At 40.3% G+C, this 66,550-nt stretch overlaps 1 protein-coding gene across 1 annotated transcript; it reads left to right on the top strand.

Moving 5' to 3' along the window:
• The first annotated feature begins 6,146 nt into the window (after nt 1–6,146).
• On the top strand, nt 6,147–14,753 carry CBLN4 (cerebellin 4 precursor). The gene is made up of 3 exons (XM_005284193.4): nt 6,147–7,233; nt 9,987–10,103; nt 13,491–14,753. The coding sequence occupies exons 1-3, from the start codon at nt 6,943–6,945 to the stop codon at nt 13,686–13,688; spliced, it is 606 nt and encodes a 201-aa protein (XP_005284250.1). The 5' UTR covers nt 6,147–6,942; the 3' UTR covers nt 13,689–14,753.
• Nucleotides 14,754–66,550: the final 51,797 nt, after the last annotated feature.

The following is a 66,550-nucleotide window of genomic DNA, read 5'->3' as shown; positions in this document are numbered from 1 at the left end:
CAGATTGATAGAAGAAAAAGTGTTATAAAGATAAAGTAAGTGTAGTTAGAAAAAGGTAAAAGGAAGTAAGGCTTCAGTTATCCAGAGATAAGCAGGATTCTTAGGACCTCTGGGAATAAATTAGCACTTCAGAATACAGAGAAGAAATTTGGGGTGGATTCCTTGTCCCTGTTGTAAGCCAAAGAAAGTCATTATTCAAAGTTACATGTATTTCCCTAGTGATCTGGAATAGACTGTGTGGAGTATTGACACAAGCTATATTTAATGTAAGGTTACAAGCCAACTTGTGAGAAAGATTTTAAAGTTAAGTCTGGCATTCCATCCTTAGCTCATTCCTTTCCATCTGAGTATTGAAGCATGCCCTATCTGGCAGAGAAAAATCATTGTGCAAAAGGGCTCTAAAGTACCATTGGTTTTAATTAAAGATGGGTGATGGCCTTTCTCTCTCTATATAAAAAATTTGCTTAGTCTTACTGACTTTCCATTACTGTAATATTGTTGCTATTAATTTCCTTTTTTTAAGGGAGAAAAAACTCCCTGCTAGAGGGAGCTATGAGATTAAGCAACTCCCTGCCAGATGAAATAAGAATGACCACTAACTTTGTTGCTTCAAAACTAAAAGCAAACTCCATCTTTTCAATTTAGTCTTCCCATGGCATCTCCATCAGAGATACCACATTTCATACAGTTACTAAACCCCCTCCACCCCCCCAAACCAGCAACCTACAATTACCGATAACTTTTAAGCTTGCTCCCTACCGGCTGGGCTGGAAGCAAGAGAGTATCTTTGTCTTTTGCTTCTTGTAGGAGTGATTGCAATACCATGGTAATAGGTGCTCAAATAAGCACTTTCATAGATAGGTATAGGAGGATGGATTATGCTAATAGCTGTTTGTTAACTAAATAGATCATTATGGGAATACGTTCAATGTTCTAGAATATCAAAGGCTGTGACCCAGCTAGCAGCTCTGCACAAATAGGCCCCTCGTGCTGACATGGAGTCCCTTTGCAGTCAGTAGGGCTTCGTATGAGCAGGGCCGGCTCCAGCGGCAAAAAAAAAAAAAAAAGCCGCTTCATTCTTCGGTGGCAATTCGGCGGCAGGTCCTATCCTCCGAGAGGGACTGAGGGACCCACCACCGAATTGCCTCCGAAGAGCCAGACATGTCGCCCCTTTCCGTTGGCTGCCTCAGGCACCTGCTTGCTGCGTTGGTGCCTGGAGCCGGCCCTGAGTATGAGTGCAGGAGTCTGCTTGCATAGAACTACTTCCAGGATGAAGGTCAAAGGTAACAAAGGCCCAATTCTGAAACTTGGGAATGTAAATTAGTGTGTCCACTTCCACATTTAGATGGGCTGATTAGTTCTTAGGCACCCAAATATCTATTTTAACTGCCACCAGGAGTGCCAGATTGGTGGGTCTTGGTGCCATGAGCAAATATTTAAATAATAAAGCGTTTGCCTTGTTTTGTTGATGATATTGATATTATATCTGCTTTTGCACTGCCAAGTGCACTAGTATCAACGTTTTCTTAACCTGATTAGTATTTTTTCCTGGAGGGAAACATTAAAAAAATCAGAAAGCATCATGTTGCATTTTGACTTTTACTTCACATTACTGTTCTGCACTAGAGTTTTCTGGATGACCTCTCCACTGTTTTGCCTGGGGCCGGGGAAACGTTAGAGGTACCGTTTTCCCTTCAATTATTGAGCTTTGCTGCCATGTGGGAATTTTTTTTGGTCCTCTATTCTGCTGCTTTCTCCTCTTTCCCCTTTTTCCACCCTGCAGGTGGGATATTATTAAAAACAAGATTTTAGTTCTGTTCCAGAGCTCTTGAATTTGTCTTATTCAATAATGTTACTTGGGTCATCAATATCTCATTTTTCCTTTTATTAGCAGAGTACTTTATTGAAACCTTATTAGTGTGTTTCTATTTTTAACTGGAAATAAAACTCCTCGCTGTGATTTTATCAGATTTGATAAGATAAATAATCCTGAGGTTCTTCTGTACTGGGCTGAAAACTCTGAAGGAAAACCCAGGTATTGAAGGAAGTGGTGGTTGATACTTTTTACTCTGAGTCAATATACTATCAATGACATGAAATACCACTCATAATAATGAGCTGTTACAGGGCCTGATCCAATGGCCATTGAAGTCAATAGCACATTATAGCCAGAGATCTCTAAGTGCTTCATATAGCCAGGTAAGTTCTATCAGAACCATTTTACAGATGAGGAAACGGAGGGGACATGTCTAAGGTCACACACACACAAGTTGTCAGAGCCAGGAATAGAACCCAGGGCTTTAACAGCCTAGCCACTAGACCACACCACCTCCAGTGTCTGTAACAGCCCTGATGATGCCAGAGGTGCCATCTTTCAAGTGAAATATGAAACTGAAGTTAGATGTCTCACTATTTGTTCACAGAATGACAGCAACTGATAAGGGCTTTAAAGTCAATTATTAGTATTTTTCTTATTTGGAATTTACTGTGCAAATTGAGAGACAGTTTTAGTCATATTTTGTTACATTTTTGGATGATTCTTCCAGAATAGATTGTGAGCTGAAGCACTTTGTTTATGAAAAGTTTGATTTTTAAACAAGTTAGGCATATAGCTGTGCATGCAAAAAGTATATCCAATTATGTTCCTAATTTGCATTCATATTTACTACAATTAAGTAGTGAAATTAGATAACTGCACACACAAATGGCCATAATTAGTTATCTGCATGATCAGCTACTGATTTGCATGTGCAATCAAGATACCTGCATGCACAAAACATGTGCACAATTAAAAAAAAAATTAGACCAGTACAGCCTACTTTTCAGCATGGGTGGAATTTCGGGGGGCATGGGAGGGCATAGCCCCCCTGCAACTATATATATATACTGTTAGTGTGGGAGGCATAATTTAAAGGTTCAGCTGCCCCCTGTACAGCTTGAGTCAGTTTCCCCCCCCCCCACAGCAGGCCCCCTCCCACCCTCAAGGCATGTGGTGCTGCCATGTCTGACTGGGAAGTGGTCAGCGATGAGGAGTCCCATGCCAGGAGCCAGCCAGCAGCCCCCCCACAGGCGGAGTGGTGTCAGGTGCCAGAAGGTGAAGCAGAGCCGCCGGGTGGAGGGTGAGGAGAAGAGGCCGGCCCCAAGAGGTGGCAGTTCCCAGCGCAGCTGGAGGAGGTTGGAGGGTTCATGGCCATTCCTGCTCCAAGCCGCCACACCTTGTGATCTGTGGCTATTGGGCCCCCTGGACCGGGACTCGGCGGTGCTGCTCTGTTTCTGCCTGGACAATGCTGTGATCAGGTAATGGCTGGGCCTGGCCTCTGCCTGGCACTGGCAGCCAGGGCCCCCGGGCCCTTCCCTCATTCCTGGGCAAGGGGTGCCTGTGAGGCACCCCAGGTTGCTGGGTGGGTGACTGGGGCAGAGCTGCCAGGTGATGAGCTCAAGGCACTCAACGGGCTGCTGAGGTGGAGGGTGTCAGTGGGGGCTGGCTGTGGCAGTGGCTTGTAGCATAGCTTGTCCGGTCTCCATGGTCCCTTGACTGGCTTGGCTCTGCCAGCTGCTGTGCAGGGAGGGGGGTCTGGTGGCACCATGTGACCGAGCGTGGGGCAAGCTCTAAATCAGCAAGGAAAACCATACACAGTAGTGAGGCAGCCTCACTCCCCGAGCCCCTGGAGGCTGCATGGTTTCCAGCCAGGCCTTTTGAAGCCCTGCCCCCCAGCTGGGGGCGCCTGTGCATTAACCACACCATGGTCCTGCTTAAATCCCCCCCGGGTCCATGTGCGAGACCTGAACAAACACCGGGGCAGGTGCCTGGCCCCACAGACCAGTGGCGACCCTATGGCAGGCCCAGCTCTGCAAGCCTTGGGTAGGCATGGAATTCGCACCCCTCCCCCCCGGATGCACTCCCCATTGGCCTGGCTGGAGCTGTCCCCCCCCAATATAGAAGGTAAATTATGTCTATGCTTTTCAGACCAACCTTAACCCAGCTTCCCTTTTTGTGCCTGCATGTCTCTATCTGATTAGGTATTTAGACATCCAAGGTGAGATATGCTAAATCTGAAAATTGTGGTTGCAAAATTGAGCCTCCAAATATTTGTGCCTGCAAGTTGCAGGTTCAGAAAAGGAAAAGGAAACCAACTTTTTAAAAGTTGGATCATATTTTATCTTCCTCACTCTCTTATTTCTCATGATGGCTTTACTTATGTTGACTAGTACAATAAACAAGGTTTCATTTCTGTCCTCCCTTTTTCCTATTTCTGATCTCTCCACTTGAGCTGGTCAAAATTTTCTCAATTTGATTTTTTCCAATGGAAATTATTGTTGACATTTTTTATTTTGAATAGAAAAATGAAGACATTTTCATATTTTTTCAATATTTGGAAATTTTTGATAGAATTTTCAAATTTTTCAAAATTTTGAAATTTCAGAATGTAAAAATAGTATTCTTTTTGAAAAAAACCACAACTTTTTCACTTCATTTTTGACTAGTTCTGTATGCACCTGAACTACAACATTGTTTTTGGCATGAAGTAGATAACCTTTTCGCAGGACTGGTGAAATGATATGGAATAAAATTGTAAATTTTTTTTGCATGTGCATAATTTCACAGATTTTTTTTTTACTGTTTTCACACAGCATTAGTATTTGGCAAAAGAATCCACTACACAGATGTTGCCATGTGGTAAGAACCTTTTAGCTGCAGACTTTCTACATAAAGAGCAATATTTTGGTATGAGTCTTCTTCATCTCTTTTTGTTCTTGTCTTTACTGCTTCTGGCTCTTCTCAATTTGAATGTCCTATTCATCTCTGTCAGTGTCCGGTTAAGGAGAAGGTATCCACATGCAGTCTGAAAACAACACTAAGACTTCTTTAAATCTGAGTCCTGCTTTCTGTAGTTTATGAAGAATGACATTTATTCCTGAATGGTTATTAAAGTTCAGGAGTCTAAAATCTAAGCATTTTATATGCTCATGGCTTTTCAAAGACTTTGCAAACAATCGTGGACTTAATGTCCCATTGACTTCAATACACCAGCATGTTTTCCTAAAACACTGCTCCACCGTGTTTGCCCTGAAAACACGGTTCAGCGGATGGCGAGTTTTTCAGACTTAGGAAGGTTTCTCAGCAAATCCTTTTTAAGACTCCTGAAAGGCTTCTTGTTTCTTGAACCCTTTTATTTTGTCTTTTTGTCACAAGACGGTAGCCAGCTTCTGCTTGCAAACTGAGCTGAGCCAAAAAACCTGTCAGTTTCCCAACCATCCTGCTCAACACAATGGCATCAAATCTTCCACATGTGAATCAAAATCCAATCCAGGAGCCCCCTGCATTTAGGAGCCAGGAAAGATGGAGCCAGACAAAATATTATTATTGAACAAGAAAGGAATGAATGCTATTGTTATTTAATAATTTGATCAAAGACTGGTGTGCTACCATAATGGTAAGTTCATAGAAATATGCTGTACCTATATTCTCAAAATAGGCCACTGTTTGCTGTTGTTAGGGAAGAAAATCTATTGTATAGTGTTCAGCTTTTAGAAGGACTGCACCTTTTTTTTAACCAATGGCCAGAATACGTAGAGGGTCGTGCAACTAGAATATCAATGGACCATTGCCATTGGCTGGAGGAAACTGCAAGGAAATACGTGCTCCAGAAAACAAAACCCAGCCAGGTTTAAAACAACCTTAAAACAGGGAATCCGAGGCAATGCCACTTGCCTACTCCTCTAACATCCTATGTTCATCCTTTCAGGATACACTAAAAAGAAACACCCTTCAACTCATATGCAGTCTCTTACAAAAACGTTACCAAAAGGAGCCACTTGGTAGCGCCATCAAATAAAATCCAGGGACGTTCATCTTCAGCGATGGGAAGTCCAAAAGAATAGGTTCATTTTCTAGCCAATCATTGGTCAGCGTTTGTTTTTGAGTAGGGCTGCATTCCTTCACATGCTGCGATGAAAAGGTGTGTGTGTGTGTACATCTATCTGCCTGGTGTAGCCGGCAGAAGTGTGCACTGCAGGATGTTCCAGTCACAATCAAGTCATGCCATTGTGCTATAAATTCCTGACCCATTGCACATTCACAGCAGCATTAGACCATTGTCCTGGCAGATCCCCCCTTCTCTGGAAGTTGTATTCCAGGAAGCTTTTTTTTTTTTTTTTTTTTTTTTTTTGAGGTCAATATTTTCCCTTTCTCCCTTTGAAAGCAATAAATCAACAACAACAAAACGTTGCACGTATTCAAGGGGTGTAAAATGTTTATTGTTTTTTTCCTAGGCTCTTGAAAGAACTTATGTCTGGGACGACAAGTGTGTGTGTGTGTGTAGTGTGTGTGTGTGTGTAGTCTCAGGCTTTCTCTGTTCCGATAGGGGATAGCTGGGCAGGTTTATTATGACATAACTCTTCTGGGAATTGTGGCCAAGAGAGAGAGAACTCCGCTTTGCAAGCGCTCCGGCAGTGATATCAGACACCGAATCTTGGCCAGCTGTGGGGGCAAGCGCCCACCTCTGGAATCAACAGCCCAGTTCCGCCCCCAGCCTCCAGCAGGACAAGAGGGGGCGAGCAGGATCGGACAGAGGGAATCATGGCCACGGCAAATGTTTTTATTTCTTCCTGATCTCTCGCGCTTCTCTCGCTCATCAATAATTCACCTTAGGGCTTTTTTTTTCTTTTTTTTAATGTGGAGGGGGGGAAGCCAATCCGGGGGGCGCTGGGAAGCGTGGATGTTTGTTTGCTTTTGTGGGGTATTTTCAGGAGATCGTTAAAGGACAAAGGTTGTTTTTTTTTTTAAAGGCAGCTGGGAAGACTTTGACTTTCCCCCCCGAATTGCTGGAAGCGTGCGTGAGAAGCTGCGGCTGGTTGTTTTCCCTGCTGCTGCTGCTGGGTTTGTGGAGAGGTGGAAGGAGAGGCTGGGGCGCTACACGCTGCCTGCCGACGGTGCTGAACATGGGCGCTTCAACCAGGGCGCTGTCCATGGTCCCTACCGTGATTCTCGCCCTGGCTCTCCCCAGCCTCCCGGTCTGGGCGCAGAACGACACGGAGCCCATCGTCCTGGAAGGGAAATGCCTGGTGGTTTGTGATTCCAACCCGGCCACCGATGCCAAGGGCTCGTCCTCCTCCCCCTTGGGGATCTCGGTGCGGGCTGCGAACTCGAAGGTCGCCTTCTCGGCCGTGAGGAGCACCAACCACGAGCCCTCGGAAATGAGCAACAAAACCCGGATCATCTACTTCGATCAGGTAAAGAACATGCTCCCCGCACTGTGTTTTTGGGGCGTGCGTGATTTGAATCGATCCAACACAAGCAGGCGAGGGGAGGAGAGGCGTTAGGGAACCCGTGTTTGCCCAAGTGTTAAGGAGACATTTCCACTTCCCCGGCCAGGGGACTTGCCATCCAGCCGGGGAGCCGGGACTAGCTCCGGCTTCGATAACGGAGCTCATCAACAGGTGTGAGCAAAGCTGCGAGCTTGTTAAAATCCAGGGTCCCCGCTTAAAGTGAGCGGCTGGAAAGTTCAGAGGCAGGCTTGGCCATTGCTGGGTATTTTAGAGCCGCACTTTCTGGGTCTCCAGCACTCACTGGAGTCTGGTATTTTATTCAGCTCACCCGATCGAGATCGTCTTCATTGAAATGCCAGCACGGCACAGACCAGGCAGGAGAATTCTCGCTTCGCTCTGAAGTCCAGAACAGCAGCCAAGTCTAATTCGCATTGAGTCTTCAAGTACTTTAAAAAAGTTGCACGCATCTAAAGGCTCGACTAAGGGCAATTTAGACAAGCAGCAGGTTTTCTGGTAGTTGAGGGGGGAACAGAGACTTTATTTACATTTTAAAAAAGCCTTCAGCTCCCATTGTTTATGTGGACACTCTTCAAATGTTATGATCCTGTGGTATTTCAGTTAAGTTTATGAAACAGCGTTTCATTTAGTACTGTAAAGCCAGAAGGGAGTATTCAAGGAGACTGTGAGCTACCTTGAGGTTTGCAGCCTACCTACAGCTTCAATAACACCCCTACCAGAGTAGCTTTTTGGTCTCCTTATATCAGAATACACATGTGCAGTATAGAAGGTGGAAAGGAAAAGCAGTGTCACTAATTTATCATTTGTACGGATTACATTTAGTTAATCCTGAAAACACAGGGCACGCATATAGTTTTCCAAAATACCCATCACATCTTAATTGTATCAGTACAATATTTAAAATCATTTGTCTGAATTTTAAAATATTTTAAAACCCTAATGTAACCGCCTCCGGCCCCAGTCAAACACATAACCTCAGTGGATGAATAGTCTTTGCAGACAAAATAAAATCATCTTTGCAAAAAATTCCTCTTAAATTAAAAACCCCAAAACCCCAAAACACTGTGGGGTTTTTGATTTAAAAGAGATCATGCTCTTCTTCTAGGACCTTTATGTCAGTTATAAATGAGAAGGGAGGTCTCTTTCACAGAAATAAATAAGTGTCTTAGGATAAATGGTAAATATAGCTGAGATAGACATAGTCATTATGTGAAGTCAACTCCACTTTGAAATTTACATTAAGTCTTGTGAGCTGCCTTACCCACTCTGTAACCAGAAAGACTAATTTCAGCCCTTGGATATTATATAAAATAGCTAATGAAGCCTAGCTAGCTACTTGGAATGATTAACTGCTTGTTAATTGATCCTACTAAATTACTCTTTTTAAGGTTCAGAGACTCTTATACTCAGCCTAGAGAAGGGCAGTCACTAGGCTTTTCTGCACTAAAATAAAGACAAAATGTGCTTAGAATTCTTGAGTTTATTCATCACATTGTCAATAATCTTTTCGGGATGCAAGAAGACCTATGGGGATGTGTAGGAGACTTGGAAATGTGCAAAGCAACCAAGAGTTAGCCCTTTTTATGTGAAAGGAAAGACAGGGAGAGGTTTAAAAGGTGTTTTCTCAGATGCAGCTGATGCACCCAAAGTTTCAACATTGTTTCATTAATTCCTGGGAATTAGTTCACAAAATTTCAAATGATTTTTTCCCTCTAAAATCCATAACTTGTAATACTACTATTTTCATCTCAGTCGTACCTATGAATACACACACACACCTGCACTCCTGTTTCATCTACCAGCCTGGTGCTAGAGCAGATCCAAAATAATGGAGACTGAGAGTTATTTTCCTTACTATATCATATCAAGATACCTCACATAGGGTAATTTAGAATGCTAGAATTAAGCAAACTTCCTGGTTATTCCCACTGACTTTTGGGAAGTGTGTTTCTTTAAGAGAACTTGAAAATATGAATTAAAATAAAGGATAAATAATTCAGAAGAAAGAAGACACTTCATTATAGAAGATATTTAACATGTGAAGGTTGTAGTTGTTTAATGTCTTCTCCTTGGTTACTTGCCTTTAGTCATTTAAGAAAGTCTAAGTTGTTAGAAAAGTGTTTACAGTTAGAGATAGAGCAGAAAAGAGAAATAGCAAATATTTGTAAATCCAGGGTTGTTTAAAATAGGTAGGTCAGGTATTTTGGCAACTCACTCCACCTTCAACCCAGTGTCATGAATGATGTCATTCATATATGTACTGCCTCATAGCTTGACACTTTCAGGGATGATGGCATTGCCTTGACCAGTACTGATTGGCCAACGCTAATACGTTACTTCTGCAATTATTGGTGTTTTGAGTAGGTATTGTGGGACTAATGGGAAGATATGCTATCCCCCTAATTATCTAATACCTACTATACCCACAGATAGGTCTAATATTTGGAGATATCTACAGGCAGCCAAGTTGGACAGGTATTTCTATGCTAGTTGATTTTTACTAAAGTTATACTGATAAATATGACTTACAAATGAAACCAAACCATAATTTTATATTCCATATTTTAATGTCAGTGAATATAAGAATAAAAACCAAATTCTGTATGTCATGCAGTTAGATGGAGAAAAATGTAATTGGATGTCTTGCTCTTTTATATTGAATAATTGTATTAATTCCCATTATGTATTTTTATTTGTAGATCCTAGTAAATGTGGGCAATTTTTTCACATTGGAGTCTGTCTTTGTAGCACCAAGAAAAGGAATTTACAGTTTCAGTTTTCATGTAATTAAAGTCTATCAGAGTCAAACAATCCAGGTATGTTGATTTAACGTGAGAAGTGTATATGTAAATTGTTTACATTCTAGAATGAGAATAAAATGGTGACTAAACAAAATATCATTACACATGGTTCACATAAAAAGAGCATTTTTTGGTTCATTTAGAAGCCCAATGACTTTATTGTATTATGTTCCTTAATTGTACAGTATAGTGTATACATTTGAAATGAATAGATACAACAAATGTAGGGCCAGATCTTCAGCTGATGTAAATCTTCATAGCTTCATTGCTCTGTTCATTCACACCAGATGAAGATCTGGGCTAGACTGTTTAAAATAATAAATATAAAGGTCACCCATGACTAAAATACACTTTTTAATTTAACTCAATTGAGTGAATCCCTCATAACAATCTTATATAGCTAGTTAGAAACTAGGTGAAAGCCATTGTAATGATGTCTAGGTTTCTGGGGACACATTCTGTCTAAATAAATCATCTTCATTATTGGTAATTTTTTCTAACATGAACCTCTAGAAACCACATGATGACATCAGGTAGCTGTTTAAAAAATGGCCTTACTGTGGGCCAGGACTATTTAACTTGATTTTACTGGGCCATTACTATAATATTATAAATCTTCAGTGATGATGGTGGTGGGGGTGGCTGTCTTAGAGGGGTTTGCTATTATTTTACTGTGTTTATGTTGGAAAAACACAGAAAACTATACTTTACTTTGCAGTTCAATAGCAATGTTGAGCTCATAGTCTGACATACACACCTGCCCCAAGAACCAACTTGTAGGATCCTGAAACTCCTCCCATTAAGCCAAGAGCTTAACTCCCAAAGGGTGAAATTCACCCCATGGTCAGACTGTGGGGCTACCGTGCAGTCCCTCATCACAGAGCTGGTATGCTGGAATAGTGGCTGAAGCTTCCATTGAGACCACTGGATCCATGGAAAACATGATCTGTGGTTTCTCTTTGATCTGCCTCTTTTCTAACTCTGGTCTTCCCTGAACATGGCCTTTTGTACTGGCCTATGTGACAGTGGGGAGACTTTTCTGCCACAGGTATATGATGCACAGGCACCTGTGGGTGGTTGCTCTGCATGTAGGATGCCTGTACACCCCCTGTGCAGGATTCAATGGATCAGATTGGTGCAAGAATCCTCTGCATCATAGGTGAATTTCATCCTAAAGATATGAAGTGAAATGTTGGCCTCCACTGAAGTCAATGGCAAAACTCCCATTGACATCAGTGGGGTCAGGATTTCATCCATAATCTATTTAAAGGATATATATTTAGCTCATACTTTTGTTCTTTCTACCCTATTAAATGTGTATTTGATGGAAGATTAAATGTGTTCTAGAAACACTGTGCCATTAATCTTCTATGTGTTTAACACACCTGTTGGCAAAGGAGGAGATAAGATGTGAATTTTGTTATGGGACAATGCAATTACAGCATGGTTTCCCATGGAATTTCAGCTCATACTTTCATGTTTTTTTCATGTATATGGGCTAAAATGCTCAGAACTGTGGGTTTCAGGCCTGTAACTGAATGTGAAACACAACAAAATTATGTATTTAGGAGTAATTTCTGAAGCCAAGATTTTCAAAAGTGCCCAAAGATTTTGAGTGCCTCAATTTTTGGATGCCTAACCTGAGACTCCTTGAAACTCTCCCACTCTCTGAAAATTAGATCCCTTTGAAATGTCTCAAACAACACATCCCAAAGCAAAGGCACCCCAAATCACTAGTCACGTTTGAAAATATCTGTTTTATCACTTTAAAATAATGTCATGATGTTTACATGGATAGGGCCTGATTCTTCTCTCACTTCCACGGGTTTAGATCAGGAATTGCTCCATTAAATCCGGTGGACATATACCAATGTAAGTATGAGTAGTACAGGTCCAAAGTTTGCATCTTTTGCATAGCTGCCTTTTTAGCTCTATTTAATTAAATACAATAGACTCTCTCAATCAGGTTGTACTGGTAAATGGCCTTTCATTCTTAAGCCAGTAATAATGCTGGCATCTAAGTCAACTGTTGAGCTTCAGTAAGCCCTTCATGTTAAAAGTCCAAATAATTGGAAAGAGATATTCTCTCCAATAGGATAGGGACCAAGCCTGCTATTTCTCCAGTACTGTGCCAAGGACACCTGTGAGATGCCCAGCATGGGAGCTGGTGCACAGGGAGCAAGATAGTAGCGGGGAACAGGCAGTGATCAAACCCTTCATGCACTTTTTGCATGTATCACAGCTCAGGAGGGACTGGAAGCTATTGCAGTGGCGCTAACAGACTAAACCAGCTTGAGTCTCAGACCCACACAGACTTGAGCACCACTAAATCACTTCCCACATAACTGGAATTACCACGTCCCTGAAACATCTGTTAGTGTCATTAGAGTGAAATTGGTTCCCTGGAGACGTCTGACTAAGTGGATTTCCAAGATAAGGAAATCCCAATTAAGGGCCAGATTCTGCTGCCTTACTCTACAAGTGCTCCTATTAAAAGTAATGGGAGTACTCACCAGTTGGGAATACTTAATATGAACAACCATTTCACCGTCTATCCCTCTGTGACTGCATTACAGTTAAGGCTTCTAAGAAATGTTTGGTAACTCATTTTTGGCAAAAAATAAATTTCACCAATTTATTTAAAAGTTAGAAAATATTTGTGTTTTCTCCTCCATTTTCTGACCAGCTCTGTGAGTCTCTTTGCATCCAAGTGGGTTCAGAAGCCCAGGCATTTGTGCATGACAAAGGTTTGAATAGAATTATTACTGAAATACAGTGGAGTGGCATATAAAGATGATGATTTGTTCTAGATTTTAAAACCAAATTGCAGTAAAAAACCGAAGCGCAATATATTGTGATTACAGTGGGAGTGAGGTGCCTAACCTGCTTAGGGGCTTTTGAAAAATCCCACTAGGCCCCTATCTGCATCTTTGTGTACCTAAATATTTTGAAAATCTGCCTCCTCTACTGATATGTACATGCAGTTAGATATCTAAATGACCTATGCAAAGAGAGCTAAGGTGATGCAAGTGTCTTACAGCTTCATCTTGCCAGATCATTATCCTTGGATGGGGAGCTCCTATATACCTTTAAAATATTAAAGCTTGTATATAATCATGAATGGAAAGTCCATATTACTTAGAGGAACTAGCATATTATCTGAGCCAAAGCCCATTGACAGCATCCCATTGACACCAATGAGCTTGCAATAGGCACATAAACAATAATACACTTGACAACAGAGCAAACAGTCATATTAACCTTAATTACTCATTTGAAAGGAAATAATGTATACATGCTGTACAATGGGATTTGAACCAGGCCCCACCACTCTTTAGATACTTGATATTTTCAGATGTTTCTCTGTTAACTACAACTTTTCAGTGGGTTTTTTTCTTGTAGGTTAATCTAATGCTAAATGGAAAACCAGTAATTTCTGCCTTTGCTGGGGACAAAGATGTCACTCGTGAAGCTGCAACTAATGGAGTCCTGCTCTATCTAGACAAGGAGGATAAGGTTTACCTGAAACTAGAGAAAGGTAATCTAGTTGGTGGATGGCAGTACTCTACATTTTCTGGGTTTCTGGTCTTCCCTCTGTAAAAGTCAACTTCCCTGTGACCTCCATCCAGGTGTGGACCAGTCATTGCCTCTGTTATTTGAAGATCATTTTATCATCATTGGGATTGATGTTTCTTTATTGGTTTCTCATGGGTGAATATGGATTCTATTTATGGATTTTGGCCCTATCTGAACTACTACGAAGTTTCACAGAATTTTGTGTGTTTAAATACAGTATATTTGGATTAAGACTTAAAGCAGACCATAAATATCTATGCTTAATGTTACAGTCTAAAGCTGCCTGCAAGATTTATTCAGATTTCATTTACTGGACTTATTGGATTCATGGGAGAAGTGGATTTTCATTTCTTTTTAAAAGACTGGCAACTGGGTCTATAATTTAGGAGATTTTGATTTCAGACTTCAATCAAGAGTTAGCGTGTTGCTGCCAAAGAACTGTATATTGATATATTTCGTTATACATATTTTTGTTCTTTTGGACACTATTGACATAATTTATTCAATTTTTTTGAGAAAGATTATTATTGATAAGTGATTGACTTTATTTCTCCTCTACATGTAGTGGGTTGGATGGTTCACCAATATATTTACTCCCGGTCAATGATCATAACGAAGACTCCCCTACTGAAAGCTAAGAAGTTGTTTGTTAATTGGACATGTAGTGCAGATTATAATACTAAAAAAGTGCTTATCAGGGTTAAAAGTGATCAGTCCAGCATATCTCTGCAAAACAGCTTTGCCCTGCAGGAAAGCTCACATTTGTTCTTCAACTTTAATTAACATGATTGATAATATCCACTTTATTAAAAACCGAAGGGATGCCTTCCTTAGACATAACCACTTTATTAGCTGGCGATGAGACCCCTTGTTTTTAATTATGTCTATTTTTCAAGTCTTCTGTTGTGTCAAAGGCATCATCTATTTTTGCCTTAACTCCACAAATGTGTATATAATTATAAATCATCTGTTTAGCAAATATTCAATCCAAATAGCCGGTACCTAACTTTTTTGTCTTTTTGTACGTATGAATTCATAGATTTATTTATTATGTTGCATTACATAATAAAAGTTAATATATTAGCTGGATTTATTTGACCATTGGGTTTTCAAACTATGACGCTCACATGCTGTCTTTGATTAGTTTTAATTATTATATGCAAAGTTAAGCTTTTTGGAGTCACAGAAACTGTTCCATGAGGGGGGTAAACTTTGCCTGGCAGAATCCTAAAGGTAGTCTGCATTAGCTAGAAATAACCTATGCATTTTACTAATAAAACACTTAGGGTGAAATCCTGGCCCCATTGAAGTCAATGGCAAAAGTCCCACTGACTTCACCCTTAGAGTCTAATCTAAAACCCATTGAAGTCAATGGATCCTGTTGACTTCAGTGGGCTTTGAATTGAGGCTTTGATAGTGGGATTTTACCATTGTGAATTAAAAGCCAATGCAGTCACACAGAAAATCTAATGAATAAGAGAGTGTATGGTCTTTTTAGTGGAAGTGCTTATACACAGACTGTCAGTAAAGCTCCCAGTCCTGCATTCCTTGTGCACCTAAAATATCCCACTGACCTCAATGGGAATATTGAGTTTGCATGGAATGCAGCATCTGACCCAAAATGAGAGAGAATGCAGAAACTCTATGAAAATGAGAGTATTCATGAGTGTCCAGGCATTGAGGTCATGATCTAAAGCCCATTGAAGTTGAGGGAAAGAGCTCCATTGACTTAAATGGGGCTCTTCCTTAGAGTAATCTTTTGCCACCTTGTACAGAATGTCACATTTTACCTACTATCATTGACTGGCATTTCAGAAATTCCACTCATTTTGGGGCCTAATCCAAAGCCCATTAACATCCCTGATAAAACTTCCATTGTCTTTAGTGGGACAAGATTGTGCATAAATGTAAAATACTTTCGGAAGTGATGCGAACATATACACAATTCAAGAGTGTGTGTGTGTGTGGAGTACCACTTTTTAGGGATGGTAAAGTGTTTCCAAATAGAACATTTTAGTACTGCAAAGTGGTAGGTAACAGGAAGATATGGCCTGGAGGTATCTAATTTACATTTGGTAAAAATATGAACATATTTGTCATTACAATTAATCAAAATATATCACCACATAAAATGAGCATATATATTCATTAAAAAGTGGGACTGCAGTGCCTAATTTGTATGGACTATGGGAAAGGTAATTTGTCTCGTTGCCACAGGAGTTTCCAGAAAGGTACATAAACATTTGAATAAAATCTGCAAAATCTGAAAGTTCACCTTACTCATCATTATATAAATAATATAAAGGAAAACACTGCATTCAGATTTATGGAAGGAATAAGGATAAAACTGGCAGTATGCATTTAAATGTGCTGTAAAGTGAGTCTGGTGTTTAGGCCCAATCCAATAGCTTATTTGAGAAGGACCCTGTATAAATATAACTGCTTTAACTTATGAACAGATGATTTCTTAAGGCTGCCTTTAGCATTCAGCAATGATACCAAAATACCTTAATATACAAATAATTCCTCTTGGCAAAGCATTTCCAACTGCTTCAGTCATTAACAGTCATTTAAAATTTAATTAGGAAGTCCAAGCAGTTATTAAAATATGGAGGTATATATTGATGAGATGTTCCTGTACTCTCTTCTCCGAGCTCCAAATAGTGCACACAAAAAATCTACTTTGACTGCTATATTCTTATTTAGAACCTGTCCAGTGTAGACCCATGTATCATTATATGATCTATAATCTGAGGAACTCAAAGGTGGCTTCTGAACTGATGGAACAAGGGTGTATATGGGACCATTGAACATATTTCACAATTTAACAATAGCAATGAAAACTTTGGAAGCATAGCCAAAGTGGCAATAAAAAATGGCCAATTGTGAAAAAACTCTTAGGGCATAGCACCCTGTTACATCTTTATCAACTGGAAATAACTAAGGTCCTGGGTCTAAAAACTGGTATAGGGTGAAGTTATCAAGTTTTCTTAGTATTGTCCCAGTCTTGATGGCCTTACTCAGCTCTTTCACAAAGCTCTCAGTGATATCAATGGTAGGTTTCAGAGTAGCAGCCGTGTTAGTCTGTATCTGCAAAAAGAACTGGAGTACTTGTGGCACCTTAGAGACTAACACATTTATTTGAGCATAAGCTTTCGTGGGCTACAGCCCACTTCATCGGACGCATAGAATGGAACATATAGTGAGGAGATATATATACATACAGAGAACATGAAAAGGTGGGAGTTGCCCATCAATAGGAGCTTTGACTGAAAAAGGCATTCAGAATAGTGGTCTAGTCTATGAAAAGTAGAGTTTAGCATCTATTGTTTTCTTTTTTCATTCACATGAATCTTAATGTTTATATTGTGGAGAAAAAACAGATAAAGAGACAGACTGTCTCTGGTCATCTGGTATCTAAGGTTAGTATTTTTTTTAAAGCTTTGAAATATTGCATTTTAATAAAGGCAAAAATTGGTTCTGGGAGAAAATATGAATCTGTCCTATTGTGTATGCTGTACTGAGCTGTCTACTAAAGATTAGGGGTGAGATTCTGGCCCCCATTGAAATCAATGGCAAAACTCTCATTGGTTTCACTGAGACTGGGGTATGTCTACACTGCAAGTAGGCACTCGTGGTTGGCCCATGTCAGGTGACTTTGGCTCAGGTTAAGGGGCTGTTTAATTGCAGTGTAGACATTTGGGCTTGGGCTGTAGCCCGAGCTCTGGGACCTTCCCACCTTGCAGGGTCCTTGAGCCTGGGCTCCAGCCCAAGCCCAAATGTCTACACTGCAATTAAACAGCCCCTTAGCCTGAGCCCTGAAAATCAGAGTCAGCTAGCATGGGTCAGCGGTGGGTTTGTAACTGCAGTGTAGACATACCCTGGAATTTCACCCAGATATGCAACCAAGCTGCAATGTGTTGTAGGAATTTAGGCTTGGTATTCCCTATCTTCCCTCTCTAAACAAATATGCATTTTATAGTCAGATTGCTTATATAGAAAGGCTCAGCATGTTAGGGTCCAGGAGAGCTTTCTGGCCCATCTGTAGTAAACACTGAGAAATATGTGATTAATGTAGCTATCCCTCGGTTCCAAGCAGAGGCCACTCAACACAATCTGCTGCCCTAGGCAACACTTCGGTTTGGCGCCCCCCCAAGCCACTCAAATTTGGCCCTTCCATCCCCTCCATCATGACAAAGGGGTGGGTGAGCTAAATTTGAGCAAATGGCATTGTGACATGGTGCATGGGGTCTTAGTGCCGTTCAGGTTTGGTCCAACCGCCCCTCCATTATGATGGAGGAGTGGCTGGGCTAATGCCGACATGATTTATGAGTTTAAGGATAAAAATTTCAAAGCACCTGTTATTTAAATCACTTTTGAAAATGGGATGTAAGCTCCTAAATCACTTAGGTGGATTTTTGAAAATGTTACCTATTGTCTTTTTCACAGAGAAAAATTGTTGAACTAACTTTAAGGTATAAAAAAGAAAAATGCAAACTTGATGAAAGTGTAATTCTTTGTATTCACTTCTGTATTGCTCAATGTTTTATATTCATATTGTACCCTAGCATTGTCAAAGTATTTTCCAAGTGCCAATTAACTCATCCTCCCAGGAACCCCTAGAAGGTGGACAGGTAAGTATAGATATCCTCATTTTATAGCTGGGAAATGGAGGCAGCAAAGTTTAAACAACTTGCTGAGTTAATGCATTTTGAATGAAAGGACAATGTCAGAATGAATGGTACATAGTGGTATTTCATCTTTATATCATCTATACTTCCGTGTCTAGAAAGCTAAATCAGCTGAAACAGATTAGTTATAATAATACCTCCTTCTTATAGTGTGGTTTTCATCCGTAGATCTCAAAGCACTTTACAAAGGAGGCCAGTATCATTATCCCCATTTTAGAGGTGGGAAAATAGAGTTGAAGTGACTTGCCATGATCATCCAACAGACCAGCGATTGAGGCAGGAATAGAACCCAAGTCTCATAACTCCTAGTTAAGTGCTCTAGGTTATGCTGCCTCTTCAAAGACCCTATGAGTACCCAGAGAAATTAAAAATTAGCAATCAACTCTTTTCTTTCAACAATGATACATATATGGTGCAGACAGTGCTCTTTGCACACAGGATTAAGGATAGAGAAGATAAATGCAAGAAGCAGTACGTCATAATAACAACAAATAGCTGGCCCATTAACATGAAATATAGTCTGCAGCAAGAAAATGAGATATGATCTACCCTCTTTATAGTGGTTTCTGTAGGCAAAATCATCAAGAGTATTTAGATGCCTAACTTACGCTGATATTAGTGGGAGTTAGGTATCTAAATATCTGTGAGGATCCAAGTTGCTAATACTTTACCTTAGCAGTTCTCTCCATAGTTACTCTGCATATAGCAACACGTCTTTATAATATTCAAACTCTTTGTCTTCTAAAGACAATATTAAACAGAAGGTGCCGTATGCATAAATGAAGATCCCCAATCACAGAATTTATGGTTTGTCCCAGGCTACAACAGCATGTATTTTGCACTATTCTTGTCCAGACTGAATGAGTTCCTTTGAGAAAACATATTGACTTAGACACTGGGCTGAGAAGTTATTTATCGGTTGCTGGTTAGTATGGGTGGGGAAAATATCCTTCCTACTCTAAAGCACTAAGGGAAAAGCATACAAAGAGTGGTGATAAAATCAGCCACTGTTATATAAGTGATGATGAGAATAATGGAAATCTGGCTTGAATAGTCTGTTTAGTGAAAGCTGTGATCTAAGGCGTTTGATGGAAGCAATCACTATTTTAATCTTCACAGTCTGGGGGAGGGAAAAACTGGCTGCTTTTTTTTTTTTTTTTAGATTCTTTCTTTTCTTTTGCTTTGCGGTTCAGCTTAGCTGTAAAAATATGTGATCATAAACAGAGCTAAATCTTCAGAAAATGCTCAGTTCTGAAGTGGGGGTGCAGTGTGAATCTTTTTACTTGTGTTTGATGAGGGAAATAAAAGGAGGGGGGCAAAAAGAAAAACAAGTATAAAAGCTTTATACCATGCAACTCGAGTTGACCCGCTACATTCTTGACCTATTGTCAAATTCAATAGATTGACTAGATATATAGTACTACGTATGCTTAATATTTTTCTACAGTGAATGATATGATGGTCCCTACATGGCCACCATATTGTAATCAGATAACCCCAGTGGTGCTGGAAGAAAGCAGCTTTAAGAGTGTAAAGCACATTGCGGGAGCTCTGAAAATAAAAGAGCATTAACCCTTTACCAGTGTGTGTGCCTGGATTTACTCCCACAAGACACTGCAAACCCCAAATTAACATATATCCCTTTGGGGCGTCCTGCTGTGGAGGAGAGTTGGAACGTTTGAGCATTGGGCTTGGGAGGACATTGCAGTGGTGAAGATATTTCAATATGGTATAAGCCTCCCTTCCTGAAATGAGGTAATCTCTGTACCCACGTGGAGACACATGGCTCCATGAAGTGTGGCCTAAATATTCAGAAAAATGATACATGCAAAAATGTACGCCTAGTTGTGCACTTTGTGCATGCAGTTACTTCAACTGCTTGTCATTATGAGAATTGATGTTCCTGCGGGTGCAAAGTTAGAAAGAATGAGTTTGCCCATCCCTTTTAGTGCATGTTTTCTCATTCTGGGTACCCCAGCAGTCTAATTGCTTTCTCCTTCCCCTCTCTCTGCCCACACATATACTGTATTATATGTTGTGTGGATTATTGATCTCAGTGGGAATTTGGAATTAAAATAGGATCAGAAGAACAAACTCTAGTGAGAAAGGTTTAAGGGACAGTTGTTTTGTTTGCACAAAAATTGGTCAGTATTTGTTTTATTCCTGAAACATTGCTACATATCACCAGGAAAGTAATAAACATTACAATTACAGATTGGTTCATAATCCACATCTTGCATATTTATGAAATATTATTTATACTTCAGCAATTTACATCATGTGTTTGAGATTTTTCTATATTTTTGACCTTAGTATCTAGGCACCCATTAAGTTTATGGAGTATAGAAACAGAAATGTTTGCTAATGGAGGGTTTAGCAGTGCAAAAATTTCAATACTGCGACTGTTTCTCTCTTGGGACCTGAATTTGATTCTCATATAGTTAATAAATGAAAATGAGTTTGCCCATTTCTTCCAAGACTTTACTGGTTATTGGGGCACAGAATCACAAAACCACCCCAGAAACAGGCGCAATTTTCAGTTCAGGAGGTATAACAGAAAGGCATCGATGCTTGTATTTGGCATAAAAAACTGGCCTTTAACTTAATCTTTTTTTGTTTATTACAAATCACCTAACATTAAACAACCAGCCCACTTTATGTATTTATCCAGGTCCCATGATTGAGTCAGATTCTTCAGAATGTAAGCTTTCAATTAAGAAAACCAATCTCTATCCCTTACAGTTGTAAACATAAATCCACTTGGCTGTTGGAACTGAAATGCATAAAACATTTCACTAGTTCTTACAGGGCATTCTTAATAAGTGTTTTGTACTGCAAATCCCCTTGCTCACATGAATATTTCATACTGATATGATTAGTCCCATTGACACTCATGTGAGTAAGGACTAGGCATGAGTGAGAAGTTGCAGACTGGAAGCCTTTATTTCTTTTGATATTCCATGTCTTCCCCAGACCGTTCACTGGCTGAATATTGAATTCATATAATTTAAATGGGAAAGTCATGGGCGTCTACTTACATAAACTATAGCTTTACATGGTGTTGAGTTTAGGGTCCAGAACCATTATTTACTTCCTTTAAATACTCCAGTTCTTTGTAGCAAAGTGTATTTGATATCAACACTACATACAGACTATATGGAAAATGAAATATAGGGTGAACTAACAGTGTGATGTGTACCCTCGGGAAACACTTCAACTCTTAGTGCCTATATTTCCCCTCCCACCTTTTATCTATCTTGTCTATTAGACTGTAAGTACTTTGAGATGGGACTGTATCTTACTAAGTGTTTATACAGTGCTCAGCACAGGGGCCAGAATTTGGGGTCTCTAGATGCTAATGTTACACAAATAAATAATAATTTCAAATGATCTCTCCACACTTTTTAGCAAAGAACAAAGGGACAAATCTCAGCGAGGGTTCACTGTTCTGGCTCTGTCCCAGTCAATGGAGCTGCGCTGATTTAGATGGAGTGAGTTTCTGGAACTAGAAGCAGAGTGCGATAATAAGGGCTCACATTACTGGGACTTCATTATTTTTGCAGTATATACAGTCGCACAGAGCATTTTCTGCTATAATAGGAAGCATTATCTTAAATCATTTTCTCAGATATCTGGGGAGCAGGTGGGTTGAGGAGTGGAGCTGGTTTGAAATACTGACCGATAGGCTGGGTTTAGTGCAGCAATTACCGCCATGTGCATTATTATTCTATAGGCAGTTCACTTAGCTGATGTTATGTTGTTCCACAGTTGTTTGTTTTAAATATTGGAAGTGCCCACAAAACTGCTCCAGTGCTGAACATTTCATAAATAACTGGACTTTGAGGCTACTCAGAACCATGAAGGTCGGATCTTCTGTTGGCAATAGACATAAATTTAGTAACACAGAGTGGGTATTCCAGTCTTTATTGTCAGTGCCAAAGATTGTCAGCTATTGATGTGACAGAGATTTATAGTCAATGATGCAAAAGAAAACACCTTTTTAAAAACCTTATTTCACGGCTTCAGGAACACCCCCTAATTTACAGTATATTTCCTTGGGGGAAAGAAGCTCTGGTTCATTTCTAGAAAGCAAAACTATGACCCAAATAACTAAAAGACTGGAAGAATGATTACCTAGAAAACAGGAAGATTTGGACAGCCCCTGTTGTATAAGAGAAATAAACTCTATAATGGCATCATGCATTTCTGTTTTTGTGGACAAAAATAATAAAGGCTCCTGAAGAAGATAACTCCAAGATCATGTATCTTAGTTGTCTCAACTTCAATATAGCTTATGTAAGATAGTCTAGGTTTAGATTGTTGTAAAAAGTGATTCATTGGGCATGATTCAGCTGTCATGTATTTTTTGTAAAAGAATTACTTAACTGAATGAGTATGGAAGATGTTTTCCTTTAGGTCACCGAGAGATAGTTGAAGCCATATAACTTTGATTGAGTGATAATCTTAGAAACAGTGTGTGTGTTGGGATTAAGATGTCCGACTTCCCGGCCATCTGTGATCCAAGTCCCTGATTTATCCAGGTTATACTGAACACCACTCATTATCGTGCATTTGCATCTACTAGAACAACTATGTGCAAAAGGCTGTGCACTTCTAGTAGTGATGTCAGTGTCCGTTTGACTGAAAACCCCCCCAGCTTTTGTAAAATGGGGTTTCTTGTAGTGATATCATTCAAGATAGCAACCCGACCTAGTTCAAAGGTTGGGTGTTTTGTTAAAAATACCCAGCCTGATATAAGAAATTTTATCATGTACATATTCTAAGAGACTCAAAGTAAGCAGAACCTGTTTACTAGGACTGTCCAGAAAACAATTCTGGTTTGCGATATTTTTTGGGTGGAGGGATTTTGAAATTTTGTTTTCATTCTGATGCTGAATGAAAAAGACACTTTTTGAAAAATGTTCATGAAAAAACATGAGAGAGTGTAACCATATAATATGCAATACGGTAGAGTTTGGGTTGCTCACTTAGGATGTAGGAGACTCAGATTCAAGCCCCTGATTTGGAGCAGGGTCGTCAATCTCCGTTTCCTGCATCTAAGTGAGTCTCCTAACCACCACGCTATTGCCTGTCCTGGGCTAGGTCTCAGTCTTTCAGATTTCATCCTGGACCTGAGAAACCTTGCTGACAACATTGTAATAGAAACTTATACATTTCTATGAAACATTTAGGCTTTGATGCAATAAAGCTTCATCAAAATGTTTTTGACTAGCTCTACTATTTACTTCTAATTCTTAAGTAAACAACTCAAACAAGTATTTGTGCTCTGTTTTCTGATTATTAGATTATTAGCTTTTAGGGAAAAATAAAAAGGTCAAGAACTTTGGGAGGGCACAAGGGAGTGATCATGAATCATAAAAGGCCAGGCAATAAGTATAAAGGCATTAGAGGTTGGGTGGAGTCTTAGACAGCCTGGCTAGAATCAAGGAACCAGACAAGAGGAAAAAAGGTTAAGCTTGGCAGTGGGAATGTTAATTGATTTGTTTTTATGAGCTACAGTCTCAAGTTTTACCACACGTATTTGAATTAGGGGATAAAACTCAACATCTTTATTTCACGAAGCACAGGTTTCTACCACTTGAGCTAAAGGAAAATTGCCATTGAGAGGTTATTTCCCCGTTCTAGGCCTGCCACTAGAGCACAGAAAATATATGTGTGTGTAAATCCAATATTCCCTCACCAGAGTGTCACAATCTTTAAGGTATTTCTCCTCAGAAAATCCCAGATCAGTGGAGAACTTAACCCAATGTGTTTAAAATAAAGTTGGGCACCGTCCTAGTATATTTTAATTACAATGGTTCCAGTGGAAGGAGGAAGAGCTGGTGCTTTCAAGTGTTATGAAGGATTGTCAATAGAAAAGTCCTCACCTTGTTGTTAGTGAAAATGAAAACATGATGCTTAAAATAAATCACTAACCATTTAAGCATTGGAGAGTTATGTAATTCTTGGGTCAAGCCACAGACTTCTATAAGCTTGATCTTTTTCACTATATAATAAATCTGAGTTTAAGATGTTCACAGTCATTGTTATATTTTTTTTCTGCTTTCTTTTGGAAAGCTCAGCAAAATAATTTGCTTTTCATGACCCCCCTTAGGGCCCACACAAAGTAATAAGTCAGCATCATTTTCTAGCTGCAGTTGATAACATTTATTGCTAATTCTTTAAACCCTTCTTAAAAAAGAAAACAAGTCTGCAACCTGCCCAGAACCCCCAGGAATAATCTTTCTTTTCCTCGGTTTGGTAATTCAATTGTGACTTGTAAACTTGTGCAGTTGTAGCAAAAAAAAAGTATACAGTCAACTCTAATTTATCTTGAGGAAAGTAAAAAGTGCTTACCACTACTGGTCTAGTAAATCCAGACTGCTTTATTGAATAAATGTAGTATTTCACTCAGAAGCTTAGGGAAGAGGCGTTTTAGAATATCTTAACAATTTAGCACACTTTAAAGCTGAATAAAGATTAATTCAGTTTGAGAGAGAGATTTGAACTGATGGTATACCAACTCCAACTTAAATTAACTTGAAAAGAATAAACATTATTTATGGTATTTGGGTTCTGCAAGGCAAACAAGCCTACTGGAGGAATTCCTATGTGTATGATAATCTCTTGAGTATGAGTGGAAGAAAGTAAAGAAATGTAAAAACTCATAACTAGTTAAAATTATGGGTCAGATCTTGCAGTATCGTACACAAGTAAGCCTTGCACACGTAAGTAGGCCCAGATCCAGCAGAAACACTTTGTATATCTGTAGATCTTTGAATTTAGGAATAGTTCAGAGGTAGGCAAACTACAGCCCGCGGGCCACATCCGGCCCACGGGACCGTCCTGCCTGGCCATTGAGCTCCTGGCCAGGGAGACTATCCCCCAGCCCCTCCCCTAGTATCCCCCCTCCCTCGCAGCCTCAGCTTGCCATGCCGCCAGCGCTCTGGGTGGCGGGGCTGCAAGCTCCTGCCGGGCAGCGCAGCTGCAAGCGCAACCGGCCTGCCCCGGTGCTCTAGACTGCGCGGCGGTGTGGCTGGCTCTGGCCGGGTGGTGCAGTTGCCAGTCCTGGTGCTCTGAGTGGCATGGTAAGGGGATGAGGAGTTGGGGGGTTGGATAAGGGGCAGGGGGTCCCAGGAGCCAGTCAGGGGACAGGGAGCAGGGGGCGGTTGGATAGGAGTGGGAGTCCTGGGGGGCATGTCAAGGGACAGGGCTGTGGATAGGGGTCGGGGCAGTCAGGGGACAGGGAACAGGGGGGTTGGATAGGGGGTGGGGTCCCAGGGTGGGGTGGTGCCAGGAGGGGGCGGTCGGGGACAAGGAGCAGGAGGGTTGGATGGGTTGGGGGTTCTGAGGGGGGTTGTCAGGAGGCGGGAAGTGGGAGAGGGCAGATGGGGGCGGGGGGACAGGATGTTTGGGGAGGCACAGCCTTCCCTACCCTGTCCTCCATACTGTTTCACAACCCCAATGTGGCCCTGAGGCCAAAAAGTTTGCCCACCCCTGGAATAGTTCCACTGACTTTAATGGGGGCTGATTTCATGCTTTAAAGCCAGGCATGTGCTTAATTGTTTTGCTGGACTGGGGCTGTGGTGCTATAGACTGTTATTGATTTAAATGGGACTACCCCCATAAGCAAGGCCTTGCAGGACTTGGCCATAGCCTTTGAAATTAATTTGGTATTTTAATTTCAATAAACATTATATCACTCGCTGTGGTAAATGGAGAGCATTCCTTGAAGATGAATGGCTTCTCCCAGATTGTAGGAGCCTTTGTAAGTCAGGCAGACTCCTGGATCACTGCACACGCTTGCGTATACAGAAGAAACAGAAGAAAAACTTGTGCAAAAAGATCTGTAGAAATATTTGTACCCCAGTCCTTGCTTCTTCGAAATACATGCAGTGCCCTAGCTCATGAACTGTGTGTGGCCACGTTTAAAGGAGTTGTGCTAATTCTGAAAATGCAGCTATGTATATTCAATTGACTGGGTAATGTCATTTCACTTGCTCTACTTCTTCCACCTTGGACCAAAATACACAACATGAGTGAGCAGGTGTGAGCACAGCAGCACGCCTCACATTTCCTTTTTAGCAATGCACTGTTCCCAACCGTGTCATGGAGTTTGAGGCCAGAAGGGACCATTCAATCATCTAGTTTGACGCCTGTTCCAGGTCACCACCGCCACCCAGCACCTACACACTACACCCAACAATTGAAATGAGATCAAAGTATACGAGACCCGCAGGACACTAGACAATTATGGGCCACAGGCAGTGAATAAGAGGAACAGAGGTGCACCGGTCCCCGAGGCCCCACAATGGCAGGGAAATAATTAAATGAGATATGATAATCCTGGCAAGTGACCTGAACCCACATGCTGCAGAAGAAGAACCTGCCAATCAGACCTTCCCAATGCCACACAAGGTGATCAATTAGAGCCTGAGCATGTGACCAAGAACCAGCCACTCAAGCACCTGAAATGAAGAGAGAATGATTGGTGCCCTGGCTCACCCCACCCAATGTCCCAGCTCCACCTGTGGCCAACCCTGATGCTTCAAAGGAAGGAGATTAAAAACCCTCTCAGAATTCACTGGATGGGGGCAATCCCTTCCTGACCCTACTGATGACCAACTGAAACCTTTATATATGAGCATAGGCTATACTATTCATCCTACAAGCTCCACAGCTCTGTACTGAAGGTGCACATATGGTCAGGGAGTAGGTATTCAAACCACACCTTCTTTCCAGGAAACATGATGTGCAGAATACATTCAGCCTGCTTTAATGCAAAATCTGTATGCACATTAACACTGCTTTAGCTACAATGCAATCAATTTTTTGAGGTAAACGTGATCCTGTTGTAAGACAGAACTTGTCCCTTTGGCCTGGTCTACACTAACCCCCCACTTCGGACTAAGGTACGCAAATTCAGCTACGTGAATAACGTAGCTGATTTCGAAGTACCTTAGTCCGAACTTACCGCGGGTCCAGACGCGGCAGGCAGGCTCCCCCGTCGATGCCGTGTACTCCTCTCACTGAGCTGGAGTACCGGCGTCGACGGCAAGCACTTCCGGGATCGATCCCAGAAGATCGATCGCTTACATCCGGACCAGGAAGTAAGTATAGACGTACCCATAGTGTCTGCTTTTCAACTTTAATTCTGTGCAATGGCAGCCCACCACATGTGTTAGTTGGGGGATGGTTCCCGAGGAGAGTATTGCCCTTTGGCCATTCCCTTTCCCATCTCCAGTCACTTCCCTGTTCTAGGGGTTGTGAAAAGGGAGGTGTTGAAGTAGTGGAATCCCCAGCAGGAATTCTGTGAAGACAATTATTCCTTCTTCCTCTGTTCAAAGACCCACACTTAGGGAAGACCAAAAGTGGGATTTTCAAAGCACAAGTCCAATTGACTTTCAATGGGTGCTAAATCACTGAAGCGTTTCTGAAAATCGCACCACAAGCCTGTCTAGAAACTAGCCTTTAGAATATTCTCTCCAGGACTATGTCTGTGCTCGTGTGGGTGGTTTTTTTTGTTTGATTGGCTGTAGCAACATCGCTAGCTCTGCATTAGATACTCCCTACACAAATGGGGAATTTCCTTAACATTAGTTCTTGCCAGAATTTCTAACACGCTCCTCACACAGAGACCCCGCATCCCTGCCACAGCACCAACACATGCGCCTTCGCTGAGCTAAGCAATGTGTTGCCATGCCATAGGACACCACCACCAGATGTGCCACTCCCTAAAAGAAAATCTTACCTGCTTTATTTATGTAGTGTACTTGAGGCCAGGAATAAAAGTGTTGCTCTGACAAAGCATTGGGAAATGGACTGTTAAAGCAAAGTAACTAGTGTTTCAGAGCAAAAGTAGCATTTTACATACACTTGGTCAGAAAAAAACATGGAAAAGAAAGGATTCCTTTTAGCAGAAGGAAAGTGGGTGTTTTGACCCTCTGATTTCTTCCTGCATAAATAGTTCAAACGTGTGAACAGGTTCTAAAGAAACGAGAATCTCCCAAATTGAGACATGACAATAACAGCACTATGCTTAATGCTCTTCCCAGCTGAAACATCTCAAAACACTGTGCAGAAGGCAGAAGGAGTGATCTCTGTTTTAAAGAAGAGGAAATTGAGCCATAGAAAAGCGAATTGATTTGCCCCAAGTCACACAGTGAGTCAGTATCAGAAATGGGCACAGAATCTAGGTTGCGTGACATCTACTTCCCTGCTGCAACCATTGCCTTTATAGCTAATACTTATGAAAACATAGCTACATTGTGCACTGTGAGCCTGACTCCAGTCCCACATAACCCAGTGTGTTGCAGGAATAAATTGACTGGTATCAACAGAACTTCACAGGTGTAAAAAAAGTAACTAAAAGCAGAACCAGGTCCGTGGTATGTTGGCCAAGTTAGTACATTCCTGGATTTGTCATATATAGCAAGAGGAACAAAGTCATCATGGCATATGTGCATGGCAGAAAACCAGAAGCCATGAACAGGCATGCAGGATGCAAGTTGGGCATTTGAATTCAACCTCCTGCCAAAAAAAATATTGGGGGCAGGAAGGGAGAGCATGCTACAGATCCTCTGGGAATGTAAAGGGGTATGGCTATGAGGATAAGGGAAATGCATATGTTCATGAACATGATATTCACCAGAAACTGGTCCCTACATTTATGTTCCCCCATGAAGATTATGTCTTATTACATATGGAATGGGCATAGTGTTCTTATAATGCAGATAAAAGCACATCTTGACACTACTTTTGTAGGGTCTTATTGCCCTTTGGGGTGTGGGGAAGGGGTGGCAGGGAAGAGTATAACTGTTTTCTGCTATCCATGTAGTCCATAGGATTTAATTCTCCTTTGAACAATCAAGGTAGTGGCTGATAGAGGACTATTGGCAGTGAATGAGTTACAAAATATCCTGTACTTCAGTATATTAAGGATGTTTTGTCAAAATGCATACTGGCACTCGGAATATACAACTTCCCGTTGGCATTCTATTTGATGTGGTCTCCACGAATTGAGGTTAGTGGCTGGTATTTAGCTTTGAAATATTTAGGAGCTGGATTATTCATGTGTTTATGCATCTTGGTGGCTAGATGCTAATTCTTTCCTACCAGATAAGGAGAACCAGTTTAGCTTTCTAAATGCAATGCTAGTTGATGTTATAGAACGGCTATTTGCAATGATACCAAGAACTGTTTTGTAAAATAATAATTAATTTACGGTATGTTGTGAGGAGTTGCTAGAGCATTGGCCTCAGTGTATTATAATGAACAAAATATAGTTAGAGTAGTACAAGAGACAATTAAGGATGACTTTTCATTTAGGTCAGGCTATTACATTTATAGAAACGAATTGCAGCAGATCTTTCTCCTGCAACATGGCCTTTATATGACACAGCCCGACTTTCCTTTCGCTTGTCCCATTGTAAATAAGGAATAATTCAAGTAAAGTCAATGGGCTCAATCCAAAGTGCCCAGTATCCACTGAATGCAGCTGAGGGAGGGAGAAAAGAAAGGAGCTTCTACCTCGGATCCCGCCATCAATGAGAGGTGCTGTGACCGGACCAGTGTGGATGAGAGACCGTGCTGGGAAGGGAATGAGAAGGCAAAAGCACATGCTTGATGAGGCAGGACCTGGCCTATCCTCCTTCTTGGGTCTTCTGCTGCCTTCGGTTGGGCTGGGGGGAGCAGATGGGCTGATTGGTTCTCTCCCTTGCCCTCCTTCCCCCCCAGTCTATTTAAACTTTGCCCCAGCTTTTCAAAAGCCTCTTACCCAGTTTAGGTGCCCTGCCCACTGTCCCCTTCGTTGTAGTGTAGGAGCTATGTTTTTCTGATTGATCACCTGTTTGGGATTAGCATCATGGAGGCACAGTCAGGTTGAATGGAATTGGACATGAAAGTGTAATATATATATTAGGAACAGTAAGACTGTTTAGCTTGTCATAACCTGCAGCCAGTGTCCAGTGCAGAAAAAGACTAAAAGGGTCAACTCCCACAGTTAAAAGAGACCTGGGATTTTGTTGGTGGACTTTGTGTCTATAGGAGAAAGTGAGACCTGAAATCTTTATGGACTGAGATCTCCCCAAAGGGGTGAGGACTCAGAAATGATCTGAGTCCTAGGGATAGGCCAGGGAGGACCTAACTTGAGTTATTCCTCACATTGGTCCCGTGTGTGTGTGTGTGAGTGTCTGTGTGTGTGTGTGTGTGTGTGTGTGTGTATGAGCATATAGTGCCCTTCCTCAATGTTAAATTAATAAAATTGTGGCCTGCTGCTTAAATCCATCCCGCTGTCTGTTCATTCACCTGTGTGTCCAGATCAAAGCATCAGTGTCATTTGTGGAATTTGGCATGGGAGGTTTGGATTATTATTCAGATTTTAGAAATTCTGTGATCATTAGTGTATTCTGATTATTTTATGATATGATATGAAAAATCAAGACCAGAGTGAGACATCTTGAGTAATTTTAATTTATGACCTAAACCAGACTTGGAATCCAAATCTCCACTGTGTAACAGTGGTAGTAATAATAATAATACTTAACCATTTCTATAGTGCTTTATGTATTCAACCGAAGTGTAAAAAGGTTAAGTCCCACAGCAGCCCTATGAGAAAGGTAAGTATTATGCTTCTTCTGGAAGTTGGAGAAATTGAGGAACAGAGGTTAAACGCCTCACCTAAGGTCACAGAATGACTCAGTATCAAAGCCAGGATTAGGCTGGAGAAATTCCTAGCTCCCAGTCTTGCTGTCTTTCCACTATCTTTATAAAAATATGAGAGCCTTCTACCGTAGAGTTATGCATATTTTACCCTCATCCTATTCTTGTTATTTTGGTGCCATAGGCTATAGAAATGCCAATAAATAAATATATTTGAATGCATTCTGTATCTACTGAGGTCCTGAGATTATATACTTTAGAATCAGTGTGCAATATTCTACTTCACTACAAAAGCATCCCCGTCAGCACAATGCTGAATAACTGATGGCTTCAAAAACCGGCAGTGTGAGGGGGACTATGGAAAACCAACAGTTGCTTAGTTGGGACTACAATAAGGAGGTGGTCTCAGCATCACCTTGGTTACTGAATTTGCAGACCTCAGGGTTTTTGTGTATCAGAGGAGCTGGACTGGCTGATCAGGCTGAGTTACAGGGCTGAGCGCTGAAATAAAGACAACTAAATGTATGAATAAGGGAAAATGTGCCTTTGCTAACCTTTTTCTGCAGTGACCTAGAGATGCACTAACAAGAAACCTTATGCTTTATTATAATAGTCTGTTCAGAACAGATCCACTCAAAGAATGATCTAAATGACATGCAGATTCTTAAAATACAATATTCTCTCTCGAAATAGAAAACTTCCGCTTGAAAGCATTCTGTGTTACAGTGATGAGAGAAAGATAGGTTCTAGCCAGAATTTTGAATTTCCCATTTCAGGTGATGGAAGAGTTGGATTCAATTCACAGTATCCAAATTCATCCCTGTGGCTTTGATACAAGTGATATCAAAATTAAAATGGGATTATTTTTAAAGATGGTCAGCTACTGGGAAAAAAATAATGGGCATTTCATAAATACTGGGACTCATTCAAACCTGTTAGTATTTGCAACTTTGCAAAGCTCTGAGAGACTTCGGTTGAATAGGATATTTGACAACAAATATATGTATTTGAGCCACTAATACATAGCCCCCACTTCCTGCCCTAAATGTACTAGGCCTCTCTTTGTCACATATTAGTGCAGGAGTAGGAGACTTAAGGCTTGTCTACACAGACAATTAGTTTGCAGCAAGCTGGGGTATGACCCTACCCCGCACTAGCCTGCCATAGACTAAATGTCCATGTGGACCCTGCTGACATTCATTAACAGTTTATTAACAAGCTTTGATCTAGTCTTCTTTGAAACATGACTAGTGTCGGGTAGATTCATACCCCCGCTTGCTGCAAACTAAATGTTTATGTAGTCAAGCCCTTAGGAAAATATTCTATTCTGTTCTATTTAGGGTCTAACATCACACTCACATTGTAATATTTGAGTGTCTCCCAATAATGCATTAAACAATATGACTACATATCTGTCATGTATTATCTGAGCTCTCATCCTTTCCCGAGAGGGAGAAGCATGGACAGTGGAGTGACTTGTTTTGGTAGCATGGCTTATTTTAAAAAATATATAAAAATGTACCTGTTGTAATGTTATGTTACAGAGAACTAGGTCAAAGAAATGTGCCTTGCACTTAGAGCTGAAAATGGTGAGGTTTGTGATAGGCTGTTCTTGCAGGAGTTCATTCCACAGGCTTGGACCATCCCCAGGGAAAGTTCTGTCTCCCGCACAGATGAGCTTTACTCCACTGTGCCAGAGGAGTGTACTTGTCAACCACAGTCTTCATCCTGGAGCTTTAGACAATCCTTTAGCTATCCTAGTTAGTGACACATGGAGAAAGCTTAGTGTATTTTGCATGTTCCAATGTTCATCTATCACTTATTGCCCTGGACATTGTTTATTCTGTGCCTATCTGAGCGATTGTTATTTTAAGCAGCAGTAATCAGGGAACAGAAAGAAAAGCATGTAGCTTGGGTGAGCAATTTCAAAGCACCTGGATATTAAAGTCAGATATTTTGCCTGTGCTCCAGAGACCAGCAATTATTTGTATGTGATAGTTTTTGACCACTTTCAAACACAAGCTATATTTGCAAATAATGAGACTGATTCACAAAGTCCTAAATTGCTGATTTTTTGGATTTTGGATTTCTTTTTGTTGTGGCTGAAATCTCATGCGTTATTCTCAGTAGATTTCAGCCCCAAATCTTCCACGATATGGACCTGAAATTTCACAAGGATGTGAGAATTTAGTGCAATCAGATCTATACCTGAACTTTATCTCTGTTTTATTCTTGACCCCCAGCCTATACCTTATCTGGATCTGAACCCTTCCTCCTTGGTCCACCTCTAAAATATGGATATTTTCCCACGCCATTTCTGCTATTTGGGTAAATATCATTTCTGCATGGGTAAGGCCTGTAGAACCAGTGGTTCACTACTGGCAGTGCCAGTGAAAATCAAATGCATAGGTTTTGCAAACAAGGATACAGAGAAGAAAGTTTGGCTTATGCAACCTGTTTGCTAGTAAAAGGCCACCTCTACAGTGGGTATTGGGGAAGACACTTATGGTCCCTATGAGATGATAGCAAAGAAAGCTCTATTATTCTCACAGTGATTGCCTTATAGGGATCAGAAACCACACTCTACACACCCTGGATGGGGTCCGGGCATAGGAAATCCACAGTGCTAACTAATAGGAACATAAAGTTGAGATAGTTTGATGGCTCTTGAGAACAGTGTTGTTCAGTGAGTTTCCTGAAATGATAAGTATCAAAATAAAAAGCCAAACTGAGTTGTGTGTGCACCGCATCTAGAAATTTTGTCCCAATAATTGTATTTATAATTTCCACTTTCCTCCATGCTCAGTGTGCTACTGAAAATACAGTCAGTGTCCCAAATGGGTAACTGAATAAGACATCAAACTATAATGTATAAACCACAAACACTAAGGCCTCCCACCTGCTGGTTCCCAGCCTGAGGGATGGGCTGGGACTAATAGAGAGATTAGGCAAGACACGTGGGAAGGCAAGTCAGGTGAGGTCCTGGCAAGAAGAAGTGAGATATTGGTGACTCACTCCAGGCAATAGTCCAATTTAGTCATTCCTCCTTCTTTGCTCCCTGTGATAGTGGCTTCAGTGGCCAAAAAATAGACCCTGATTCAGGAAAGCACTTTAAGCATAGGCTTAACTTTAAGCAACAGAGCCCTAGTTAATGGGGCTCTCGGCCTAACTCTTTAAAGGTATTTAGGTATGCAACTCCCACTGAAATGATTTCATTGAATTTATTTCAATGGGAATTAGATGGCTTTGACGACCTGGGTCCTAATAACGAGCCTGTACCAAGCAGATAGAAGCTAGCTAATTCCCAGCTATCTAAGTGCTACGTCTTAGCACTTAGATAGTGCTACATACACAAGTTGTACAACCTTCCTGATGGGGCTACAGTTATACAGGTATAAAAGTGCTTTATAGTGGTATAACTTCTCCCATCTGGGAAGGGTACTAAATTCAACTACCATAAGGCACCATTATATTATCATATAACTGTGGCCTCACTAGGGGATGTACTGATATAATTATACAATAAAAATAACACACCGTTAACAGACATAGTTATACTAATACAAAAACTATGTGAACACTGACTTAATAGGGATAGAAATAATGAATTAAAACTGAAAGAAGAAATATGCAGGATCAGTAGCTGAGAACTTTTTATTAATAAGACCAGCCTAGGAATGTGGCTGAAAAGCTTATTGGAATCAAAATCAGTAGACATCTCCAAGTCATGGATCAAAAAGCACTGATTGGTGACAGTCTAATTATCTACTTAAGAACGCCTCCACATACTGGACCAAATCTCAAAGTCCTTACTTCACTTTGACTCAGTGATTACTGAAGTCAATGGGAGTGTTGCCTGAGTAAGAAACAGAATAAATAATTGAGTAAGAACTTCAGGATCTAGTCCTCTATTATCAGTGAGCAGCTTTTCCAGACTTTAGTAAAATGCATCTTATTGTATGTTGCGGAGCAGAAGCGGCAGCAGCATTCACATCTGTCGAAGCAGAGACAGGTCAATATAATGTAACAACTTCCTCACATTATGCTATTTCACTCTTCTTTGAGATTCTTAGGAGTGATTCATTAACAAGCAAAGTCTCCTATGACAACTTGAGGAATATCTCCCCAGCCCCCCATGCAGTGTTGTATATTGGACCAGAACCAACTCTGGCCTTGCAACTGTCTAATTTCATTTAATTGTTTTATAAATCAGGAGCAAAAATACATTGCTTTGACTGTCTAATAAATGCAGATATCTTTTGTTATTCTTTCACAAAGTGTAGAGCCCTTACATTTCATTTAAAATTTCATGTAATCAGCTCTTTTGGCAAATGTAAAGGAAACATACTGAGATAGCTATCTGAGTTTTACTGTAGCATAATCATGAAATACGTAATAATTTTTATTGAAGTGTTAGCTTTTGTTGTACATATTTCCCTACATGAGGTTTAATGAAAATCTTAATAATGTATTGAAAATGTTACCCCTGAGTTTAATTATGACATAAGCCACATAGAGTTTAGCTATAACAACAAGTGGCAAAACCCATATTTTCAATTTTAAAATCCTTTCTTTAAATTCCACAATTAATTCTGCTTGAAAATCCCAAAGAGTTTATTAGCAGGTATGAAAACATTAAAAACAGCTTGTTTATCATGACTACCAGAGAAAAAAAATTAAAATTAATAGTGTCTTTGACAATTACTTTGATTTTTGTTAAATGATGGTATTCTTAAAAAGACAATGTCCTGAAACAAATCTATGCAGCAGAAACTCTGCATGTTATAAAAAAAATTGTTTTACATCAGGCTAGGGCATAATTTATTTCATTCCATGCCTTCAAGTATTCTATTGTACATTTACATTAGAGATCTGGATGCCAGTTTAATTATCTAATGTCAGCCTTTGTAAGACTGATAAAACTATTAAAACTGAAATTCAGTGCCAGGCTAGAATGGTGCTACTAAAATTGAAAAATAGCCTTTTAGCTCTTTCCTGGCATTACTGAATTTTTTCCAATATACAAGGTGTTAGGTTGAAGTATTAAGGGATGGAAGCTCAGGACTGCACTATAAAGGTGTACAAAACTAAATATGTGGGCTGTGCCATCAAAAACCATTCTAAGCCAGATATTTTTATTGTGCATAGGGCTTTGATGATAATTTGATTGACTGCTGCATGTATCCTCCAGAAAAAGAAAAAAAATCCATTAAAATGTTACAGTTAAATAAAGGCCTCCAGCAAATTGCTCACTGCAGAGATGATGTTTACATGAGAAAGAAGCAGGAGCATAAGAAGCTCTTTCAAACTAGTGGCATATGTTTTCTTCATAAAATGCATAATTCTGTTTTCCATTGTACATTTTAGTTATCATGTTTAGCCATACGAAACTCTTACTGATTTTTATCAGTTTGATTTAAAAACAGTGTTATTTCAACGGCCAGATTTAGTAATAGGTTCTTTGGGAGCAGCTTTTATTTTGTTTAATCAATTACATTGATTTCTCTTTAAATATAAAGACTGCACAGTTCAACTCCATGCTGCCTGGTTCGTTAAGGTCTCTTCTTTAATAAATCACCCTTGGTTTAACAATACTGTTCTATTTCACTTCAAGTAATCGCCGACAACATATGTGAACCCCTTCTGCTTAATAATCTGTCCCACCTTGTATTTAGCTTGGTCACACTGGTTTTCTTCTCCAGTCCTGAAGAACTCTGTGAAGCTCGAAAGCATGTCCTTTCCATGAACAGAATTTGTTCCCATGAAAGATATTACCTCACCCACCTTGTGTCTCTTCATAAATTAAATGCTTTTTGCTTTTTAATAGTGAAAACTCTAGTATGTGTTAAAAGAAAGGGTTAATCAGTTTGCAATGTCAAATGTATACATAGTCTAGATTATTTTTTTGTAATGATCTTTCTTTTAATTAAAGCATAATTGTACAGGTCCAATATTGTATGTACATATTTAGGACCTGATTCTCACACCTTTGAGGAACTTTTATGTAAGTAGTAATACTGAGTTTAGTTGGTAAGGAAGTATTGCTCAATTGAGTAGGGTTATGGAATCCAGCTCATGTTGCGTGTCTGCATATGTATGGTGGGAAGAGTGTGGTCTAATGCTTAGTGCTCAGTACTGGAAAACTAACCCGTAATACTACTTAGCACATCTATGAGTTTTATCTGCGAAATGCTGTATATGCTTCGATTAATTCTTATTCATAACACCCCTCTGAAGGAAGTAGCTACATAAGCACTATCTCCATTTTAAAGATGGAGAAAAATGAGATACAAAAGGTTAAGTGGTAAGTTTAGCCACAAAAAATTAATATCAGAGCTGGTATGAGAACTCAGAAATGCCCGGCACCCACTCACGAATGCTATAACCAGCTTTTCCACTAACTTACTATGGGAGAGATTGAACTGTAAGGTTAGCATGAAGCACCATTGTCCAAGGAAGGGACATCTCATGACTCAGAGGACACAAGTCCTCACATTTTCTACTCTTGCTTCTAGGGGGAAGTGAGTAGTGACTACAGCTGGCTGATTTTTTTTCTACTGAAAAATGAGGGTTTGACAAAAAATGTCATTTTGATTGAAATGTCATTTTAAATGAAAATTTTCAATTATTCAACAGAAAATTTTGAAATGAAATAACTTTTTTTGTTTCGTTTCAAATTATTTTCTTTTATTTCTAAATCTCGTTTTCAATTTTTTGTTCTGGGTTTGTTCCCGCTTATTTTCTCCTTTTTTCACTTTACCTCCCTTTTTCTACTGGAAGAAGGTGGTTTGGGAAAGTTGAGAAATGTGAAAAATACACTTTCTCTTCTCAACATTTTGGAAAAAGTTGGGGGGGGGGAAGTCTGATAAAGTAGGGGGAAAACACTTTCTTGATGATTTACAGCCTTCTCTACTTTTTTTAACTGGAAAGTATATGAAGATTTTTTCTTTTCCCCCAACTTTTTCAGGAGGTAAAAAAGTCTGAAAAAGTGGGGTTTTCCCATTTTATTTTACTCATTTATATTCTCCCCCCCCCCAGAAAAAGTAAAACAGGGATAGACAGGAGGTACCCCTGTCCCCTGCAAAAATCCAAAATTTGAAGGCAAAACTAATTTTTTTAGATTTCAAAAATTGTAATGAAATCAAATTTTTTTATTAAAGTTGAAACAAACAAAAAATGAAACTAAAATTACTGTTTCATGGTTTCTTTTAAATTTGCTGTGAAAGTGAAAAATTTTCATTCAAATTTTTTCATGAAAAATTTCAAAATGAACCTGGAATGAAAAATTTTCTCATGGGAAAAAGAAAAGACTGTTCACTCATCTCTGGTTGTAGCATCCTTTTACAAGCAGGTGCCTGTGTTTTTATCTTTCGTTTAGACACAGGGTGAAATACCTGGTGCAGGGTAGATCTTTCACTCCTATGTCCTATATACCATTGTCAAAGAACTCTGGGAAGCTGGAGAGGAATTCTTCAATGCAATTAATGCTTTCACTTTCAATTTACACCTCAAATAACTGATTTCAAATCTGTAGGTTTGTCAAAAATGTGTGAATTGTTTTATCTAACCCTAGAGAATAATAACCTACATTTCCCTTAACTTCTTGTATTTTAATGGATTGTCAGACTGTTATTATAGTCAATGTTACAAAAAGTTAGCTATAAAACATCTGGTAACTGAGTGAAATTCATCCCTATACAGAGGAAAGGATTAAAAGGAATTTAAGTGCTAGTACAAGGCAGATGCAGCAATCTGTGGAAGGGTGATTTTCCTCCAAGGAGAATTAAGAATATACATAGAGGGAATATAAAGCAGTGAATTTAGTAAAGAAAAACTATTTTGGAAAATGCCAGAGAAGATCTAAATCAAAAATAATAGTAGTCAAATGGTGAAGCCCGAATATCAACTTTCTGAAGGATAAGGTATAGATATTTACCATGGTGACATGAATTATTGAATATTTCTGTTGGAGATAGCGTGGCATGGGTAGTAAGTAGTGCACAGTCAGTGGGTTACCATTGTTTCCAATATAGATAGCCCACAGTTACTCCAAAAACTAATGTAGTATGTTCACAGGAGTCTGTAAATAATATACATCACTCCTATGTATTGTGTCTGTGATCAATGTTGGGAAACTCACGTCATCTATAGATACATATCAATATAGATCAGGGGCGGGCAAACTTTTTGGCCTGAGGGCTGCATCGGGTTTCATAAATTGTATGGAGGTCCGGTTAGGGGAGGGGGTCGTGGTCCAACCCCCACCTCCTATCTGCCCCCCTCCCCGGGACTGCTGTCCCATCCAACTCACCCTGTTCCCTGACGGTCCCCCTGGGACTCCTGCCCCATCCATACACCCTCGCTCCCTGTTCCCTGACCACCCCTGGACCCCGCCACCCCATCCAACCCCTCCTTTCATCCCTGACAGCCCCCCCCGGGACCCCTGCCTCATCCAACCACCCCTTCTCCCTGTCCCCTGACTGCCCCCGGAACCTTGCCCCTGACTGTCCCCTGCTGCCCCATCCAACCCTCCCTCCTTTCTGACTGATCCCCCCGGACTTCTGCTCCCATTCAACCCCCTGTTCCCCTCTGGACCCCTATCCACACCCTTGCCCCCGACCACCACCCCAAACTCCCCTGACCTCTATCCAACTCCCCCTGCTCCGTGCCCCCTTACTGCGCTGTCTGGATCACTGGTGGCTGGCGGTGCTACAGTGGTGCTGCCCTGCTGGAGCCGGACCATGCCGCCGATGCCACCACCTCGCAGCTCAGAGCACCGGGTCAGGCCAGGCTCTGCAGCTGCACTGCCCCAGGAGCTCACAGCCCCACTGCCCACAGCATTGAACTGGCGGCGGAGTGAGCGATCTGAGGCTGCGGGGGAGGGGAGACAGCAGGTGAGGGGCCGGTGGCTAGCCTCCCAGGGCAGGCGCTCAGGGGCCGGGCAGGATGGTAGTTTGCCCACCTCTGATATAGATGAATTATTTACTGTGCCATTCAGTAGAGAAGTTAAGTAAAGAAGCAGCAGGAAGTCTGTCATGAACAGTAGTATTCCAAAAAATGATACCAGGCAGAACAGAACCTGTGAATTGCTACTTCCTTGAATGCTGGCTTAATGGGTCAGTTAATCAATGTATACCTGCTGAGAATCCGATCCAATATGTTTAAATAAAGAAGTGAACAAAAGGCCTTCATAGAGGTGGAAATAAATTCTTCTACAAAGATCTCTCTTTTTCAATGCTAATCATATGGGTATAAGAGAAGAACAGGCATACATACATAGTTAAAGAAAAGCCTACATGGTTTGGGGATGATTTTAATTTCATCTTTCCGTGTTTATTCAACATATCAATTTCACTCCCTCTCTCTAAACAAGTGTATCTGTTTAACTCATAATCTTTGCTTCAACCATCATCCTTGGTTATAAAATAATTTATACATTAATATATTTATTAACTTTATTGTAAAACAGTTCCATATTCAGTACAACTAAATTTCCTAGTTTTTAGATTATAGTGGCTTCCTTGGTACAAAGAGTTTTCCTTTAATGTAATGTATTCTCTATATCTCTAGCATGTATTTGATAATACCATATCTAGAGGGTAAACTTAAAGTCCCCACTTATCCAATGAGGAAAGATTAATATTTTTCCATTTGTAACTCATAGAGGGGTCTTGAGGCTTTATGTCAGGGCCTGAATGCAATCTGTGTCTTTGAAATAAGGTTGTTTAATTTATATGTAAGACAGTTAATATATACTGAGATTGTTTAAATGGCAGCCATATGGTAAAGAGGATATGGTATAGGAATCAGGAACAGCCCTGATTGAACAGCTTTTTTGGTTCACTGGTAATTAAAAAAAAGTTAATCAAAATTTAATTTTGTGTCATCCTGAAAATATTCTTCAGCAAATTTTCAGCAAATCAAAAAGTTGAAAAAAATGATTTTGAGTTGAAGGAAACATTTTCTTAAACCCAACACAAAACATTTCATTGTGATTTCAAGCACTTTTAAAGATTTTTTTAAAAAAATATTATTATTAAAAGAAATGTCAAAACAAAGTACAATTTTGAATGGAAACATTGAAATGTTTTGTTTGCAAAATGTTTTGATTTTTTCAGAATTTTTAAAAAGTTTTTTTTTCCTTCTGAAAAATAATCTGCTTTTTTTGCCAAAAAAATGTTGGTTGAAAAAACTTTGCCCAGTTGTAGTCTGGAGACCTACTTTACACTCTCTTGTGACCTTCACTGTCTTGTGGCCTTCAATGAGTCACGTTGGGTTAGATATTTAAAGGTATTTAAGCGCTTAAAGAAGTTGAGAGACAGTGGGATTTTCAAAAGTGCCTGGGTACTGGCTGGTGAGTTGCTGCTGTGCCCATGGGGCGTGGTTTTGGGTGGGCTCCTATCATAGTATTCCATTGAAGCCTACCTGAAATCATCTCGTTTCCGTTATGATAAAGCTTGGCCAGTGGAAAAATACTCTTTCTGTAGTAGAGGGAACAGTTGTGGTGTTCTCCATATCTAATGGCATATATATTAATACTTTCACCTTTTTCTCTACTCTCATCTTCTATTCCATTTTACTTGGTGGTTTTTTTAAGCTGTACAGTAATCTAATGGTTTTAACAGTTAATGATTATGGTGCATTCTGAGTTTGACATCCAAAGAAACAAAGAGCTGACATTCTGGATTTTCAGAGCCATTTCCTCTATAACCCATAATTTTTTTTCCTAATTGCGTCTCAAAACAAACAATGTATAATTTCCTGGCGAAAAATTCCTTTGTGCTTATATGAACATTGAGAAAACTGTAATATGGGATTTTTTTACACACAGAAGCAAAACTATAAAAGGGACTTAAGATTTTTCTTAATTCTGCTCTTAGTTCCAGTTGCAAATGAGTTATAATTTCTATGTCTTTTTAATACTGTATACCATTTAAAAGGGAATCAGGTACCCAAATCCCTTAGGCATCTGAGAAATCTCAGCCTAATAGCACAATTTTTTTTTATCACTGTCCATCAAAGCGTTTCACAACAATTGCTTGCTTAATCCTCACAACTTTCCTGATATGTCGGTAATGTAAGAATCAGCCACATTTTAACAGATATGAAATCTGAGGCAATGAAAAGATAAATGCCTCCACCAAGATCACACAACAAGACAGTGTCAGAGCTGGACTTAGAAACTAAAAATGAAATCCTGGCCCCACTGAAGTCAATAGCATATCTCCCAGTGACTGATTACTAGACATATGACCCATCTACATTAAGGGATGGGATGTTAAAGGAAAAAAGCAGTGGGTGCACCTTTGTAGTTGCATACACACCTGTTGTGCCATCAAACAGGCATTTGTCCATGCAAGACATAGATGTAAAAAAAAAAAAAAAAGGCGTTGTGTGTGCAGTTATCCAGGGTGCATGTGCAAATGCATGTTTGTGCCTACAAATTAATGCTTTTGCAGGTGCAAAAGCCACACCCATTTTGCTTTCCTTGGAAAATTCAGACCAATGTGATTGCTAGTGCACTGAATCCTTAGGGCTTGACCTGAATCCTTTGGCCCTCTGAGTAAATTACTTTGCCTTCACTGGGACTCATGGAAGCAAAGGCTGCAGGTTTGGGCTCCTCAGCCTCTATTTGATAGAAAGAATTAGTTATATAAACCAAACTACGATGAGTGGAGTTACCAGTTGAGTGACGCATATATATTACCAGCATTAAGCATTTCTCTTGTAACATTTAGTGTATTGAACATTTTGATGAAGTCAATGGAGCTACAATGATTTACACTAGCTGGAGATGTGTCTCATGCTCTGTTATGATGTCTCAGATTAACAGAACAGTAAGCAAGATCCTGCCATTCAGAATGCTTTCCATTCAGCTCCTTTGTTGTATGTCCTTCCACTTAGATCTGAGATCCCGGGAATTATCATCAAACCTTATTAGTATTGCTTTTGTAGCATAACATTTTTGATATACTAAAATGCAATAACATTTGGTTGGTCTATATTTGACATCTGAATTGTATTAAGAAAAAAAATCATTATAAAACCAATATGGTGAGATTCCAGTACTCTAGCGCATGCCCTGCAGAAGCCTGTTCATGTGCAACTGCACTCAAGGACGAAGAAAGGACATCACAAATTCCTATAAAGCTTCCTTTTGACAGATTCACGCTACTGGAATATGAGCAAACTCTTGTTTACTTTGTTCAATGCCACAATTAGTGAAAATCAAAGTGTCTGCGGATGCATTTTGTGATGTAAATTATTAGGTAATTAACCTTAATGCACTCTATTTAGAATCCCCAACTTACTGAGGGAGTTGAGAATATTTATCAAATGCAACAATATATATGTCTGCACCACTGCTTAATTATAAATAAAACAAGCCTGTAATACAATGTGAGGGATTTGGGATAGTGCTAATGGAAACGAGAGCAGGAGGGAGGGTGAGAGTGAAATATTTATCAGAGCAAAGAGATAGAGATTCATATCACAATGATGCAAATAAAAGGTTTTAACGGAAGGCCGCTCTGCTGCCATACTGATTTATTTCATTATGTCTATTCTCTTTCATGAGAGACTGTGAAACAAAAGCTGTTTATGTTTAAAAATCATGGATAATGTATAACTAAACCTCGTGTTTTGGTCTCGATAGAAGAGCTACCCTACCCTGTTTGTATGGAGGAAGTGGACTATATCCATCAGGGTCACATTTTTCTTATCTGAGAGAATGAAACTAGTACTGTCACTAGGATTTTCACAGAGTGGCAGCTAATATGATTCGCTTTCAAGGCTGGATAGAAGAACCTGGATGCCAACAGCTAGTTGGGGTTTGCACAAAGGAACCGGGACTGCCTAGATTTCACAAAGTAGAAGAAAGTGCTGACTGTACTCTTGGATCACTAAGCATCATTGCTATAAAGATACCACGTACATGTGATGGGGAAGGCAAATATTAATTATATTAGTTTATTAGATCTATTATATAATTATATTTAGTTTGGAGCAATATTCCATGTAGTAGGCCAAATGTATGAAGACGCATGAGGAAGAGAGTTTGAACTGGAACAGTGCTAGCATTGAGTGAGCGTGATATTAATGGGAATTAAGTGCTAACCTGCGCAGGCACTTAAATCCTACTAGGCACTGTGATGGGGCAAGGCCAGATGGCTACAGTAGTGAGGAACAGGTATGTTAGCCCCAGGTTAAACAAATCCTTGGTACCATGGTAACCAAATGGCAGTTGCTCCAGGTTAATCAAGACACCTGGGGCCAATTAAGATCCTTCTAGAAGGCAGTGGAGATAGCTACATTGATTGGGACACCTGAAGCCAATCAAAGGCTGGCTGGAACTAGTTAAAAGCCTCCCAGTTAGTCAGTGAGGTGTGTGTGTGAGGAGCTGGGAACAAGAGGCGCAAGGAGCTGAGAGGGTGTGCTGCTGGAGGACTGAGGAATTCAAGCATTATCAGACACCAGGAGGAAGGTCCCGTGGTGAGGCTAAAGAAGGTATTTGGAGGAGGCCATGGGGAAGTAGCCCAGGGAGTTGTAGCTGTCATGCAGCTGTTACAGGAGGCACTATAGACAGCTGCAATCCACAGGGCCCTGGGCTGGAACCCAGAGTAGAGGGTGGGCCTGGGTTCCCCCCAAACCTCCCAACTCCTGATCAGACACAGGAAGAGTTGACCCAGACTGTGGGTTCCACCAGAGGGGAAGATCACTGAGGTGAGCAAATCCGCCAATAAGCGCAGGACCCACCAAGGTAGAGGAGGAACTTTGCCACAGCACCTATCTGCACCTTCAGTAATGCTAATGCTAATGTTTAAATCTGGCTCTTCGAGCTATTTCACTGGTTTGGGGCAGAATGACTCAAAGCAAACCTCTTTCCCTCCAATAACCCCATACAATGCAGGAACAGATTAGGCCTGTAGTAATCTGTACAAATACCTGTTTAAAGTTAAATTATGCCCTTGGCTAGATACATAGTAGGCAGGTTGGAAAGAGCATAAGGAACTTATTTTTTCTGTACCAATAACATAGCTCCTTGCATTCCCTGAACACTGTGTCAGGAGCTACAAGAACTACCAGTAGCACTGAATGAGCAAGAAAGGGCCTCAACATTTTTAGGTGGGTTCATCCCCTTTCTTCAGATGAGAAGACAAACACAGATTGAATGAGTTGTCTAATGTCAAGCAGCAAGTCATTGTCAGAGCCTGACTGCCATTCTCCTCCTCATCCTCTAACCAAGGGACCATATTGTCCACTCTTTTTATGAAAAAGCAAATCTTTTTCTGAATCAACTCAGTGAAGAATGGAAGTGTCGCCATTTTGCTCATAACCCCAGCCAGTAGCAGAATTATGGCCCATGCCAAAATAATACCTGTAACAGGAGACATTTTTGTGTTGTGTTATTTTCACAGCAAGAAGCTGTTTTCCCTTGTGACATTGCTGAAGCATTGTACTTGGTCAGAAAACCCACATATACTCCCAAAGCCACACTGCTTTCCACGTGACTCTTCCTAAAGCAAATATTGACAGATTCGTAAAGTTTGAAAGAAGAGGCAAGAGGAAAGGGTTCTGATGACACAAATGAGATGTGTCATTCAATCAAAGCATTAAAAATAATAATTTAAGATTTCTCTGTGCATGAGAAGACCTCTGAAGGGGTATTCTTCTCTCTATGGGCATAAATAACTCCCATTGACATTAATGTGATGGATTTGATTTATGTTGAGTATAGCTCTAGGGTTGGGGCTCATTCACCCTAAATAAAAGTGGTGAGGACTATAGAAGGAATGTAATTTGAGAGAGATGTTTTAAGTTTAGCACAAGTCTTGCTCTTGTATACTTTTTAAAGCAGACATGATGGCATCTGAGCCAGCTACAAATTGACAGAGACCTGAGATTTATATGAATGCTTGCTTGTTAAAATAAGCACTGAATGTTGTGCACGCAATTGCCACACTGGTGCAGAAAAAAACAGTTGTGTATAGAATCATCATAACTACATGTAAATGCAGGAATATATGTGAATGTGAAAATGTAAGAAAAAATGCCTTTAACTAAACAGGCTCTTTATCTCTTCGGTTGGCAGATTTGTTTGGTGTGTCACCATCATGACGACATGTTTAAATACTGTAAAAGACTGTACTAAATTTCCCTCTTATTTAAATATCCACAAAACTTCTCCATAAGGAAATACAAGCAAATATAAACGTAGGGCTAGCCCTAGGATTTGGGCTTGCCTATTGAACTGCTTTGGGTTATATATGGGGAGGAGTCTCAGACAAGTTCTCTATCCCACATGTAGTGTATCTGTGGGTAGAATGAAATGTCATGTAGTAAGGCATGGATGTGCTTGTGATTGAGGACCAATTAGTTGGAGGTGGATCAATGTCCTTGTCCTCAGTGGGAGTATGACAATTTGGACCCCCCTTCTGGGATGCCCCAGCTCAATCAGCCTGGGCTCCCTCTCCCTGCTTTGCTGAATTAGGCTCTCTGGCCTCTTGCAACACACACTCACAGGTAGGGCCACACCCCGCTGCAGACACAGACTGAAGTCAGCTCTGTGTGAGAGGCCTCCCCCAGCACTCATGTGCACACCTCTTTTAGGGAGATAATCCAAAATAATATTGTCTTGCGCTGTATAGAAAAATCTGCACAGTGCAAGCTCATAAAAATCCACCCTCTTCCTCAATGTGAAGAGAGATATGCACACTTCTTGCCCCCCCAGTTAGAAATTGCATAAACTGAGTTTTATTATAAACAAGAAATAAATTTATTAACTACCAAAGGTGGATTTTAAGTGAATATAAGAGATAACAGACAGAACAAAGCAGATTACTGACCAAATAAAGCCAAATACGCAAGCTAAGCTCAATATATGTAAGAAACAGGTTACAAAATATAAATTCTCACCCTAAATTTAATTTTAGGCAGGTTGCAAAGTTTCTGTGGTTCAGAGTTCCAGTTATATTCCTTTTCAGACTGGATCCCTGTCTCAGTCTGAACTTCCCCCTTGCCTTCCCTTCAGGTGGCTTTAGCAGTCTTTTTTTCTTGGGCAGATAGGCCTTGGAGATGAGGAGTCCAATTTGCCTTCATCCCCACCCTTAAATAGGATTTACATAAGGTGGGAATCCTTTGTTTCCCAAACTTGACCCCCAGACCCTTACAGTGGAAAGTTACAAGAAGTCGCAGGTAATGCTTAGTATCAGGTGACAAGACCATCTGACTCTGTAATATCACAGGGTCCATGAGTCAGTGGCAGTATGGAGTGACTGCAGGAAGGCCAAGCCTTTTCACAGTCCATTGTTCTTGCTGATGGGCCATCAGCCCTGTCTGGCTTTTCCATTGTTGTACCTGAAGTGTTAGCAGTGGGGGTCACCCAAAGTAGCATAGTTGAAATCCAGATACATAGTCAATATTCCTAACTTCAGATACAGAAAGGATACAGGCATACAAATTGGATAATCGCATTCAGTAAATTATAACCTTTCCAATGATATCTTACAAGACCCATCTTGCATAAAGTACATCATAAGTATATTTTCATAAAGAATATCGGGTGAAACATCACAGGGAGATTTGGTCCAGGGTTCATATTTAAGAGGAGAGGATGGAATCCCTGAGAGTGGGAAGTGAATATTGTCATTAGCCACTGGAAAGCATAAGCAAATGCCTGGGGGGGGGGGGGGGTATCTGCAACCCTGGATAAAGGTCCTCCTTTGTCAGTGGGAGAGGGTTTGTGGATGTGTTACGGAGCAGGAGATGTGTATCTTTACTGCATCTTTATTTGAGCTTTTGCTGGAGAAGTTAAGGACAGTTAATTTTTGTGAGAACTGCAGTTTACCAGACATCTCTGTGTAGATATATATTTAAAGTAATGGGGAGTGACTCACTAAGAGATGGCATTTCTTGAAAAAAATCTTTGCCTTGGGTTTGTTTTCCTCTTCTCTCATTTATACTAGTGAAGGCCAAGAGTAACCTCACAAAAGCCAAGTGAGCCACACCTATATACAATTGCTGTAAGTGAAACCAAATCAGACCTTCTGAGTCTTGCAATGTATTGTGCTTCATCTCTTGTTGCTTAAATTCTGAAGGCCAGATCCTCAAATGGTATTAATTGATATATTCCAGCAGAGTTACATTTATTTGTACCAGATGAGGATTTGGCCCTAACTCTGCTTTGTGGACTTTTAATTTCTTCTTTGCTACTGGTGGGTCTACAGATTCCTCAAAATTCCTCACCACCCACGCAAACTGACCAAATACTAGCTCCTTAAAAAGATCTCTTATCAGCAGAACAGAGCTCAAAGAAATCAAGTTTGATCTTTTGCACTGGTAATTAAAAAGTGTTTCCTCCTTGAAACCTGCAAAGATCAAGCTCTCTCACTTAAGTGAGAGCATTAACCTCTTTTCTTTTACAGCAGCATCAATTTAAAAAATAGTGGCTGTTCCTTACTTGCTTCCGTTTAACAATAGTAGTAACAGACTCAGTCAAAAGAGGGATAAATGCCTTACGAGTAGCCAGCAGATCCCATAGCTCTCGTCTATTCACTATTTCATCAGTGAATTAATCCAAGATGGGAAGATCCCCATAGTTCTTCTATATCCAAAACATAAATTTCCTTGTAAGAGGGAAACAGAATGCGGCCTAGTGACCAGAACATCTGGGATCCATTCCATGCTGTATCATTGAATCATCGTGTGACCTAGAGTCTGTCACTTTTCCCTATTTTACTTACCTGTAAAATGATGAGGCCAACATTTTCAAAAGGGGTCTACTCACTTTTGGTGCCTTGGCTTTGGGTGGCCAAACCCGAGAATTCTAGGGTATGATAGCAGGATTGTTGAGCACTCACAGATCCAACTGAAGTCACTGCAGGTGCTCAGCAACTCTGAAAATCAGACATCTTAAGTCAGGCACTTGAAAATTAGTGAACAGGCTCATTGGAAAGTATGTTTATTTACAAGTCTAGCTGAATGGCTTAATTAGCACCAGATCTTGAATGGTCCTTTTGCAGGAGTTTTGGAGAACACAAGAAGACTCCTCTGTTGCTCACCCCAGGCAGGGGTCAGCCACAATTACACTCCTTGTGCCTGAGGGAGTCCAGGACTGCTCCCTCTGTGTGCCTGTGGGGGATATACTTCCCCAGGGGATAGTGAACACTGCATCCTATCTTTCTCCCTGAGGCACAATCTCTCCCTGATCTTCTCCTGAGGCAGCTTGGCTTGATGCCATTCCTTAAAGAACCTTATTTCATATAAAGATACAACTGACATGTAAAGAATAGTAGAACCCTGATTGTTTTTTACAAAGATTCATCTATAAAGATTAACCTCTTTTCAACTGCTGAAATCATCTTGCTGACACCAAATGTGACTTCAGTCCTTCAGCCAAAGTTCAACTGCCTGTACAGGTTTAAAAACACTGAGATTTGGCGGCAAAGAAAAATCAGGTACATTGTATACATTGGTTACCATTATTATGCAGACCATCACTGAATGATTAATTAATTAATCTATGCACTGTACCTACTGTAACTGAGATGTTCAGTTGTATGAATTTTTCTTTTATCTTCTCAGTCCCCAATTAATTCATCAAATAGGGGTTCTGCTGTATTGTAGTTTACCCTTTTACCCCATGTAGAAAACGTATGTTATTGAAAGTGCTAAATAAAGATCAATTGGACGTATTGCTATTAGACTTAAAGGACCAGATCCTCAGCTGGTGTAAAAATCAGTGTCACACCAACAGACCTATGCCGATTTACATCAGCTGAGGCACAAGTCCCAAGCTTTCCCAATCATAGCTTATTATTGCTGTTTCACATACTTTAAATGATCAGATTTCCTCCCCAGTGCCTACAAAATATACATTGTTAAGAATTTACATGTTCATGAACTTTATTTCAACAGGAACTTTAGTATTTAATTGAAAATATTTTCTATAATTAGTAATATGCAAGCTAATGTAAAAGAGTAACATCCTTCATGCAATAGAAAAAGGAACACAGTGAATATGAAAAAGAAGATGAATCACACCGAAAGAATAAGCTACAAAACACTGAAAAGAAAACATACAAATTTCTCTGCGAATGATCAATGTCTAGAGTTTGCTATAATTATAATTTAATTATGAACCCAATTTTGCAACAATTTTTTAAAGTACATAGTTATCATTTAAGTACTTTCCATGTAATTATCTGCTGTTGAACTCGCTCATTACGTGGCAATTACTGCATAAATTATCCTGTGGTTTAAGATTTTTTTTTCCATTTCACAGTGACTTGTAATCCAATAATACAAATCATTTGACTTGCTTTCAGTGGCCTCAATATTACATTCTGACTTCCAAGAGATGGTGGCTAAATCTTGGATATAAAGAAGGTGCCCAGATAAGCGTCTCTTTTGCTTTCGTCTAACATTCAAGAAGATTGGCAAAAATGAAATTTCAGAAATTTTCATGCCACTTCCATCTTGACCCTCCTCCCGTCTCCCCCCTAATTTTTTTGCCTAAAAGAAATAAAATCTAGAGTTCCACTCATCCAAGGGCTCTCTCCATAGTCTTCCAGTCAAATTCTAATCTTATTAAGCTGAGCAGAATCATGGACACAAGACACTGAAACCTAGAAGCAGATCCTCAGTTGATGTATATTGTCATATCTCTGATTTCAATGGAGTGGTGACAATTTAAGTCAGCTAAGGAGCTGCCTCCTAATTCACAGAAAGAATTAAATTCATTCCTGATTGTGAACTAAAATATGATAGCCTACAGGTTTAATCACTGAGCCCTGAATTGAGCAGATGAACATTCCTTTGTAGGAAACATTTCCTTCTTGTGGAGTAGGGACTTTATAGCTCATGATGTAGTGGAATCTATCTTTAGAAAATGACTCCAGGTCAGCCAAACTTCCTTCAGCCTAATATAGGGCCTCTGTAGGGACAGTGTTTCATGAGGGCTGCCCATGGTTGCATATCTGTCTTCTCCATGATATGGTGGCTAGAGAGCACTTGTTTGATTTTATATCATTTGGGCAAAATAAAGAACATGAATTCTTCTTATAGTGCTTTCCAGATCATTTTATGCATTTTCCCATATATATGGCAATAGCATAGATCTTCTTTTGAAAACTGCCTGCAGTGGTGTTGGAACAATTTTTATAGTGGAGGTGCTAAAAGCCATTGAACAAAACTGTAAACCCTGTACATGATGGAAACTGCTTCAAGCAAGGGGTGCTGTCGCACACCCCAACACCCCTAGTTCCAGCAACCCTGTCTGCCTGGGGGATATCCTTAGAGGAAAAGAAGGGAGACTGGCTTTGATAGTGAACTTGGAACATCTCAAGTTTTACAAAACTTGGGTCTGTCTATTCAAGTTTCAGAACCATTTCTTGGTGGTGAGTCAATGAACTTCTGCATGCCAGTTTGAAATATAGCCAGGTAGTTGTGGCCTGTATCTGCCACATTGTGGGCTGTGAGATCTGAAACCTGCAGAAGTAAAATTCAAAAGCTGAGAGGAGCACTCTAAGTTGCAGAAAGTTCTGTAGAAAATCCCTTTGTCTCTTTTACACCTTCAAATATCCTGAAGTGAGCGCAAGTGGACAGTTCCTTTCTGTCCTGGGAGAGGTCTCCCAGCCATCTCTTCAGTCCTGAGGGGTGACTCAGTAAATCTGTTACCCCTTATACTTCCAAATCAATTATCTTTGTGAGCATGGAACAAGGCTAGTGAGGGGGGAAAGCTTTGAAAGACTTGACACCCGTGTAGCACCTGGCACCTCGATTCCCTTTTTTAAAATTGTCATGCAAACTGATTTAACAGTATTGCACAAATAAACTAAAAGCAACTGATTTAATTGCTGCATTTGCAGTGGATGGAAGATGAGCTGAGATTGACACTAGAAAACTGATGAAATTATTAGAGGGACCACAGTGAATATGAAACTCAATGGTTGGTTTGCCCTACTGTCTCAGAAGAGCAGCAGAAAACTCACTCATCCAGCTACCTGGGTAGCAGTTAGAGTGACTCTTACGCAATCTTAGATCTGCATAACTAGGACAGCTGATAATTAATGATGATGAAGATGATAAATGTAGTTGCTGTATTACTTAGCAAAAACCTCCAAATTTTGGGCCTGATTCTTCTCCCACTTTCACTTGTTTTATACTGGCAACTCCATTGACTTCATGGACTGGAGTTACTCCTGAATCCAATGGTATAATTGAGAGCGGAACCAGGCCCTTTGGCTTTAGGTTATAAGCTACATACATTGAATATACATTCATTTAACAGAGCTGAAATGCAGTTCCTAAGGAGGCACTGTTGAGGGAAAATCTTAATTGGCATGGTTCTCCATCTTGTTTTACAAAACAACAACTAGGACTCCATTTTAGGCCCCCTCCTTCACGGAGAGCTTCCCACCCCTCATCCCCTGCCTTTTTCAAATTAGAGCAGGAAAAGGCAGTTAGGATCATGTGACCTAATAATCTGCCTACCAACTGCAGACTATTTAGATGGCAGCCTCAGTCCTGCTCAGGGCTGTCCAACCTAGTGACAGTCAGTGTCTCCCTCATTGCCAGCCTTTGAAAGGAATCCTAGCTAGGCCAGGATTGTGGTGTATGATACCAGGTTACCTCTGTGTCATACACTGCATGCACCCATTTCCATTTCCATCAGCAAGTCCGCGTACTACCACTCAGGACAACGCATAGGAGATGGAAGAAAGAAGAGGACAAGCCACTTACCTGGTGATCATCACGTCCTGTGTTCCAGCGTTCCTGTGGTCCAGCATTCCAGTTTCATCGGTTCTGTCCAGGATTCCAGAACCATCCTCATTGCGTAGTCGGGGTTCATTCCCTGGGACCATCGGGGTTCATCCCCTGGACAAGAAGAGAGATGGTACTGTAGTTTCTTTTTATTGTCTTTCGATCCTCCCAGTGTGTCAGGTCTGTGGGCTCCGGACTTCAAATCCTTCCTGTCTGTTACAGCTGTCCCCCTGCTGCATTCCTTTTTCCCCTCTCCTTTCTGTTTGTCCTGTGTGGCCACCCGTCCCGGCCATGGTGCTAACTAAAGTCACAGCCCTATTCATAGGAATGGCTTGTACAGACTAACTGGAGCCATTGCTCTGCCTAGGGAGGGGGCTTCTTGCTTCTTTGTTTGGTTCCTTTGTTCAGACCTGGGCTCGGTGTGGGAGGCGCTGCCCAGAAATGCAAGACCTGAAGTGGCCAACTAATTAAGCATATGAGTCATACCTGTGGCCCAGAACATGCCCAGGCATGCCTATGCTTACCTGCAGCCTTTCCCTGCCTTCTCTCCTCCCCTGTATCAAGAGGAGCCAATCAAAATTACTGGTGGGAAACTGCCTGAGTTTGCCTTTAAAGCCGGACATTTTCTGATCAGACCTCTGAGAAGGTCCTTGCTTTGCCACCTGGTCTGATCAGCTAGAGTCTTTGGGGGGCCCTCTCCCCGCTCTCGTTTGTTTTTGAGCATACCCCTGTTTTTAAACTCCCCTCCCACAAACAACAAATTTGTGCCTGGAGATCTCCTGATTATTGTAAACGAATCGAGTCCTTTCTCCATCCTCCGATGCTACTGCCGTTCCTGTCTCTGTGCTTGCTGCTGTCCTGGGGACTGGTGAGAACTCCCTCTTGCAAACTCCCCCTGTCCTAGCTGCTGGCCTTGTTTCCCCAGCAGACAGACCCAAGCTAACTCCTTGGTCTGTATCTGTAATCTGTTTCTTGCTCCGCAGTGCCTTTGCTGCTGGAAATAAGCCTCTGCCGCTGCTAGGCTGTGCCTTCCTGGACTGTATCCTGGGCTGCCGGCTTGCAGCCACCCCACTGCTGCAACCACCACTAGTTAGCACCTCCCCCCCCCCCCCCCCCGGGGCTGTACCCTGGGCACACACCACTCTGCCCTCCGGAACTGCTCCCCCTTCCGATCAAAGAAGCGGCATAGTGTAAGGTGCACCTATTAGAATCAGGTTCTTAGTCTAGATAAGTTGTAATTTCATTTTGCAGAGCTGTGGTTAAATTAGGTTTAAAGAATTGTTTGTATTGTGCTCTGTAAGTTAGGTTTAAAAAAATTGTTGCATTGTGTTCTGTTACTTGCTAATTTGTGTAGTCTTGGTTAAGTTAGATCATAGATAAGATTTTACTGTGTTCAGTATAATTGTGGTTAAGTCTGTCTTCCCGCTGCCCTAGCCCCCCCCCCCGAGCTTGCCCGTGTCTCCCCCCGAGCTTCCCAGTCACTCGTTGCAGCCTGTCTGCTCTCTGTGTCCCCCTGAGTTTAAATCTCCCTCCACAGCGCCTCTGCCTTTGGTCTCTGCTCCACCACGTGCTCCTCTTCCCCCATCCCCCAACCTCACTCCTCTACCACTGCCTTTCTCTCTCTCTCTCTCTCTCTCTCTTTTAATCCCTTCCCGCACGTGCTCACCCCACTCCTGCTGCTGCCAAACCTCAATTGTATTACTGAAGTCTAGCATAAAACCCCATTGGTTACCCTTTTTCTCTCTAACACACCTCACATTTTACATTTACACCACTGTGACATATTTTTACCAACACATTTTACTGTTAGTTGGTTATATGCTGCTCTGACACACCTTTTACATAAGAACTATTAGCTACCTGTTACATTTATACTTCAGTGTTAATTGGTTACCAACTGTATTGGACCCCACTGTATTGTACCCCACTATTGAAACCCCCTATCCTATTTACTAAAAGAAACCCCTCCCCAATTGTCTACCTTAACAAACCCCGTACCCCTCACTATTGAATTTTCCCTGTTTTTTGCATTTTCTTAATAAAGTTTATTTTGCACTCCACCAGTGCAGTAGTTGTCCCCCAAGATCCCCTACCTGCTGGCAGGGTCACTTCCATTCACTGTTAACAGCCGAGCCTTTACTGTTATTACTTGTATTTGTGTATGTTAATTCATAACAAGGGTTCTGTTTAAGACATAGCAAAAACTGTCCTGCTGCTTGAAATATGTTGTATTTATTAGCTCTTTTCACTGTAAATCAGTGGCACACAGGTAATTTGACACTTGTAAATCAACATGGACTCCTTTTTGCCATCAGAGCTAGAAAACATGTGGTTATTAAGCTGCGTCTATATTCGGAAAGCCAGATTAATTACCAGATATTTTTTATTGTACTTATATATTAAGCATGGCCATATTTAAAAACCCTAATGTTACACAAGTGGACGCCTGGTCCTGAACTTCTTTCACCCACATTAACTTCAGAGGGAGTTTGAATAAAGAGTAGCCAGATCCTTGAAGATATTTAGGTGCCTAATTACCATTGACCGCAGTGGGAGTTAGGTACCTAAATGCCTTTGAGGATCTGGGCCCAAGTCTCATCACAAGTCAGTGGGACCTAAGATCTTAAGTGCCTGAGTCACTTTTAGTAATAAGACTTAAGATTCCAAATTCCTTCAGCAATTTTTGGAAATCCATAGTGTTCTCCACTATTTTAAAAGCCCACACATGTAATGGTTTAATAGCTAACTTGTGTGTCTCCCTGTTATGCCCAAACATTGCCTTCTCTGGACTGGTAATTTATTTATGGAATATTCCGCCATCATGGAAAGTAATGGTTGGTGGTAGAATTAATTTAGACAGATGTGGATATAACAAGGATTTACAATTACCAGGAAGAACATGGTTGATATGATCCTCTTTCCATGGGTATACATTTAAATGCATAGCTGGAAAGGTCTAAGTAAAATGTACTGTAGGGCATATAGTACAAAGTACAGTGCCATAGAGGCACAAACTAAATTACATATACTGCATAACAGTCCTGCAGTGCCCTCAGATTAGATGAATTGAAGAGACTGATTTTCATATAGTGTAGCCATGCAATTCATAAAATGCATGTGTAATTGCTTTCCTAAATTGACTGAGCAATTCCCATGGCTGTGCATCCCAATCAGGTAATTATAGATGTAAATTTTTGCATATTCAGTTACCCAATTTGCATGCACAATTACTGTAATTGCCCATGCAAGTTAGGCACACAGTTTCATTCCCAAACAATAAGAGAATCAAATCCTTATGCCTTCATTATCACTAATTTCTTCCATATATTCCACAATGTTATTCCTAAAATAGCACTTCCCAGTCCTCCTCCTTTCAGGACACCTCTTTCATCCTAAATTCTAATCTAATTCTAATTTTAATACTAATCAATCTATTTCTAGAATGGTTTTAAATACATAATACCTGAAATTTATAAAGACAAAACAAAAAGTTTTTGTTTTTACTTCTTTAGCCATCTCCCTTTCCTCTTTCATTTTAATAGCACCGGAAGGCCCAAACTGAGATCTGGGTCCCTTTACACTAGGCCCTATATATACACCTAATGAGAGAACAGTTCCTGTTCTCAGACTCTTACAATCTAAACAGAGAAGAGAGACAAAGGGTGGGAGGGGAAAGAGGCACAGACGGAGGAAATGACTTGCCTAAGATTACAGAGCTGAGACTTGAACCTATTCCCTAATGTCTACTCTAATTCTGTAGCCACTAGACAAATTGCCTGTTTTTTTTCTGGATCTTTCAATTTATATCTTCAAATTTTTCCTCCTTGTACTTCTCCTACATTTTTCTCCTCCTTCCTCTCCTCTCTCTTCCACTCTGCCCAAAACATTAATCTCGTCAAGATTATGACAATTACAACTGAAACTGCATGCCAACCCTCTCACCTCTGCGGTATCCCCAACATTTTATAAACTAAAGCAAGCAAAAGTAGAGTTCTGAAGCCAGGTGAGATTAAGCAAAAGAAAAAAAAAAGATGCATTGATTTTTATAGGTTTCAGAGTAGCATTGATGCATTGATTTTTATAGTCTATTAGGAATAACTGGACAAAATTCTTTGTAAATTATTAATGTATTAAATTTGTATCCTCTCTCTTTCTTTGTCCTAGTGAGATCATGGGTTTTGAACCCTGCTTTTCATACCCAGATCCTGTAAAATAAGAAATGGTGTGACAGCAAACCCCAAATGATGAAAGTGGCCAGATCAGAGAAGTGTAAATCTAAAACATGCAGGAAGGGCTTGTTTCCTTTGATAGACACTGTGTCATGCCAAGCTGTGCGTCAAAGCAGAATATCCTAGCTAGCCCTTTCTAATTAATATTTTGGGTCAGATTTTAAAGATATTTAGGCACCTACATTTGCAGATAGATGCTTAGTGGGATTTCCCAAAAGAGCCAAGGTGCTTAGCTCTCATTTCATTTCCATGAGATTTAGGTACTTGGGGCTAGAGTCACAATGGGATTTAGGCACCTAAGTGCATCTTCAGGCACCTAAATATCTTTAAGTCTGGTCCTATGTCTTGTTAAAAAAATACAAATAAATAACTAAAGAGATCCAAATTTGAGATCCAGATCCAGGAGCGCCACCAGCTTTTCTGCCACCCTAGGCGGTGGAAGATCCTGCCCTGAAATGCTGCCCCCCACAGAGGTGGCAGAAGGTCCCACCGCTGAAATACCGCCACGGTCGCCACCCCCCAAATTGTAGTGCCTTAGGTGACCGCCTAGGTCGCCTAATGGGTTGCGCCGGCCCTGTCCAGATCCAAAGTTCCTCAAAGTTTTATAGGCATTTGGTTCCAGGGATTTGCTATGATCCTTTATAGATCTAGTCATGGACATAAGTCAGAGCTGGGATTCATATTCAGAATCTTTAGAACATTATGGACAGCAGAAAGTATTAATACTAAGTAGGTCTGATCTGATTGATGATACTGTTCTTCTGATAATAACATAGTGGTGAGCTCCCATACAAATATTGACTAGAATTGGCCTAGCTTAGTTTGTGAGAATTAGAAAACTGGCGAGATTCAAATTTAAGGCCTTTAGTGGTCAGTACTAAGCCACATAATGTCATCCATAATACAAGCTTGCTCAATGTCCTAATGCAACTCTTGCCAAAAACTTAAGATAGAGCCCAATTATTTTTAAATGACAAACTTATTTTTGTGTTTCTGTTTTAATTCATGGAGTGGCTTTCTCAGCTAATAAAAGTGTCAGTGAACTGTTATGCAAAAAAAAAAAAAAAAATCTTCAGCCTAATGTGGAAGGCTCTTAATTAATATGTACCCAAACAGTAGGAGATTTTTACACATTTCTAATTTTACCAAGTGAGGTTTTATGGGTAGAGCAAATGAGTAACATAATCTTTAAGGAGGTCTAGCATTCTCAGGGTGTGAAATGCATAACTCATGTTAGTGTTAATGGAAATAACGTGCATGCATGTATAGGAGAATAAACCCATTAAATGCTGTTAATCTGCACTTAAACTTTGAAATTTCTTGGAATAATAACAATGTTGGCAGCTTCCTTTGCAATAATGGTTTGGGATGCATCAGAAACCAGAAATTTATCTTGCCGTATAACAATTTTTCTGGGCGAATGTTCTATTTTTTTATGAGCTAGATCCTCAGACACAATTCTAGTGACTCAGACTTTAAGGACAGAAGGGACCATCATGATCATGTAGTCTGGCCTCCTGCACATTGCAGGCCACAGAACCTCCACCACCCACTCCTACAATAGGCCCAGAACCTCTGGCTGAGTTATGGAAGTCCTCAGATTTAAAGACTTGAGGGTACAGAGAATCCACCATTTGTGGTGTTATTGACTTGTATGGAGCTGGTTCACTTCTGTTGATGATCCATTGCTGTATATTTAAGAGAGAAGACTAAACATGGTGGTGAACTATTGCATTCATATGTCAGCTTCACTTTATTATTTAGAGCTGGTAAAAAACAAAGTATGAATTTTTTTGTAAGATTTCAAGAAAATCATGTCCTCTTTCATTCAAAAATTCAGAACTTTGAAATTGTTATTGATTATGTCTGTACAGGATTCTAGGTACTCAAAAATAGCTTTTAAACCTTTGAAAGTGGCTGCCATCTAGGATTTTATCCTTTGGAGGAGTAACTTCCTGTGGCCAATATTTGCAGCTTTTTAAATTTTCATTTCAGTGGAAATAGCCAAAACTACCATCATGAACCCAAGACCAACATCATCAGGGCTGCAACTGATGAATGCATACAAGACTGGACCTTCAATCTATGCCATTGCAAGAGGGCAGGGGAGGAATAGTAGAAATTACCTTTAAAAAGATGACATCTCCCACTTCTCTCCATAGCTGAGGAAACCTCAAGATAAGGCAGATGCATTGTGGTCACACACACTCCCCGTGTCTCCTTTTTGCACCATGGAAGATCTCTATGGGAGAAAGAAGGGTTGCAATCGGAGGGAATTATACAGATACTCTGGCCAGGGACATGTGATAGCTCAAGAAGGAGTCCATACTCTGCCTCAGTGTTTGCTGGAGGATTCTATGCCAGTTATCACACCACATTGGTACCCTGTGAAAAGCCCACTTGCTCAAGTTTTGAACACAACATGCAGACGTCACCCAGAGAGAAGAAAATCTTGCTCTTCCCAAACGTTAGTGACACCTGGAAGCAGCTATTGTAATTGAAGCAGGAGCTTTCCAGGGTAAATGGTTCGAATTAGCCTTACTACAGCCTGTCAAATTGAAAGCTCATTTCCTTCCAGGTATCTTCATATTCTGTAATATATCAACCATCAAATCCCTAACTGAGATTCAGATCAGACTGAGACTCTGTCAAGTGCAGAAGAATAAACTGAGCTCTAAACTAACTTTCTCTCAGCATCCGTGTTTTTATTGCCAATGCTTTATGTAACCACTTCTTCTTGTAATCCAATTCTGGTGTCAGAGACCTCCTGTCCTTGAGGTCAAATGGAACTTGCATGTGGATCCAGAATTTAGTTCTGTACGGGGCTGTAAGATTGTCTGACTATGCCGTTGAGGGGGGCAAAAACAGTATTGATGATTTTAAAAAAATTTCATTGAAAAGATTGCCTCAGACATGGCAAAGTGTGGTGCTTAATATTTGCTTTCGTCTTCCTCTTTTCCCCACCTCCAACTAGGCCATTACGGTGATTCTAGGCCTCTCACACTACAATATGAGAACACTTTGCTATCATCCAATTATGCTGAGGACTCTATTACTATCCTGCATTCTATACTTGCTTGGTAAATTATAACACAATTGGGAACAGCAGATTGACTGTTTTATGTGCACCCTGAATTAAAATGTGGTTCCATTTCATTGGGCTACTAGGAGAAGAAACAAACTGGACTATCCACTGAACCTGAGAACCACAATTTCATGTTTTGTACAATCATCTTATTTCTCTCTTCTTCCTCTTTCAAAAGAATAAATATTTTAAAAACCCTAGTCAGTATTTTATTGAATTCTCATCACTTATTTAATACCTCAAATCAAATGCTTTCCTGTGCTGCTCTATAATTATACTAAACATGGAAATATGTTGTCAGTAAAAATATGCTACACATTTTAGTTCCTTTCTATTAAGTGTATCATTATCTAGTGTAATTATTAATAATTTGGGGTGGTTCATATATTTCCCAAGTCACTGAAATCCACACCACCTTATTTTTTTCAGTAGAGAGCACAGACGTGTTTTCCTTACCATTAACTCCGCTATTTTCTGTTAAGACTAGCTAGTGATATGTATCATACAATTTTCATAAGCTTACTTTAAAATTCTTTATTAATGTGCTCAGTAACCCCAGTTTCAAAGCAAATTCCTAGCAAGAATGCCAGATGAGGAAACACGATATGCAGTACAAGCTGCTTTTCCAGTTCAGGTAAAGAAGCACCACTTAGACTAAGGCTATGTCTACACTACAGACCTTACAGTGGCACAGTGCCACTGTAAGTTCTCCAGTGTATAGCTGCTCTATGCTGGAGGGAGAGAGCTCTCCCATTGGTATAAGTAAATCACCCCCAATGAGTGGTGGTAGGTATGTTGGCGGGAGAGCATCCCTTACTGAAATAGCGCTGTCCACACCAGCGCTTTTGTTGGCGAAACTTACGTTGGTCAGTACTGACAAAAGTGCTAGTGTAGACATCGCTAATAACTCCTTGCAGCTCAATTGAGATTGTGTTCTAAAGACAGAGAAATAGTACTTCTATGGAATTAGTGACAAGTGGGTGTTAATCATTGGTTTACTCTTATGAGCACTTGTATGAGTGGGGTGAAACCCGGTAACCATTGAAGTCAATGGGAGCTTTGCTTTTGATTTCAGCATAGCCAGGATTTCACCCTTAATTTATTCAGTAAATTGACCTACTGAAAAAGTGTGGGAAAGATTATTGAATACCTAAAGAAAGTGCCTCCTCAAAAGACTGTGATGCATCTCATTTAGTTTGGAATCAATAGTGAGCAACTGATAGATTCTCACTGAGGCTGTGTTAGCCTTGTGTTTCTTCAGTTGCCTCACCTCTGTGAGTGGGGTTCCCCCCACAAGCTCTGCAGCTCCTACTTGACTTCATCACCAGGCATTCTAAATGTTGGGTCATTTCCAAAGCTGCACCAGCATCCCCATCCCTGTGGCAGATGCTATCCTCCTAGCTCACCTCTGAACTGTCTCCCCTGAAGCTTTAAATTGGAAAACAGCCCAACACCACCTTCTGTCTTGGCTGGTGAGTTTACCTTTAAGTCTTTTGGTTTTGTTTTACTTTTGTCTCTGCTGAGCTCTGGTCTCCTTCATTCCAACCTCTGGACACAGGATAGAATGTTCAGAAGCTAGATAACTGGCCCACACCCAAAGAATCCAGCAGTCAGACACCATAAATACCCTCTCGAGAATGTTGAATATTTATCAGAAAGCAGCTTCTCTGTTGTTGCATGTATTTGTATAAAATCTATATCTTTCTGCAAACCTTTCTGCATTTTTACCAGCTGTGGCAAATATCTTTAAGGACAAGAAGGAATAAAAAAATGGTTATTTTAAAGTAATTGAACCTAAGATGTGCTGGATTTTATGCAGGGAGAGTCTAAAATTTTTTTTTACTTCAAAGCCTAAAATTTTATTTTAAAATAAAAACACCTTTAATTGTGTAAACAAACGTAGGGCATGATTCACTGTCATGAATAGGAATCTTTCCACTTTATTTAATGGGAGTTGACTGTGCCCTCAGTCTACGTATTCCTCTAGCTTAAAGCTAGTGCAACAAACATTGTCAGATTTAAAAGATTAGACATTAAAATTATTATGTTTATCACCTGTCAATGTAAGGATGTTAATATAACATTCATTAATCTAATATTTTCATACAACTTGTATATTTTTACATTAATCTCACTAATATTCTGTCTCTGACTAGGTGAATATAGAGAGAAATGTTCATACATTTCTGTGTAAATGAAATTTGAATTTGCTTTGTTGGTGTTCATATTTACTTATATTTGGACAGGAAAGTTTTAATCCGCAAGACTATCCTGAGCAGTCACATTAATACATATTTTATGAGTACTTTCACTGGAAGTGCTCTCATACATTTGTCCAACATTTACAAATATTTGTGAAATAATTTGCAAACAAAAATGAAACTCCACTTCTTATAATGCTCAGGTCATTCAATTGGTGAGGAGAAAGAATATCATGTGCGCTCGTTCATCAGTTTCGCAGCACAAATAATGGATAATTAATTCTCATACAAGTTTGCAAGCAATTTGTTGGATAAAATTTGTTTGCACAAATTATCCATTGAACAATTATAACAAACCAACTGGGAAAAATCATAACATGGAAACAGAACTAAGAGCTAGCTATATCAGGAAGATTATTAACAATTAATTTAGCCAACTCTGTCTAGGATCAAACGTTTAATTTTATTTTTTTTCCCTGGGATCACATTGCATTGCAATGAATTTCTCCAATCTGGATTTCTAATTCATAGGACTTTATTTAACTGAGGCAAAGAGATATGGAATTATAGTAAGTGAACTGTAGCTTTTTTTTTTCAGATGGAGAGAAATAGCTCTTCAACAGGAAAAGCAATTTTTAACTGTGAAAATTGCTTTTTTTTGCAACTGAAGATAATGAGAACATGTCTAGTGAAATGCCTAGCATTTTTGCATGTGGCACTGTTGAAAAGCAGGAATATCGCAAATTAAACACTAGATACAGATATTGCGTTACAATGACTTTGCCCAGCAAATAATTAAGGGCCAGATTCTAATACTCTTATTTATGCTGAATAGGAACTTCATTCATGAGTAGTCCCATTGACTTCAACGAGATTATTTGGGGAATAAGGTGCTACCTGCTGGGAACAAAGATAAAAAAACCTCAGCCTAATAGTTTAAATTTAAGAAAAAAATGCACAGACTCCTGTCACCCATCTGTCCTTTCTTCGTTCCTCCTGTTATCAAGCTGAACTAGATAGAACTATCTGGAACTCCCTCAGTTGCTGTGTTTGCTAAATAGAAAGCAGCTTAAACAGCAAAACCTACATATTTTTTTTTTTCACTTTTCCAAAGTCTATGTGAAATTTTTCACACCAGGCTAGAGATTAAACTTTGTCAGCAATACTCCAGTGTGAATCAGAAATTCTGTGCCTGGTTGGCGTTTAATTCCCTAAGGGGAGTGTGTTACTTAACATTATGTCACAGGTACTGCTGTAAGTGGTACTGAGCCGGGAAGTCCTACATTTACTATCCTTTGACAAACCAGTGCTGTAGTATGAAATCCGAGCAACCCTCTCTCCCCCTACCTGGCGTTCCCCCATGACCCTTGGTGGGTGAGGGCAAAGCTTGCACTTCTTCTCCTTACCTGTTCTGTGGATAAATGCCCTGATTCAGCAACGCACTTAAGAATGTGATTAAGTCCAATTAGTTTCAGTGGGAATTAGGCACATGTTTAAATTCTTTCAGAATAAGAATTGGCTTAATCACATGTGGATTCTCCACTCCACAGCTGCCAATCCAACATCTCTTCAAAGAGCACCAAATTCACCAGTGCTTTCTTGTCTGCATGACAAGACTACTACTCAATGAACATACTTAGTTCAGCTCTGGTTTGGGCAACACAGTCCATTGTACGGGAGTTGGTAGATTACCAGCCCCACAATAGCCTTGCAAGGGAGATAAGTATTATGCTTCTTTTATAGATGGGTAACTTGAGACACAGAGAGGCTGCGACTTTGCATCTCAACAGCAGAGCCAGGGATGGAACCAATGGAGTCCTTTGTTCAAAACATAAGACCACAATCCATCCCAGAGACTCCATTAAGATTTAGAATGTTCTTAGGGGATAGCAGTGCTGGAAGACAGTTATTTTGAAAGTGATGTAAGAAAACATCCCATGTACCTCAGAAGCGGGTACAGGCCCAGATAGCAAAATATTGACCGAACCTTTGGTGGGCACACAAAAGGTTCAGAAAAAGGCAACAAAAATGATTAGGGATCTGGAACAGCTTTCATATGAGGAGCGCTTAATAAGACTGGGACTATTTGGCTTGGAAAAGAGACGACTAAGTGGAGATATGACAGAGGTCTACAAAATCATGACTGGTATGGAGAAAGTAAATAAGGAAGTGTTATTTACTCCTTCTCATAACACAAGAACTAGGGGTCACCAAATGAAATTAATAGACAGCAGCTTTAAAACAAAAGGAGGTATTTTTTCCGAACAATGCACAGTCCACCTGTGGAACTCCTTACCAGAGGATGTTATGAAAGCCAAAATTATAACTCAGTTAAAAAAGAACTAGATACGTTCATGGAGGATAGGTCCATCAATGGCTATTAGCCAGGATGGGCAGGGATGGTGTCCCTAGCCTCTGTTTGCCAGAAACTGGGAATGGGCAAGAGGAGATGGATCACTTGATGATTACCTGTTCTGTTAATTCCCTCTGGGGCACCTGGCATTGGCCAATGTCGGAAGACAGGATACTGGGCTAGATTGACCTTTAGTCTGACCCAGTATGGCTGCTCTTATGTTCTTAAGAACTCCTAACACTCAGGGGGGAGAGAGTCTTTTGCCAGGGTGCAGCAGTAATTCACATTCTCACTATGGTATTAACCTTGAAATTCTTCTTTTAAAAGCACTACTTGAAGTTTGTAGTTATTCGGTTCTTTATTCAAAGGCTGACCTAAACATTTATGAACGTTGTACTGGTTTCTAGGCTAGAAGATTCAGAAGTGTAGTACAGTATATGCTGGCAGGGGTAGCAGAAGTATAATAATGTTTTTCCTCAATATACAGAAGGTGATATTTGATTTCAGTGCATACCTTCAGTTGGAGATATATTTGGGTATGATCCAACACTATGCTATTCAAGTCAGTGCCCCTAATCCTCCCAGAAGGGTTGTGTGTCTTCTTCCATAGATTGTTTTATTCTCTTTTCTAGTATTTTTTTCCTTTAATTTTCTGTCCTATCCATTTTTATTTCTATTAAGCTTTGAAAAGCCTTTCTTAATATCATATTCAGGCTGATAATTAGTTTTAAGGTATTCTTTGGTCTGTAACAGCTTTTGTTATGTGTAATTAAAAATAATTAAAATATTGCTACCCCCTCATTTCTTAGAAGCCTATAATCCATCTTCTGCAGATGATTGAGATGTGGTGTTTGAATACTGATTTGTTCTTTCTGGTGCTTGTGATTCTTGAATAAAAGATTTTTTTCCAAGACAAAAAGTAAAACACAATTTGGTTCATTTGGTCAATAATATATAAGTTTAATACACCTTTTTTTACTATCACTATTCATGCTTAAGGGCATAAAGTGATCATTGGCTGTGGTCAGGAAGAATATTTTTCTCTCACCATGAGGACATTCTTCTCTCATACATGACTGAGAGTATGTCTATACTATCCGCCAGATCAGCAGGGAGTGATTGATCCAGCGGGGGTCGATTTATCGCGTCTAGTCTAGATGTGATAAATCGACCCCCAAGCGCTCTCCGTACTCCACTGGCACAAGAGGCACAGGCGGAGTTGACGGGGGGAGCGGCAGCAGTTGACTCACCACAGGAAAGACACCGTGGTGAGTAGATCTAAGTATGTCGACTTCAACTATGTTATTCACGTAACTGAAGTTGCGTAACTTAGATCGATCCCTCCCCCCCCCAGTGCGACCAGGCCTAAGTGCACTAGGATTGTGATGTTGTTGTTGGTTGACCAGGCCTTCCCCGGAACAACCATGTATTGGCTATAGAAACCAAATTACTGGATTTGACAAGTAATTGGTCTACTCTATATGGTGGTTCTAATGTGGGTCTGTGTGTACTATCTAGCCAAACATATGCAGTAAATATCATAAGCACTTGATCCAAAGCCCATTCACATCAACAGAAAGACTCCCATTAATTTCAACATGTTAGTATCTTCATGTGCCGCCCTGGGATGAAATACTGCTCGTGTTCCTCAAGTGATCAATTTCAATGGATTTTTCCATCACCGAGACTCCTCACAGGAGTAATGCAAACTGGATTTGGTTCTTGGATAACACGAACCTTCTAATACTGAGCAGAGTGTGAAGGAGGTGAAGTGCCTGGAAATCTTGAAGGGTTCTGGAGTTTTATTACAATCTACTAGCATTCAGGGGTAGAGCTGAGTGAATAATTGGTTTGGTAGCAGTTCTGAAAAATTGAAAAAAAAAATCAGTTCGGGTTGAACCAAAT

The sequence above is a fragment of the Chrysemys picta genome, chromosome 13 (genome assembly GCF_011386835.1).
Source record: "Chrysemys picta bellii isolate R12L10 chromosome 13, ASM1138683v2, whole genome shotgun sequence".
Lineage (NCBI taxonomy): Eukaryota > Metazoa > Chordata > Testudines > Emydidae > Chrysemys > Chrysemys picta.
The sequence above is the reverse complement of the archived record's forward strand: the minus strand, read 5'-3'. Positions and strand labels throughout refer to the sequence as shown.

Coding starts and splice junctions, on each gene's coding strand:
- CBLN4 (XM_005284193.4), top strand. CDS start 6,943: ATGGGCGCTTCAACCAGGGCGCTGTCCATGGTCCCTACCGTGATTCTC. Junction 7,234..9,986: donor GGATCATCTACTTCGATCAG/GTAAAGAACATG, acceptor TTTTATTTGTAG/ATCCTAGTAAATGTGGGCAA. Junction 10,104..13,490: donor ATCAGAGTCAAACAATCCAG/GTATGTTGATTT, acceptor TTTTTCTTGTAG/GTTAATCTAATGCTAAATGG.